This window comes from Stegodyphus dumicola, chromosome X1 (assembly GCF_044657685.1).
Source record: "Stegodyphus dumicola isolate Sdum_Otavi_A_Nest chromosome X1, ASM4465768v1".
Taxonomy (NCBI): domain Eukaryota; kingdom Metazoa; phylum Arthropoda; class Arachnida; order Araneae; family Eresidae; genus Stegodyphus; species Stegodyphus dumicola.
This window is the reverse complement of record NC_140780.1, coordinates 105,571,746-105,629,644: the sequence shown is the minus strand read 5'-3', so window position 1 is coordinate 105,629,644 and position 57,899 is coordinate 105,571,746. Positions and strand designations below refer to the sequence as shown.

Sequence of the window (57,899 nt, the reverse complement as noted above, 5' to 3'; positions counted from 1 at the left end):
TTCGAGTAGGCACTTGTTTATTAATCCAAAGTTAGTTTAGTTAGTTTAGTTAATATTTTTATATTCTTACGTTCAGACCACAAGTGGTTGGTCTGTATTCCGAAGTCCGGAAATCATTGTAAAGAGAGAAAAATAAAGGGTTTCGTATACCCTTCTTGTGTGTATTGTCTACTTCCCACATTTATTGAACATAGCTTTAGTAAGCTCCCTGTTCCGAGTCAGGTCATTTAATGTTCCCAAAGCAAGTAAGGAGGAACACGGAACTTGATAGTGGCGCCCGACGAAGAAGAATAACCATCGCCGAGTTTCAAGAAGAACCTGTGCTGCCTGCAGAAGCGGCTCAGAATCCAGAAATGCCAGCTGCCGCCCTGGAAGGATTTGGTTACATCGTCCAGACCACGCGCGCATCGATGAAACCAGAAGCAACATTTAATGGAAACTCACCGGTAACCAGTTTTTTTGGAAAAATTGGATGACCACTTCATGATGTATCCATTGCATGAGTTCCAGAAAGTCACCTTAGCTACCAGCGCTTTGAGGGGACAAGCGCTTAATTGTTTTAAATGTATAGGCAGAAGTCTCTTGGGTCAAGCGGGAAGTCCCACCTATACTTACGAAAATTTCAAGACTGCCTTAGTAAAAGCCCTGTCGTAAGAGATCGTGCAAAATTAGAAACGGAACTTTTCAGCATAAATCAACAACGAATCGAAAATCTTTCCACCTTTATTTTAAGAAAAATTCACGTCTTCAAACTCTTGTATGGAAACCGTCCGGATCCTGAGATAATTCAAGTGATTTTTCCGAGGTTACTTCCCCAAGTACAAGACTTTATTGAATTAAGGAATCTGACTACACTGGAAAAGTTATTTGAGCTAGCAATCCAGTTTGAAAGCAGAAGAACGGCGGACATTGAAAGAAGACGCCAGTATGAGCAACGAAACCAATTTGGTGCGCCAAGACCACAGCAAAGTCAAGAAAACTGCTACGGAAACAAAGCGAATCAGTGGGCAAGGAAACCCGAGTATCCAAAAACAACCAGCGAACGTCGACAGTTCAATAGTAATCCAGGAAAAAAGTCTGAAGGCCAGTGGAAAAAGAAGGAAAGCATGGAAAGGAAAAAACAAGATTTAAACTAAAACGGATTTCTGCTGACGGGAGGGTGCGGAAATCCGAAGGCCAAGAAAACCCCTCTTCCTTCAAGTTAAATACAGTGATGGTGAAAAATTTGACTCTTCCAAAGATTGAAGTGTTGGTGAATAACATCACAGCCACCGCACTCCTGGATACAGGCGCGCAGTGTTCCTGTGTGGCAGAAGATTTTTTTAGGAAGTATTTTCGTAAATACCGCATATATAATTCGGATAATACGACAGTGTTAGCTGCGCAGGGAGAAAGATGCAAGTGCATAGGTAAATTACCGCTATACGTTCGTATCAAGGACGAACAAGTAAAGATTATGTTTTTTATAGTAAAGAATTTGCAAGCACATATCATCTTAGGGATAGATTTTCTTTCAGAGGCAGAAGCAACGCTGGATTTTAACGAAGCGTCCCTTAAGCTGACGATGAAACCAGTTCGAGAAGAAAAAACAGAACCACCAATGTTAAACCTTGACCACCTGCCTAAGGAAGAGCAACAAAAAATTCGATAAGTGGTAAGTGAATTTGCTTCGTTATTTAGTGATATTCCAGGATTTACTCAAGTTACTAACCATAGTATCGACACCGGAGATTCACTGCCAGTTCGCCACAAACCATACCGATATGATAAGAATAAAGAAAAAAATATAGAGTGGCTTATTAGAGATATGTTACGTAAAAAGATCATAACGCCCATTTCAAGTAGTTATGCTAGCCCGGTTGTTTTATGTAAGAAAAACAATGACTATCCAGTAACACATCCAAAGAGGTGGCGTTTTGCGATTGACTATCGTAAATTAAACTCCATGACTAAATATCCGGTATATCCGTTACCTATTATCGAAGAAATTCTAAGGAACATAACTTCTACCAAATACATGACTACTTTAGACTTAACGACTGGTTATTTTCAAATAGGGGTCAGACCGGAAGATGTGCCTAAGACTGCTTTTATAACCAAGTCTGGCACTTATGCATTCCTGCGTATGCCGTTTGGCCTTTCAGGGGCACCGGCAACATTTCAGCGATGTATGGACATTGTGCTAAGGCCTGTTCTTGGAAAGTCCACATTTATCTATTTAGACGATATCATTATTACTAGTGATAATTTGGACCAACATGTACAGGATTTAGGACAGGTGTTTTCATTATTAAATGAGGCCGGTCTAAAAGTTAATGTCGAAAAGTGCAAATTTGCAGCCCCTGAATTAAAATACTTAGGTTACAAAATATCTCAGAAAGGAATCGAGACAGACGAATCAAAAATAATCGCTGTGCAAAAGTATCCGCCGCCAAATACGGCGAAGAAGCTCTCTTCTTTTCTAGGACTTTGTTCATATTATAGGTCCTTTATAAAAGATTTTGCAGCTATTGCTGAACCATTGTTAAAATTAAAAGGGAAAAAGGCAAGATTCTCGTGGACGGCCGAAGCCAATAGTGCGTTCGAAAAATTAAAGCAAGCATTTACGCAAGCCCCTGTGTTGAAATTTCCTGAAAAGGATGAGAATTTAGGAAATTTCAGCGGATGCTTCGGATTATGCGGTAGGAGCGGTACTTTCGCAAAATCAGCAGCCCGTGGCATTTTTTAGGCACTTGCAGTTCTGTTAGCAGTGCAAAAGTTCCGAGTCTATTTTGGAAGGGCGCCAATAACAGTGTATTCTGATCATGCGGCGGTAACTAGATTGTACTCAGGGAAAAACTTATCCCCAAGGTTAATAAGATGGACACTCAAGTTACAAGAGTATAATCTGGTAATCAAGCACACACCCGGAAAGGAAAATATCGTAGCAGATGCCCTATCCAGAATAAAAATAGATGAAGAAGGTAATATTGTAAAGGTGGCAATGCTCACAGCATGTACAATAAATTCCCGAGAAACGGTAATAACCGAACTGGGTAAGAATCCTGAGTTTGGAAGCATTTATGAGTATTTGAAGGATCCTGAAAATTTTAGCCACCAAGATATTGTGGCGATAAGAAATAGGGCGGCCCATTACGAACTAATAGATGGTCTATTATTCTATACAAAAACTACGAATTCCAACAACGAATTTCGACCTGTTATCCCAGCTAGTCTTAGATTAAATATCCTGCAGGAGCTCCATGACAGCCCTTTAGCTTCTCATGCTGGTATTCGAAAAACTATCCAACGCGTACGCGAGGCAGTCTACTTTCCTGAACTGCAAAAGTTAACAAGGGCGTATGTCCAGTCCTGCCCAACATGTCAAGCAGTTAATTATATTAATTTCCGCCCGGCCGGGTTTCTAAATAGTATTAAATCCGAATTTCCAAATGAAATAATTGGCATCGATTTATTGGGCCCTTACCCAAAAAGTCAGTTAAATAAAAGTCGCTATCTCCTTGTTATGGTTGATCATTTTAGTAAATGGACCGAAATTGTTCCCTTAAAACGAGCCTCCGCGAAATTAGTTACTGATTCTATTTTAAATAAATATATTTTAAAATATGGGGCGCCCCTAAAAGTTATATCGGATAATGGTCCTCAATTTGTAAGTAATATATTTGAAGACATGTGCCAAAAACCGGGCATACGTCATTTAAAAATGGTCCCGTATCGGCCGCAATCAAATATAGCGGAACGGGTCAATAGAAATATAGTGAAAATTATCCGTAGTTATGTTAAAAAGTTTCATAAAAGCTGGGATAACTATGTCAATGAATTTGCTTTCGCCCTTAGGACCGCAAAACATGATACAACGGGCAAAACTCCTGCTGAGTTATTTTTAGGCAGAAAGATTATAACGCCGTTAGATAAATTATTTTATGTTCAACAAAGAGCCCCAGAATTTAAAATGGGTGATATAGAAAAATTAATTAAAGAAGCAAAAAAGAACACTGAAGTAGCACAGAGAAAACAAAAACTTTATTACGATATGAAACGACGGGGAGTAACTTATAAAGTAGGAGATGAAGTATTAAAAATTAAGCATTCACTTTCTTCAGCACCAGAAGATAAAACCGCCAAATTTTTTCCACGATTTGAAGGACCATATGTCATAGAAAAAATAACTCAGGCTGTAGTGGTGTTAAAAGCCAAGAATGGCGAAACATGCTCCGCAAACGTTGACCAGATAAAACCATTCTATAACCGTAATAAAATGCAAATATTTAAAGATCTTTTGTAGGATCCGGCACGGCAGGCACAAGCTACAGAGGTGGAACAACGACAATCACGATGGCAAGCCATTAGGAGGCAGGAGCAATTGAAAAGAAAGTTTCCCCGTTGGAAAATTGAAGGTAACAAGAAAAAGAAGCCGTTCCACCGACCAGGAAAGAGAGAGCACGACCATCCCCAGAATGAAGAAGGGAGAAGGACGACGAATGCAAAGAGAGCCAGGAGAAATAACGGCAACTATAACCCGGCTCCCAAACGGAAGATCTACCCATCGGACAGGAGTCTACGCAGCAAATGTCGACGAATTGCTGAAGGAACACCAGCTGCAGAGGCAAATAAACAAGGAAAATTTGAACAGCCAGCAACGAGATCCAAGCAGGAACGAGAGAGAAGTGTCCCGGTTCCGCCAAGAAGAGCTGCCATCAAACGGCCAAGACCACAGGCAGAGGCTAAAAAGAAGGTCTTCAAGGGTGACCGAACTGGAAGGAAAAGAAAGCTCATGGAGGAAGGAACTGAAGGGCGAACCCGCACAAGAAGGAAGATAAACCAAACGCTAGTTTTCGCTACCTTCCAGGACTGGGCAGAAAAAAGGATGTACGAATATCACAAAGATAAGTAAAACTTTATGTTACTTTGAAACCTTAAGTTAATCTTTCATTCTTACTGCAAGTGGCAGAATTCAAGACGTTTTACCTCATGTGAGGTCTACCTTTATCGCCAAAAAGGCGAGAAATGAGTACTTACCTATTTTGGTATTATGTTTTTCAATTACTCGCGAGTAAAACTAAAAGTAATATATTATAGGAATGTGTAAATACTTGAATATTGTAAAAGTTATTGTATAAAATTTTATTTAAAAGATTCTGGCAAGAAAGAAGTTTTAGTTTGAAAGACTTTTGAAATGTAGTATTTCAATGTAGAAGAATTGGCACTTGCTTGGAAAAGAATAGAAGTTAACAATGTACTACTAATGTATGTTTTAAAATGCGTAAAATTAACGGCATGTTAATATGTCCTTATATACAATGTGAACTGTTATTTTAAACGTTAAGAAATACTGTGATATGTTAAAAGTGAAAGTAATGCCAAAAATTTTAACTTATTCGTGTGACTGTAAAAAGAGCAAAATTATTGTAAATATGTGTTAAAGGTTGGCTGAATGTAGTTAGGCTCTCTGACGCTACACTTCAGAGTTAGCCACTTTCAGAATAGTACCTCAGTGTTTAGAGATGAATATAAGGTGTGTTATGAGGTCTTGTTATGTTGAATTTTAACACGTTAGTGTTTTGATTGCAGGCGGTAGTGTTGAACACTTGTACATAAACACGTTCGTGTTTGGTGTTTTCTTTTACAACACATGTCAGAGAGCACGGGGAGAGAATTAAATAACGTCATGAATGAAATAAGAATGTTAAGAGAAATATAAGTATTCATGTTACTTGCCATTTAATTGTGTAACATTTCATTAAACTAGTTTTCCTTCCAGATCTCTGGAAGGAACCAGATTTCAACTAAGAGCTCCTGTTTAGATGCAGTACAGATGAAAAGTAATTGTCCATGGAATTGATAATGTAAAAACGACTTTTTTTTTTTTAAATTTCTAGTTTCTAGTGAGAAATGTTTGTAAAAGATTGGCCTCGCGTTAGATTCTAGAGCTAAAAGTTTTCAACAAGGTCGTTTTAGACCTCACTTTCAAACTAATTAACTCTGGCGGGAAGTATGTAAGGATCTTAAGTTTTACTAACGTTCATTTTATTTTAAATCTTTACTATCACTTCTTATTTTCTACTTCCGGCCAGAATTAAAAGCTTTAACTTATTTATGCAAATTTGTCTTGCGAACGCCAAGTACTTAAGTTGTAGCTTTTTGCCAAGCAAGAGAGAGGTGTTGGTGTATTTAATTCAGTTATGGCAAAGCACACGAGGGCTATCTGCCTAAGAGGAGGGATGCCTTCGTGGAGGACTTTCTAAGGGAAACTGGCTCGTATACACGTTACACATGGGGAAAACCACGAAAACGCCCATGCAGCCAGTCCGTTCGCGGGATTCGAACCTCGGACCGAACTACCAGTGTTCAGCGACTTTACCGCTCGGCCGCTGGTGGGCGCAAGAGAGAGGAAGGAGTGATTAGGAGCAGGCCGCTTGCCATAGCAGTTTTACTCGGTTGCTGGTTGCCTTCAAGGCCAGAGGTTTAATCCTCTTGATAATTTTAAATGTATTGTAGTGTTAGCAGTTCTCTGTACTACATACGGCTTTCTGTTAATATACGGCCAAACTTCAAGTAGGCACTGGTTTATTAATCCAAAGTTAGTTTAGTTAGAGTTTAGTTAATATTTTTATATTCTTACATTCAGACCACAAGTGGTTGGTCTCTGTATTCCGAAGTCCGGAAATCATTGTAAAGAGAGAAAAATAAAGGGTTTCGTATACCCTTCTTGTGTGTATTGTCTACTTCCCACATTTATTGAACATAGCTTTAGTAAGCTCCCTGTTCCGAGTCAGGTCATTTAATGTTCCCAAAGCAAGTAAGGAGGAACATGGAACCTGATAGTTTGGTCAGTGATGTATACTAAAGTTGTGTTCACAATAGCTTTTAATTCATATATGTATTTTACATGGGAGTTAATTAGAACTAATTTTGTAGTTGTCATTAGCTATTTTAACATTAAAACATTTCAATACTGTTACGTTATTTTCCCTAAATATAATCCAGTTTCTATCTCAGGTGCGGAGCCAGGACGGGCAGCCCGGGCACCCTTTCGCGATCACCACTACCTATGCTTAAAAAAAATGCTAAATAATCTTCAATAGATAAAACTTAAGTTTTTAAATATTACTTTCTATCTTCCCAAAAAATTTCTTGCCCTTATATATACACGAAATTTAAATAAAAAGACCTTTTTGAGTTTTTACCTTTTTTTTCTCATGCGGAAGTCATTATCTGAAAAGCTTTTATTTATTTTATTTTAGGCTTCCAAATTTTTCCCGTATTAGATGAACCCCTCTTCTGATGTAATTATTTTATCTTTGATGATGTGGAGTTAAAGGCCTAGCCTAGCGCACTCCGTAAATTAACTTCCTTGATCCTTGATCTAAAATATTCATTTCATTAACAAAGAATGAACGGAAAGTCTACGTGAAGTAACCCCCATTCAGATCTTTAGTGCCAATAGATTTATGTCACTTTGTCATGTCACATTCATGTCACTTTGTGACGTTATATCAAAGTCGCCGTGTGCCATTACATCAGTCTCTCAGCGCAACTTCACTGAGACGTTGTATTGTAATTTTACAACAATGTCGCTGTGTAACTACACATCAACGTCGCGATATGACTTCAAATGAACGTCACAGTGCGACGTCATATGAATGTCGCAGTGTAACGTCGTATAAACATCGCAATGTGACGTTACAAAAAGCGGACATTAAGCCATTCAATCAACATCACTGCGCCGTTCTGATTGTCACAGTGTGACATGTTTGCAATGTTACAGCAATGTCGCCGTGCTATTTTGGTTGTTACAAAAAAATATTGTCATTTCAAAATATGTAAATATAGTATAACTTCTTTCTGAGTGCTTGGCGCTGAGAGTTTACTTCAAGTGAAACTAAATGGGACTTTTTTCACGAAAATTTAAAGGTATTAAAATAGCCTCAATATAATGCATACAGTATGCCTCAGTATAATGTATTCCCACTGCAACATTTTATGAATTGTGCAGGAAAATATATAATAAGTAGTACAGTAATAAGAATATGTTATCAAATATACATTTTATTAGAGTACTAAAACATCTTGTCAGTAGCGACAGTATTAAAAAGTTTAATATTGTGCTTCGATAAATAAAAATATACTAATCTATAGGACTCATATGACATTTTTGCAGTTATGATTATAATAGAATTATAAGCGTTAAAATAACATTCTATCTGTATTAACTAGAATTATAATGTAATTCCAATTAAATTTATCAGTACTCGCTGTTTCCTGCGCCTAGAGGGAGATCCATTATTTTTATCTATGACAAAAAGTACGGTCATTGGAAAACAAAATCTGTAGATACGATCACATCTAAGAAAATTAATGGATGAGATGAACAGAAATAATCCTTTTTGCAAGTACTGCCGAGTGTGCGAAATATAAGATCGTAACTAAATTTTGATCATTCCTGGCGAATGCACTTTCTCAGAATATTGTTATTCGACTATAACGTTGCGCGCCTCTAACTAGCACGCAACCAAGAGGTGACTGTGAAAGCTTGTATAAACCACAGAGTCTTATAAAGGGTTTAAGTCCCTTTTTATTCAACGTACTAATTTACAATTGCGTTCTCTTGACGCTTACAAACGGTGCCAACTCGGCAGTCAAAATAAAAATAAAAACCTGAAAAGAAATTAAAGACAATATTCTAACTACGAGGCTCTCTCAAATAACTAACTCACCGCGTTTTACAATACGGCTGCTAATTCAGCAGACTTGAAGCTCACTGGAACAATTGCAACTACTTCCCGCCAAGCACATAGGCCGCAACGCGGGGTTTTTCAAATCTCTATAACTACCTCCGCGCTCGCTAAGTAAGAATAACTCTCTCTCACCGAACTTGTTTCCTTCTATTTAAATCATACTACTTCCGCTGATAATTTGAATGCTTGCGCGTTCTACTCAAATTTACATATTCTGGCATTGGCAGTTCCAGGGGAAAGTAAGGATTGACAGGAAAGATAGTTTAAACTTAAAATAAATGTTAGTTAAAATAAATACAAACCCTACATTTGCCGCTGCCAGAATTTGGAAAACTTGGAAGCAGGTCCTACAAACGACCTGTTGTAAGTTTATCTAATTCTGAACTAACTGGCGAAAGCCTCGTTTACACAAAAATAATCTTATGTAACAATTAAAATTCTGTTACTCTTTACAAAGGTTTCTTCTTACAGCAACTTTTCCTGGACTTCATCAATCAATCTTGGTCTTTCCTTCCAGCATCTGGAAGGAATAAGTATCAGTATCTTTCTACATACATTATAATTTACACTTTCTTGACACAATAAATTTTTGTTTTTAACGTTTCGTTTTTCTTAGTTATTGCTTACTTCACATTCATTCAATTTTTCAAGCATTAATTTAACTTTACCCTGGCTCTCCACCGTGTGTGGTGTCAAACGGGAATACTCGTGTTTTAGTCTTACAACACTTTCCCTAACCACCATGATTTGTTAGAATTCAACAACCAAATAGACACACCTTACTCGACATTCTACAACTCAATGAGCTACTTTAATATTCTTAAAAATTCAAATGTAGGTGGAGAACCCTACAAAACACATTCATTCTAACTTCCCCCTCATTCATCTTTTAAACATGCAGGCTTTCGCTCTAAAGCATGACTTTACAGTTTAATACTTAAATTTTGACTTCATTGCTTTTAAGCATTCACTTTTAGCATCTACAATTTTATGCTTCTAGACTAAATTCTACTTTTACATAACATGCAAGTATTTACATACATTTACAAAAGTTTAATACATATGCTTTTTACAATTTACCATAAAATGATTAAGAGAAAATAAATTTTTACTTTACTCATCCTTCGCCAAGCTGGCGGCACTGAAACTAAAATTCTTATTAGTACATACAAGAATACGAAGTTATTTTTATCTCCGGCCAAATTTTGGCTTTAACATAACAGAATTAGTCTTTCGACCAACAGAAAATGCTTGTTTTTAGCTTTTACACTTAAAGAAAATAATACTTTTGCCTTAGCTAAATAAAGTAAAACAAAACTAAGTCTCAACCGAGACATATTGACTTTCGTCAAAACATAGAACTTCGTACTTATGCATAACATTTCGGAACAAAAGAGAAAAAAAAATTATAGAAGGTTTTAACTTATCTTTGAGTTTTCGATGCTTGAAACTCCGTCATCCGTTTTTGACAAAATTGATCCCAAGTTAGAGGTGTCATGGATGTCAATCTTCTCCTTATTGATCTCCGCGTGTCGTCCCCGTTGATCTTTCTTTTGCGTCCTCTACATGCTGGCCTCTTGACGGAGTAATCGTCTGGTTGTTGGCCTTTGCGTTTCTGCCTGGGACGGCTGGTCTTGACGTCCTCCGGTCTGGAGTCCTTGAATTTCTTCTGTTCCTCGTACTTCTGTGCCTCCTGTTGGCGTTTCAGTTTCCGGAACGGCGGCCTTGCTGGCACCTGACTCTGTGGCCGTGTGCGCGTTCTCCTTGATATGTAATTTCTCCTGCCATCTTTTGTAGGTGGTGTTTTCGTCTTTACCACGGTTTCTTTACCCGGTTCATCTATATTTTTGTTTTTCTTAAACGCCGGAGTTTGAAACTCATTTTTTCTTTTTGATACCGACGTCCGGGTTGTAGAAGTGCTAGGTCTCTCTTCAGTTCTCCGTTTCTTGGGTGGTGGAATAGTTGTTGCAGTCTCTGGCCCTTCTATTTCGTTTAGACTTGAGTCCTGCAAGAAACTTTTAAGGATTTCAAAATCATTTGGATTATAGTATTTTTTCACCTGGTCGGGACTTGCTTTACAGATTTCCCCTCTCTCGTTTTTAAGATATAAGACTACTCCTTTGATTTCCTGAATTACATAGGGGCCTTCAAACTTTCGAGCTAACTTTGCCATAAAATTGTCTGGGGCACTTGATAAAGAAAATTTCCGTTTCAATACTTTATCCCCAACTTTAAAATCTGCTTCACGGCGTTTTCTATCATAATAAATTTTCTGCCTATTTCTTGCCGTATCCGAGGTTTTAAGCGCCTGATCAATTAGTTTTTGCACGTCCTTTTGTTTGAATTCCTGCTCTCTTTGTTGCACAAAGAATAATTTATCTAAAGGCGTAATTAACTTTCTGCCTAAAAATAATTCTGCTGGAGTTTTTCCCGTAGTATCATGATGTGCCGTTCTTAAAGCATAAGCTAATTCATTTATGTAGCCATCCCAGCGCTTGTGATGTGTGCTAACGTAACTGCGAATTATTTTTACAATGTTTTTATTAACTCTTTCTGCTATGTTAGCCTGTGGTCTATACGGAACCATTTTGATATGGCGTATATCAAGTCCATTGCATATGTTTTCAAATATTTGACTAATGAATTGTTTTCCGTTATCGCTAATGACTTTTATCGGTGCACCGTATTTTAAAATGTATCTGTGTAAGAATGCATCTGCGACTGTTTTGGCTGACGCGCGTTTAAGTGGAACAATTTCTGTCCATTTTGAAAAATGATCTACTATTACTAAAAGAAAACGATTTTTGTTTAACTCGCTCTGGGGGAAGGGACCAAGAAGATCTATGCCTAAAATTTCATTCGGAAATGTAGCGCGAATGCTATTTAAGTACCCGGCCGGGCTGTAATTAATATCATTTATTAACTGACATTGATTGCAGGACCTGACATACGCCGTTACTATTTTGTATAATTGCGGGAAATATACCGCCTCGCGTACCCTTTTTAAAGTCTTTCTGACCCCGAGGTGGCCCGCTGTTTTTTTTTCGTGCAACTCCCTCAAAATGCTTAATCGAAGCGAGGCTGGGATGACTGGCTTATACTCAAGATTTTCGTTCGTTGTTTTCGTATAGAATAATAAATTATCTATTATTTCATAGTTTTTTGCTCTATTTCTTATCGCATCGATATCTGTATGCTCAAAGCCTTCGGGGTCTTTCAAATAAGCATAGATATTTCCAAATTCAGGATCAGCTTTCAGTTCAGTAATAACCGTATCTCTAGAATCTAAAATTTTTGAAGTCAACACAGCGCATTTAAGTTCATTACCTTCCTCGTCCAGTTTTATACGAGAAAGTGCGTCAGCTACATTGTTTTCCTTACCCGGTTTATATTTTATTGTGATATTATATTCTTGGAGTTTTAAAGCCCATCTTATTAACCTGGGCGTTAGGTTTTTTCCCGAGTAAAGTCTACCAACAGCCGCATGATCCGAAAAGACAGTTACTGGCGATTTGCCGAAATAAACTCGAAATTTGTGTACAGCCATTAATACGGATAATGTTTCTCTTTCTGTAGCTGTATAATTCCTTTGTGTTTGATTCAATGTTTTACTAAAAAATGCCAGCGGATGGTTATTTTGCATAAGAACCGCACCCACCGCATAGTCTGATGCATCTGCCGCAATTTCCAGGTTTTCGTCCCCCTCAGGGAATTTTAAAACAGGGGCATTAATAAGCGCTTCTTTTAATCTTTCAAAAGCCGTGTTAGCTTCCGCTGTCCACGTAAATTTACGCTTTTTTCTTTTGATTACTAAGAGTGGTTCAACAATATTAGCGAAATCTTTTATGAAAGATCGATAGTAAGAACATAGTCCAAGGAAAGACGAAAGTTTCTTGGCGGTGTTGGGCGGTGGGAAATTCTTAATAGCTTTTATTTTTGAATCTTGCGTTTCTATACCCTTTTGCGAAATTTTATAACCAAGATATTTAAGTTCTTTAGTTGCGAACTTGCATTTTGAGGCGTTAATTGTAAGACCGGCCTCTTTTAACAATTTAAAAACTTGTTCGAGATCACTAATGTGTTGTTCCAACGTACTACTCGTTATAATTATATCATCTAGATAAATTAAAGTCGATTTTCCTAGGACAGGCTTTAGAACAATGTCCATAGCTCTCTGGAATGTTGACGGGGCCCCACACAACCCAAAAGGCATGCGTAAAAATGCATAAGTGCCCGATTTTGTTATAAACGCGGTTTTATGTATATCTTCGGGTCTCATAGCTATTTGATAGTAGCCAGACGTTAAGTCCAAAGTAGACATATATCTCGTCGATTTGATCTGTCTAATGATCTCGTCTATAACCGGCAAAGGGTAAACTGGGAATTTAGTTATGCTATTTAGTTTTCTATAATCGATAGCAAACCTCCAAGCCCTTTTATCCGAAGGAGGAAACTCGTTCTTTTTCCTACATAGTACGACTGGACTCGCGTATTCACTATTTATGGGCGTTATTATTTTATTCTTTAACATCTCCTGAATATGTTCTTCGATGATTACGTCTTTTTGTTTGTCATAGCGGTAAGGTTTAGTGCTACAAGGTTTTTCGGCATTTAATTGAATCTTGTGAGTTACAATCTGACAGTTTCCCGGCTTTTCTGAAAACAAATGAGAAAAATTACTCACCACTTGCTGTATTGCTTTACTTTCCTGGTCATTCAAATGGCTAAGGTCCAATTCAGGTGTCTCCACCGGTTCCACCACCCTCTGGTCCATCTCCAGCACCACGGAACTATCTTGAAAATTTAATTTGGCCCTCGCGGCCCTTAAAAAGTCCATACCTAAAATAAGAGAGTGTTGGAGGTGTTTCACCACAAAAATTAATACTTTGAGATTTTCCTCTTTTACCTGTACGTTTAATGCTACTTTCCCGATGCAGTGACATGTTTTTCCTTGCGCCGCTATAATTTCCGTATTTCTGGTTTTAAAGAGTCGTATCCTATAAAAATTCTTTTTGAAGAACTTTTCACTCATGAAATTGCCTTCTGCCCCTGTATCGATGAGGTTGGCGATGTACATCGCCAACCAGGACTTGTATAATTGGTAGCTGTGAGTTTTTTACGATGACTGTATTTAGATGTCTATTTGAGGGTTTTTCTAAAACTTCCGGGGTCTGGACCCTCCCTTTCACAGGCCCCTCTAGTCGTTTAAAGCTTTCCTTTCAATCTGTGTCTTCTGGGTACGCGGATGCTTATTTTCAAATTTTCTTTTTGGGCCTTGCCCTTCAAGTTTCGATGCGTTAGCTTGATAGTTCTTTCCCCCATATGAGCGATTTCCATTTCTTGTTTCCTCCTTCCTTCTGGTACTTTGAGAATATGTTTTCCCTCTCGCTCTTTCCGCGATTCTGCGATTTTGAAACTTCACCGCCAATTCGAAAAGTTCCTGCAATGTGGTTGGGTTTCTAATTTCAAAGTAGTCTTGGACAGCGGGTAACAATCTTGGTAATATTATTTCAATAATCTCCGCATCGGGTTTTTTCCCATACAACATATCCGTTAGCTTGATTTTTCGTAAAATAAAGTCCGTCAATTGTGCTGTATCCCGTTGATAGAAACTATATAGCTCGGCTTCCAGCCGTGCGCGATTTTTCACTATGGGGAAGGCCTTTACTAACGATTTTTTGAAATTTTCAAAAGTATACGTCGGGCTTCCAAATTCACCTAGCAGAAATTTGCCTATATTTTTCCACCATAGCGCGGCCTGTCCTCTTAGTGCTGATGTGGCGATAGCAACTTTTTGTCTTTCGGGCACAGGATAGAGCTGAAAGTGGTTTTCTATACCTTCTAAAAATACGGACACCGAATTTTTTCCGTCGAAATAGACGTTTGGCTTGATTGATGCTCTCAAAGTCTGGACCAGGTATCCAAATCCTTCTAACTGCGTTGTCATTTCTTGGTGTTGTCCAGCGGCTTCCATCCAGTTTTCGGCCATTTCAGTTCGATAAGTGTTCGGGCGCCAATATAACGTTGCGCGCCTCTAACTAGCACGCAACCAAGAGGTGACTGTGAAAGCTTGTATAAACCACAGAGTCTTATAAAGGGTTTAAGTCCCTTTTTATTCAACGTACTAATTTACAATTGCGTTCTCTTGACGCTTACAAACGGTGCCAACTCGGCAGTCAAAATAAAAATAAAAACCTGAAAAGAAATTAAAGACAATATTCTAACTACGAGGCTCTCTCAAATAACTAACTCACCGCGTTTTACAATACGGCTGCTAATTCAGCAGACTTGAAGCTCACTGGAACAATTGCAACTACTTCCCGCCAAGCACATAGGCCGCAACGCGGGGTTTTTCAAATCTCTATAACTACCTCCGCGCTCGCTAAGTAAGAATAACTCTCTCTCACCGAACTTGTTTCCTTCTATTTAAATCATACTACTTCCGCTGATAATTTGAATGCTTGCGCGTTCTACTCAAATTTACATATTCTGGCATTGGCAGTTCCAGGGGAAAGTAAGGATTGACAGGAAAGATAGTTTAAACTTAAAATAATTGTTAGTTAAAATAAATATAAACCCTACACGACAAAATATAAGAGCTTTCATTTATCTTCAAAGTTTAAGTTATTGGCTGAGAAAAATTGGTAACTCATTGTAGTTGCTTTGTAGTTAACACTAAAACTAATGCAGCTATAATTGCAACTGTAATACAGTGATTTTGTTCGAATTACAATATAACTTCAAAAACTATTAGATTTTTGGTTCAGCAATAATAAGACTGCTTTTAATAGTGCTACTTCAAATTGGATTCAAATTCTGGCAAACAATCTAAATATTTTCCTATTTCCCTGGATTTTCTTGTGTAACATGAATACAAGCTAGTTTCTTTTAGAAAGTTCTCTATGAATATATCACTCTTCTTAAATGCCTAAGGAAGCATTCAATTAAATAAAGACTTTTTTAACCAATAAATCAACTAGTACAGTACAAAGTCCGGAATCCGGACTCGTCGGGAGTTCGGCAATTCCGGATTTGGGATTTTTCCGTATACTAGATCATCAGTTTAAATCTAGTAAGATGGCATGTAGAAATTATAAAATTAAAAATATGAAATCACGATTTACGAAAAAGTGAAGTTTATGATCTAAAGGGTATCAAAATTAAAAAAAAAAAAAAAAAGAGCTTAATATTTATTTGTTTACCCTATTAAAGATTTCTTTCAATGCAAGTTGTTTCACGTTGCTTCTTTTTTTGTGCTAATACTTCCTCTTTCATTCTGTAGACAGACATAAGCTCTTGTTGAGTTACATTGTTGAAATCCTGTAACTGCTGCTTCGAGAATTCCGACTAACTTGTCAATCGAAATTTTTTCGTTTTCAGTAACTTCTCTATCACTTTCTTCACTATCGGTAGCGGTATTTCTGGATCTAGAACCATACTACAGATTTCAACATTCTTTAAATGATTGATGATTATGAAACATTGTCATCACAATGGAAAACTTGTTTTATATCATCTTTACTTTTTACCGCTTCCCCAAATTTCGGTTGATATTTAGATTATGGTAACTTGGCGATTTTTTGGCGAAAATTTGGCGACCAACTCTGCTACAGCAACCCTCTATTTTTTTTTTCGCCGCCATTTTGTCTTCACGAAGTAAAGACATGTTTCTTTTCTTTTTATTTACTCAACACTTTTTCCAACAATCTACTAGCCGAATTACACTTATGCTAGAAATTTTATGTAACAAAACTGCTTAATCATGACAAATATTAACTGCAAAATTGGGAAAAAGTGCACAATCGCAAACTCCTTGCGCGTTTTTCAGAATAGCACATACACATAAACCATGTACACGTCGATTTATTTTTACTTAAAAAAAATCCCAGAATTGCACAAAAATGGCATTGCGCACACTCTTCACTATATCCATGTACACTGCTTTTTTCTCATAAATTAGAAAAATTTCACGAAAATACAAGAAAATTTTGTGAATCTTTAAATCCGGTAAAAAGAACATATATGAAATTACCTGATCGCGAAAAATATATAACCTTTCCAAAGATGAACATTTCCACGTATAAAATAAATAAAATATCCAAAAACTTTTACCTCTAAATTATCTATTATATTATAAACGTCACCAACGAATTCATACAGCAAACATTACAAATGGTTACAAATACTTAGTGTCAAATATTTAAATTATTTCCATGCACGTTTACTTCAACTGAAACGTATACCAAATTCCTACAAACATAAAATTCACAAAATAACTACCATTTAATTAAAATATCACTAAACCATGTACACGTCGACTTATTTTTACTTAAAAAAACATCCCAAAATTGCACAAAAATGGCATTGCGCACACTCTTCACTATATCCATGTACACTGCTTTTTTCTCATAAATTAGAAAAATTTCACGAAAATGCACGACAATTTTTTGAATCTTAAAATCCGGTAAAAAGAACATATATGAAATTACCTGATCGCGAAAAAGTATATACCCTTTCCAAAGATGAACATTTCCACGTATAAAATAAATAAAATACCCAAAAACTTTTACCTCTAAATTATCTATTATATTATAAATGTCACCAACGAATTCATAACGCTAACATTACAAATACTTAGTGTCAAATATTTAAATTATTTCGATGCACGTTTACTTCCACTCAAACGTATACCCTGTTTCACACAACACAGAATAAAGCTAAATACAAAATTTCCAGATTTTTTCGAGATTTCCCCCTTTTTCCGATTAAAGAACTGTAATTCGTCCATTAATGTCACATGACATATCTCATGATCTCTCATTTCCCTCACACAAAATAATGCGTAATCGGAACTGAGTACTTCTCACATTATTACCAAAGTCCTAGGTAGTAACCTTTATCGCCTCCAAAATGTCACCAAACTACCAGTTACCATATTCCAAAGATCAGCCCAAATTTCTTTACAAAATCCGTTAATTGCAAAATTTCACCTTTGTTTTGCGATATACGAAAACCTTTAAAATTAGCGGCTATCATCGTCAAATTTTGCTATCCTTCACGATACATACTTGGCTATGCGTCATGAGCTTGGCGACTAACGACAATTTGTTCCGTTAAATTTTATCTCGCTTCTATGGCGCACTGAGACAATTAAGCCTGAAATTGTACTAGTTTAGTTATTTATTATACTTATGTCTATTTCTTGCACATGCTTAAAGCTTATCAGAGTTTTGAAGAAATATATTCCCACATATAGTTAAGCCTTTTTGAGGGCCGGCGCTAGATATCTTAACTCCTGATGCGGTCTCTGTGGGTCCTAAATTCTGCGATTCGGCGCGGCCATATGAGCCTTGGCGCTGGTTCTGGATTCACGTGAAAAACAAATCAATTATTCTTAATTCAATTAGCCCTAAATGTAATCTTTGGGTCCATGAGTATTTCAACAAAATCTATTTTTAGCATATGAAAAGAAATTTTTGGTAAATTTTTCCTCGTCAACATTTTTAGTGCATTTAACTTAAATGTGTATTTATTGCCAAGCGTAATATCAACATAAAAGGTTACCATACACCTTTATTATTCAATTACTAACATAAAAAAATGTTTAGGCATCGCTACATGAGTCATTACTCAAGTTGTCATGTTTTGATAAACATGCGGTGATGGAAGGAAAGTATAATAAAAATAATGATTCGCCAGTTTGGCGTCAGATCAACGATGTGTCTTTATGGAATGTTTAGGTTTGAGATGGGTGCCAAGCAGATACGCAGAAACGGAGCCAAATTATTGATCGTACAGATTTATGCTAAAATGATTGTTTCTTCAATAGTAAGGTATTTAATTTAGTGTCGAAGTAAAATTAAGAATCAGAACTCTCCAGATGTTTTATTATGCGCGGAGGGGGGAATCAAATGCACATGTGTAAATCCTACCAGTAAAACGTTGTTGGTGGTTTTGAGGTCCGGATTTTAGATCATTCCGAATAATGGACGTCCGGATTTCGGACTTACTACAGAACATATTATCATAGCATACCTGATTAATTTGCTATTGCTTAGAAGGTGAAAAAATCATATGAAAATGCACATTTTTATCATACAGTTAGTTATAAAGTGGCGCCCTAACAGGAACTATCAGGACTATTCATCATTTTGGCAAACATGTTTGTGTCCTGATGTAGAACAGTGAGTTTACTTTAAGCTATGTTCGTAGAAATTGTAGAAGATACAACACGGATGGGAAGAGTTTAATTACCCTTTATTCTTTTCAATTTACAGCTGCTCCCGCACTTCGGGAAACAAAGACCAATACTTGTGGTCTAAACGTAAAACAATAAGAATTACAAACTAACTAAATTAAGTAAGAGCTAAACTCAAATGCTTTACAAAGAATATAAACATGAGAATTGGCCTTTACGGACGCAGCACGCAGAAACTACAATACGTCTTCAATATCAAGAGGACTAAATTTCTGGCTTTAAAGGCGGACAGCAATTGACTGAAAAGCGAGCGTGAAATAAGGTGGCGAGAAGTCTTTCTCTTTCTTGGCTAAAAGCCACAACTTAAATACTTAAGAGTTTGCAAGCCCAATTTGCATACTAAAACTAACCGCGTTCATTGTGGCCGGAAGTGAAAAATAAGAGGGGGCAGTAAAGTTTTAAAATACAATAAACGTCAGTAAAATTTAAAATCCTTGTAATGCTACTGATAATTTTTCTAAAAATCTATTTGTTACATAAATTAATCCTTCACACATGTTATGTTTGTAAAAGTATCGTTATTAGTCTTCTGTGAGAGAATATTATTGTGGAAATCAAATAAAAATCCAGTATTTTAATTACGCTAAGATTCAAATATAAAAATTTGAAGACTTTTCTAACCTATTATGTACGTTTCTTATGTGTTGAAATTGAGAAATAATTCCAAATTTTATTAGATTAATAAAAAAGTTAAAAATTATATACATTACAAAGTCCGAAATCCGGACATCTATTATTCGGAATAATATAAAATCCAGACTTCAAAACCACCAACAACGTTTTACTAAGCTTTACGCATGCGCACTTAATTCCCTACTCCGCGCATAATAAAACGGAGAGTCCAGATTCTTAATTTCAGTTCGACACTAAATAAAATACCTTGTTATTGAAGAAACAATCATTTTAGCATAAATTTGTACGATCAGTAATTTGGCTCCGTTTCTGCGTATCTGCCTTAGCACACATCTCAAACCGAAACATTCCACATAGATACATCGTTGATCTGACGCCAACCTGGCGAATCTCTATTTATTATACTCTCCTTTCATTATCGCATGCTTATCAAGACATGGCAACTTGAGTAATAACTCATGTAGCGATGCCGAAACAATTTTTTTATGTTAGTAATTGAATAATAAAGGAGTATGGTTGTTATGTTGACGTTACGCTCGGCGATGATTACAGATTTAAGTTAAATGCGCTAAAAACTGTTGACGAGGAAACATTTACCAGAAAATTTCTTTCCATATGCTAAAACTAGATTTTGTTGATGATACTGATAGACCCAAATATTACATTTAGGGCTATTTAAATTCAGAATAACTGATTTGTTATTCACATAAACCCAGAAAACAGCGCCAGGGCTCCTATGGCCGCACCGAGTTGCAGAATTTGGGACTCCCAGAGACTGCATCAGGCAGCAAGATAGCTAGCGCCGGTCCTCAATAAGGCTTAAGTATATGTAGAACTCTGATAAGCCTTAAGCATGTGCAAGAAATAGACATAAGTATAATAAATAACTAATACAATTCAGGCTTAATTGTCTCAGTGCGCTATAGAAGCAAGATAAAGCTCATGATGCACAGCCAATATATAATGAATGATAGCTAAATTTGATGATGATAGCAACTAATTTTAAAGGTTTTTCGGATATCGCAAAACAATGGTGAAATTTTCCAATTAACGGATTTTGTAAAGAAATGTGGAGAAGCGGGCAATAAATGAAGATGATATAAAAGAAGTTTTTCATTGTGATGACAATGCTTCTCAACCATCAATCAATTAATGAATGGCAAATTCTGTAGTATGGTTCTAGAGCCAGAAAATAAGGCTTCCGGTAGTGAAGAAAGTGACAGAGAAGTTACTGAAAACGAGAAAATTTCGATTGACAAATTAGTCGGAATTCTCGAAACATCAGTTACAGGACTTCAACAGTGTAACTAAACAAGGGTGTCGCGCCACTATCGAACTCCATGAGAGGTAAGTTTCTTTGTTACGGAATGGCAACGAGAGAGATTGTTGTTCAGAAAAGATGAATGATCGAACTGCGTTGTAACGATCATTTTTGTGGATGTTGCGTATTGTAAAATGAACCTATTACACTGTGCTAAATAGTATTAAAATGCTATATATTAAAAGATCTTTCATCTGATCTAAATTTTAACACACCGCTCATTATTTTCTCTTAAACTCACAATGTTCACGACATTTCTGGCGCCCCCGGGTGGGCGTGTTTGTTGGAAACATGTTGGATGAAACAATAGATAGGCTAAGTTGATTACCTTATACTTCCGTTTTGAAGTTATTGATTATTGTTTTACTGAAGTTTAAAATACTTTTCTTGCCTAATTTTTATCTGAATATTTTAAACTTTTATGACAAAATGGAAGTGATGAAAAGAAACAAAACTGCGCAACGTTCAGCTTTTACTAAAGCATATAAAAAACTAGATGAACTTTTAAATGATGATAATGTTGATTATGAAGAAGCAGAAATGTGCTTTTATTTGTTCAAGAAAAAGGCAGAAACATTAGAATTGACGCACAGTGCTTATTTAGATACTATAACTGATGATAAAGAATTCGAAACAGAATTTGAAATAACAGAAGACTATCGAGAGAAGGCTGTTAGGATACAGTTAAAATCGGAACGATTTCTCGATAATATTAAGAGTAAATTAAACGAAATCCAAAATACATCGTCAGAGAGTAGTCAGAAATTAGTTACTGATGAAAATACATGTAAAACTTTATGCCAATGCCTACCGAAAGTAGAACTTTATAAGTTCGCAGGTGATTTAAAAAATTGGCTTACATTTTGGAATCAGTTTAAAAACATACACGAAAATAATAACTTAACGAATGCAGACAAATTCCATTATTTGATACAGTCAACAAAAATTAAATCAGAAGCTAGAGATATTGTAGAATCTTTTCCGGTGACGAACGAAAATTATCCTTTGGCTATAGAAAGCCTTACTGAGAGATATGGGCGTAAAGAACTTTTAATTGATTTTTATGTTCGAGAGTTAATAAAACTTGTTTTGGATAACGCAGCGAAAAGGAAGCAGGATTCTTTGAGTAGTTTGTATAACAAACTTTCAACACAACTTAGAGCCCTGAGCAGTCTTGGTGTAACGACTGATCAGTGTGGAACAATTTTATATCCTCTTGTGGAAAGTGCTATTCCTATTCACGTATTGCGATCGTTTGAAAGACAACGAAAAATTACTGAATCTGAACGAAACATTTCGAGTCTTGATGCAATAATTGAATTTCTGAAAAGCGAAGTTCAGGCAGAAGAAAAAATTAAATTAAGCAGAGCGGATATTTTTTCTAAGTCTGATCGTAAACACTTGGCAACTAGCCAAAATATTCCTTCCGCGTCGGATTTGATGAATCATGAAGCAATACCTTCTTGTTCGTTTTGTTTAAAAGATCATGAAACGCGTAATTGTAAAAAGGCGTTTTATAATCCGTTAGATGAAAAAATGTCTGCGGTAAAAAAGAAAGGTTTATGCAGAATATGCTTTGTTAAAGGTCACCTCAGTAACAAGTGTCGATCAAGTGTTAAGTGTCGGATTTGTTCAAAAAGGCCTGTGAAATTTTTTTGTCCTAGTCTTGAATGTAATAAGTCTAGTGAAATGCATAACCAGGAAAATGATGAGAAAAAAGAGAAAACAATCGATTGTTTGCATTCGCGTGCTACGAATGAAGTTTTCCTTCAGACCCTAGTTGTAAACATAGAGGGTAAGAATAAAAGGCGTAAAGTTAGATTAATGATTGATACGGGTAGCTCAAAAAGTTATGTTTTAAAGTCTACTGCAGAAGAAATGGGTTTTGACTTGCAATGGGAGGAAGAATTTAGTCACTCTTTATTTGGTGGAACGAAAACTGAAATTTATAAACATAAATGTTTCAAGATTTATTTGAGTAGTCTTGATGGTAAATATTCGTGTAAATTAGATGCTGTAGACCATGATGTTATTTGTAATGATATTTCAAGTATAAGATACGGTTCTTGGATTCGCGAATTAGGAAATAAAGGAATACGCTTAACTGATACCCAAGGGAATCCAGGCCCTATTGAAGTACTGTTAGGGGTAGACGTTGCAGGGAAGTTATTTACTGGCAAACGAGAACTAAGAACAGGTTTAGTGGCTATAGAAACAAAATTGGGTTGGACTTTGATGGGTAAAGTACCTCAATCCGAACATCAGCACAATGTAAATATGACTATAGTTTCTATGTTATCTCAAGAAGACCTGCCTATTTCATCGTTGTGGGACTTAGAATTATTGGGTATCCGAGATCCTGTTGAACAAAAAACTAAAGAAGAGTCAAGAAGAGCTATTATGGGTCATTTCCAAGAAACAGTTCGTCAATTAGAAAATGGTAGATACGAGGTTGATATGCCTTGGAAGATTGAGCATGCAGTCTTACCTGACAATTATGACCTATCTTTGAAAAGACTCGAATCTACTACGAAGAAGTTGGAAAAAATCGGATATCGTGAAAGGTATCATGAAGTCTTTAATGAATGGCTGCAGGAAGGAGTGATTGAAGAAGTTCCCCAAAAGGAGTTGTCTTTACCCGTTGTTCATTACCTCCCATATCGTCCAGTCATTAAGGAAACGTCCCCGCTATCTTCCATGAAAATTAGACCCGTTTTTGATGCTTCGGCAAAGCTTTCTAATCAGGTATCTCTAAATGATTGCTTAGAGACTGGAATTAATTTGATTGAAACTATTCCGTCTATTCTAGCAAGATTTCGCTTACATGAAATTGGTGTGATTTCAGATATCAGAAGAGCGTTTTTACAGATATCTCTAAATGAAAGAGATCGAGATTTTTTACGATTTCTTTGGTATGGTGATGATGGTAGAGTGAAGACATTTCGTCACACCCGTGTGGTATTTGGCATTACTTGTAGTCCATTTTTGCTGATGGTGGTTATTGACCATCATTTATCCAAAGAAACGTGGAAAGAAAAATATTCTGAAGAATTTCTTAAAAAATTACAAGATAGTTTTTATGTCGATAATTGCGTAACTAGTGTACAAAATAATGACGAACTAGAAATATTCATCGAATCTGCAACTAATGTAATGAAAGAAGAAATGTTTGATCTCAGAGGATGGGAAAGTTCTGGCATTCCTGCATTTTCAGAAAGTAAAACATCACCGGTATTAGGACTGGTTTGGGACAAAGATTTAGATACCTTAGAAATAGACACCGAATTTTTGAAATTTAATGAAAGAGAAAAAGTAACTAAAAGGAAAATGCTTTCACTAGTTAGTCGAGTATTTGATCCCATAGGTTTCCTTGCACCTGTTATGATTCAGCCTAAGATTTTGCTGCAGGCCGCTTGGAAGAGCAAAGAATCATGGGATGATGAAGTGAATGATGAAATAAAGAAAAATTTTTTAAAATGGGGAAACAACTGAAATACCTCAAAAATATAAAAATTCCAAGATGGTTAGGTGTGATGAAAGAATCCAATTTAAGTATCCATACTTTTGTCGATGCCAGCAAGACAGCTTATGCGGCATGCATTTTCTTAAGAAGTGAATCCAGTATGTGTTCAGTGACTGTTCAATTACTTCAAGCCAAATCACGAATAACTCCAACGAAGACTATTACTATACCACGACTTGAACTAAAGGCTGCTACCATAGGTGCTAGGCTGTTTAGTTCTGTGAAGCAAGCTCTAAAACTTCCCAACATCAAGACTTACTTTTGGACAGATTCTTCCACAGTTCTTGTGTGGATAACTCGTCGAGAATAGTGGTCGGTATTCGTTACAAACAGAATAAGTGAAATTAGAAAATTGACAATTTCGGAAGATTGGTTCCATATTTCAACTGACCAGAATCCAGCAGACATTTTGTCAAGAGGTTGTGGACCTAGGCAACTTCAGAAACGCAAGTGGTGGCAAGGGCCAGCCTGGTTGAAGAATCCGAAGGAGCAGTGGCCAAAGTCAGCTGTAAATATTAACGAAAAAGAAGTAGAAATAGAGAAACGAAAGTCAGTCATCTCTGCTAGTAACACAGAGCTAGAGTCAATTCCGTACAGTTAGCCAGAAGATTCTCTAGATTTTCAAAGATGATTAGGGTTATGGCTTGGATACTGCGTTTTCAACCAAAGGCCAAGGACTTAAGAAAATGTAAGGAACTTCAAAATGAAGAATTGTTAAATGCACAAAGGACTATTTTCCGTGTAATACAAAAGGAATGTTACTCTAATGAAGAAACACGAAAAAATTTGAAAGGTCTTCTAATATTTGAAGATGAAGAAGGAATTTTACGATTGAAGTCCAGATTGATAAATGAGGAAGAATCGAAAGATTTTATTTCTCCAATAATTCTACCATCGAAACACCTGGCAGTGAGAAGATTTATAGCCCAAGAACATATTGCTAACAAGCATGCTGGTACATTAACTCTACTGACTATTTTACGGGAAAGATTTTGGATAGTGAAAGGGAAAAGAACTGTCCGGAGTGTTATCAAAGAATGCTTAACATGTAAAAGGCAAAAGGTAAAACATCTTGAGGTACCTTTTCTGCCTCTTCCAAAAGACCGAACAGAAGTACCAACAGTTTTTCAAGTATCAGGTGTAGATATAGCTGGACCTCTGTTGACTGAATCTAAACAAAAGGTGTGGATAGTACTTTTTACTTGCGCCGTATTTAGAGCTGTCCATTTTGAGCTAATACCTTCACTGAGTACCAATGACTTCATCCAAGCTATGCGTAGGTTTATAGCCAGAAGAGGACGAATTTCTGTGATGTATTCAGACAATGGTACTAATTTTACAGGACTAAATAATGCTCTGAAACATTTAGATTGGACTACAATTGAAAGTGAATTTAGAGTCAACGAAATTCGTTGGAAGCTTAACCCACCCTCCTCTCCATGGTGGGGAGGCTTCTGGGAACGCTTGATTGGGATTTTGAAAGATCTTTTGAGAAAAAATCTTGGACGCTTCTGTTTGTCTTACGAGGAATTGCAGACTCTCGTCTGTGAATGCGAATCTATCATGAACAGCAGACCGTTAACTTACATATCCGAGGAACAAGATCTGAAGACCTTGACCCCCTCAATGTTTCTTCAGGACATTCCATTAAATGATGTTCCTGATTTGGATCAAATTGAAAAGACTAATATTGTTTTGAGATGGAGACATATTCAAAAGGTTCGTGAAAATCTAAAACGAAGGTTTAAAAGGAAGTATCTGGGTTTCCTTCGTTCTTCAGTTAACAAAAGAGAAGATAAAATAAATGTAGGTGACATAGTGTTAATTGGTACAGATGATAAAAAAAGGCTCCATTGGCTGCTAGGGAGAGTACTGGAACTCTTTCCAGGAAAAGATGGAATCATCAGACTTGTGAAACTGCGAAACTGAAAAGGGAAACATATTAAGACCAATCCAACGACTGTACCCTTTGGAATTGACCACAAATTACGAGCAAGTCGTATCGGAACCTCAGAAGGTTCCGGAAGTGATAGCTGAAAAACCTGAGCTTAATACTGACTCTAATGAAACTATTCGCGTGTCTCGCTCAGGACGAAAAATAAAACCAGTTAAAAGACTGGATTTATGAACTTCTAAACAAAATTTTGAACTTTCTGTGTTTGAACTCTAAAATATTGATTTCAATTTGCATTCTAATATTTTGAAATATTTCTATTATTATTATGTACGTTATTGTTATCTCAAAATTGTATGTATGTATTATCATTATATTACTGTTTTGAGTTTTTATCCCCAAACTCAAGGTGCGGAGAATGTCGCGCCACTATCGAACTCCATGAGAGGTAAGTTTCTCTGTTACGGAATGGCAACGAGAGAGATTGTTGTTTAGAAAAGATGAATGATCGAACTGCGTTGTAACGATCATTTTTGTGGATGTTGCGTATTGTAAAATGAACCTATTACACTGTGCTAAATAGTATTAAAATGCTATATATTAAAAGATCTTTCATCTGATCTAAATTTTAACAAACCGCTCATTATTTTCTCTTAAACTCACAATGTTCACGACAAAGGGATTATGTCTGTCTACAGAATTAAAGAGAAAGTATTAGCACAAAAAACGAAGCAACGTAAACAACTTATATTGAAAGAAATGTTTAATAAGGTAAACAAATAAGTGTTAAGTTTTTTTGTAAATTTTGATACCCTTTAGATCATAAATACTCCACTTTTTTATAAATCGCTATTTCATATTGTTAATTTTATAATTTATACATGCCATCTTACTAGACTTAAACTGATGATTAATGTCGAGAAAAATCCCAAATCGGGAATCGCCAAAATCCCGACGAGTCCGAATTTTGGACTTTGTACTGTATTAACCTTTTCAAATACGATTTTTACTATCAGTTTACTTAATACATTTTAGAAAAATTTAAAAGATCAAATTATAAATCTGTTAGTATTTAGGAACTTCACAGTATTTCGAATTATAATTTGTTAGTATTTAAGAACTTTAAAAAAATACGCATCTGAATTTTGAAGCTTGTGGCTTTGTAGGCTAAATTTGGGTACCTTATATTAGAAAAAAAAAAAAAAAAAAAAAAAAAAAAAAGAAAAAAGCATAAGCAACATATTTTCGGCACAGGGAAATTTCAGAAAACCTTTTTCATGTGCATTTGTTACTTGGTGATGAGAAAATAAACGCTCTCTGTAATTTTCAGTGCTAGCGGAATGTTTTATACAGCAAATAATTTTTGGTTTTTGAAATACAACACCGTAAAAAAGGCACAGTTGATTGACTAGTACACTTTTTTGGGGGCGACTCAAAATTTTATTACTCATGCCACATGAGAAACCTCCGAATTTTTCCTATTCACTCTATTGCCTTTTATAAAAACAAAAGTTAGAAAACTAGTACAAATCTAAACAAAAAAGATAATATCATCCAGATACAAAAAGAGGCATATGAGCGGAAAATGAATCAAAAACAAACCCTTTAATTGTTGGCATAAAAAAATTGGTAACCAAAACAGTCTTCGGTGATGGCTTGTTCTGATTGGTTGAATTTCTTCAGTTCCCGGCGGGTTTTAGCCGCCCGTGGATATTCAACATCTTTGAAAAAATTTGTATTAATTTATTAAAGCCTCATAACTAAATTTTAGCTATGTTTGCTAGAAAATTGTGTAAAAGATTTAAATACTTTCTTTGATGAATTACCTTTATTTCTTTCAGAAATACATTTCATACAATAAAAAACACATTTTACAGAAGCAGGATATTGTAAAAAAGCATCATTATATACAACATCAATCTTTTTATTATATAAGTTACGAAATTTCCAAAGATTATCAGGAATAAAGTTTAATTTGAGTTTCATTTTACCTAATTTATATTCACAAAAAGGATCAAATTGATCGTTATATGTAGTAACAAACTGAATGAGTTCCAGGACCTTTAGATACATCTGAATTAATAATTCCATTTTAAATTTTGTTTAATCCTTTTAAGCAATTTATATGACATAAAAACGCCATTAAACCTTTTTTTCATACTTCTTCAATCATCTGTTCTGAAATTCTCATGGCTGATATACAATTTTCCACATTTTTTAAGTGAAAAAAAGCTGAAGCTGACCTCTTCCTGAAGCTTTAGGTAGGAAACGTTCATATGCTTCTGGTTGTTTTCTCTTGAAATTACCTAAAGTTTTGAAAATCCTTATTTTCTTTCAAGTAGGGTTTTTTTAATATTTGAGTATGAAGGTGTTCCGGATCCGATGTCCAATTTATTAATGTTTGCAGTATTTGAAGCAGTTTTGGTTTTAAAATTATCATAAGTTGATAAAGAATTTCTGGCTTAATTTGAATTAAAATATGTTTAAAGAACGCACCAACTTGTTTCTATTCGATATTCGATTTAGCTATCTGAGTTTCACTTATTGTATTTCTTTTATCATTATTTATTTATTTTCTTTTTGTTAAATTTAAATCATAACTTTGTGCTTTAGATTTATCAATCTGTAACGTTACTTCCTCTTTTTTATTATCAACAGATTTTAATTTATAAATATGTCCATCACAAAAAACTTTCTTTTTCATACAATTACTCATTTATTAAGGATAAAAACTGATCCTAATAGTGTTTCGTTTCCTCATTGGATATAACACCATTTTGACATAATTTATTTAATAATGTAACAATTTGTTTATATAAATTCTTCGATTTATATCCTTTACCTATTTTGTCAGTCATTTTTTTAAAATTTCTACCTGACAGCCCGTATCATGCTTTCTTTAGTGGTAAGAATATGTTATAAAGCATCTACATAATATTTAAATCGATGGAACGTATGTTTATTTAAGGTAACCCACCTCGTTCAAAAGGCCGATTTCGACTGAAAAACTCATTCTTTTAAAATTTAATATTTTTTAAGGCCATATTCTTAGCTATCGAAAACAGCTTTTCTCTTCTTGATATGTTGATTAGAAGTGGAGATATACCCGTTTTTCTGAGATACAACAGACCGAAAGTAACTGTCTGCCACACCGGAAGTTAAAGTTTAAAGGACAAATTAAAGGTGCAACTTCCACTTTTTTCTGTGTTATATATAAATTAAATAATTTTAAGCCTTTTGATATGTTCGGAGAATCTGGCAAAGTATTTTCATTATGTATTTTCTTTTTTACGTGTGGCAACAACATTTCAAACTTATTGTTTTGTTTACATTGAGATTTCGGTATTTCGGCTTTGTGTACAAATTTCCTGCACTAATTATCAGCTAAAGATTCATTTTTCTGCACTTTTTTTTATTCTGTTTAATAATCGAAAGTTCGAGAATGCCAAAACTTATACGTAGTCATTCAAAAAAGCGAAACTTTTACAGCGACTAATACACTAAATATGTAACTGCTGATGCTGGTAATACAACGAAACTGAAACATCTGTCTATGAAATTATCTCGAACATTTATTGCAAATGAAAAAAGTGATTTTGATAAATTAAAAGGCAATCATAACATTGAGGTTTCTATTCTTTTAAATGTTATACTCTCACTTTGTCACATATAATGCAGGAGCATTTTTAGTGAATATTTGTGTATATAATGTCATGAAACAATCTGAAAACTTTAAACGTGATTTTTGATTAGTTATTTTTTTCATGATTTCTGTTCACTACAACCATGATAACTCTAAATGTTCATTATAGAATCACTTGAAATTTTGCACACACGTTTTATGCATTATTATGCATAATGTAGACTAGCAGTTAAAAAAGTAATCCCATAGAATTTAAGTTACATCATTTTTTCTTCAATAGCGTGTGTATTTTTTAAAAAAAATTAGTGTTTACTGACATATTTGACCATATTTTGCTAGTGAATCAATATTTTCAATTTATTCTGGTTCAATACATGTTTCTAAGTAGTATGTATAAAATAAATAAATTTTAATTGGACATTAAGAAATAAACCACAAAAAGAATATAGATTTCATTTTATTAGAGGAAATGAAATGCATTTTAAATATAGCAATAGGAGAAATTGCTATGATAAAAACTGTAAAATTTTCCTTATAATCTGAAAAAAATTAGCAAAATTACAGAATTAGAGAATATACGAGAAATTATAAACATACATCGCAAAATCTGAGGGAACACTTTGGTCATTTTTGTTTTCTGAATGTGCATAAAATTATACTGTTTTAATCATTTTTAGTATTCATTTCATAACTTTTATTTCAGGAGTACATTTTTTTCATAAATATCGGGTTTTACCTAATGTTTCCAACCACCGCATATATCGTCTGCGCAAACAGTTCTCGTTGGGCAGTTTAATCATAGTTTGTCAAACGGTTTTTGGCATTTGAAAGAAAAAGACTTGCTTTAGAATACTGTATTGTAAAATTCGTAAAAAAATATCGTTATCATTAAAAACAAGGGCTCTGAAACGGAACTACCACGCTACCAGATTAGAACTATCATTTGCTTCCAGTTTTGTTGCAAAATGACAGCTACAGAATGCCACCAAATTATGTATATAGCTTTAAGCACTGTTCGACCGTCTATTGCGAAGCCTCTGTTGGCATTTCGCCAAAACACATAAATAGGATAATCGTCCAAAAGGAGCGTCAGTTAAGTGCTGCGAGGTGAGAGGTCACGTGAAAGTTCTCTCTTCAATCAACCAATCAATATCTTTTATGGCGAAATGTCGCTGTTAATTACGCGACGTCGCCGGCTCTCGACAAATGTGCCAACATGGGCGCAGAACGTGGAAATGTCCGGACGGGTTGCAGGAGTATGGAGATGTTAAGAGGGGGTGACCGGCGTCACAGGATGGAGAAAAAGCAATGACGAGCGCTGAAAACAGGAGAGGCTCAACTTAGGTGGAAATCTGATGAGTGTTGTTCGTGGTTAAAAACTTGCGAAATAATATGATAAAGTAATTTTATTCATTATCTGATAGGTACATATGAAAATACAGATACATAAAATAATAGGCAACAAAATATATAATAGTGGGAAATACAAAATAAAATTATATACACTATGTACAGGAAACAGAAAATGCTGCAAATTATGTCCGAAAATTTGAGTCAAGGGTGAGGTGGGCTGCGTAAGGTCTGAGTTTGTAATCTTCTCTAAGTGGGATATAATCGAAGACTTTAAAGTGCTGCAGATGATCGCAGGTGAGAGCCTTGTTGAAGAAGTTTGAATTCATCTTATGTAGAAATTTATCTATAGTATCAATCTTGAAGTCTCGATGGAGCGTAATTCGAAACATAGTGATGGGCGTTAGTGATGATACGCCCAATTTAGATCCGTGTGATCTTGTTTTGCAGTATTTGTAATTTTTTGATATCATTATCCGTGACGGCTGCCCACGCAGGGAACACGTATGACATAATAGGGCGTATAATTGCCGTATACAGGTGTCTTTTGCGAAGAAGATCCAACTTTGAATTTTTGCCTATTAACGGCGATAAACTGTTGATAACAGCATGCGCTTTACTGCGGACCTTTAAAACATGGTCGTTCCATATAAAAGTGCTATTTAGAACAATATCAAAATAGGTAGCTTTCTTGACAATTGGGCCTTCTACGTCGAAGATTTTAAGCTTGCTGTTGATGGGAGTTTTTAAGATCTTTTTACGAATAATAATCAGCTGGGACTTTTTCGCGTTTATAGCGATGCGCCACTTTTTGCACCACTCTTCAATTGCGGGTATGGCACTTTGCAGGTTTCTGATAGCATTATCTACATTCATAGATTTGTTCGCAAGCACCGTATCGTCGGCGTAGCAGCCTAAAAAGGAGATAACATCTGTACAAATTCTAGGGAAGTCAGCTGTGTAAAATATATATAAAATGGGTCCCAAAATCGAACCTTGTGCAACTCCAGCATTTAATCTTTTGTAGTCAGACTTGTCAGCACCAATGCTTACATAAAAATTTCTATTTTTATAAAGGAGTAAATGAGCAAGATTAAGTCACGATTGAAGTCTAAGGAGATGAGTTTACAAATGAGCCCCTCATGCCAGACGCAGTCGAAAGCTTTCGCCACGACCAGCATGAGTAAGGCCACGCTCTGATTGTTGTGGAGTGCTCCTCCGACGAATTCGGTAAGTCTAACCAGTTGTTTTGTCGTACTAAGTTTTTTCCTGAACCCGAATTGCTCGGGAGGGATCTTGCTAAGCTATGGTTCCATTCTCTTAAGTATGATGCGTTCAAAGATTTTTCCAAATCCTGGGAGAAGGCTAATGGGTCTGAACCCGTCCGGCCAGGTAATATCCTTTCCTGGTTTGGGGAGAAGAATCACTTTGGCAGTCTTCCACTTATTAGGAAAATAATTGTTCTCCATGCATGCGTTGAGTATGCTGGTAAATTTTGTGATAATTTGGAGAGGTAGATTTTTGATTGTAACGTTGTTTATTTCGTCGAAGACTGGAGCTTTTCTATTTTTTAACTTGCGTATGATCTCAATCACCTCTTTGGGAGTCGCATAATCAGTCTTATTTTTTGCCCCTGAGCCATTAACCCAATCTTTAATGAAATATCTGGTGTCATAAGAGAACATAAGATCACACGGATCTAAATTGGGCATGAACTGTTTATCTAGGTGCGAAGCCATGATCTCTGCTTTGTCCTTATTTGTTAACGCGATAATACTGTTATCGTAGAGAGGTTTATTGCACGTATGCTTGCGTTTAAGATTTTTTAGCAAATGTCCAGAATGAGTTATTGGGTTCGTTAAAGCCAGTAATTTTTTCATTCCATTTTTCTGTTCTATAAGTACTTACTTCACTTTTAATCTCTTTGCTCAGCTTGTTCATGCTGCGTTTAATATTAGGGTCCCATGAAATACTGTGTCTCTTACGAAGTTTATTTCTTTCTTTTATTTTGTTCCTAATGCGCAGAGGCAATCTGTCAGCATTATGATCCCAGGGAATTTTCTTTGTTGCTGCGTTAAAAGCATTGAGTATGCTATTTGTAAGATTTCCGATTGCATAATCGATATCGTACGTGGTCTTTAAACTTTTAAAGTCAGGAGGGTGTTGAAGGATGACGTCACTAAAAACATTCCAGTTTGTGCATTTTCTATATTTCGTCTCTACATTTATTAGTGCCTAGGGTGGCGATGACTGGCACGTGATCGGATGCCAACTCGACTTTAATTTCAAGATACATTGGTATGGAAGTTGTGGTGAGAAAGATATCAAGTATGTCCCCATACCTGGGGTTAGCTGGGAAGTATGTATATTCATTTGGGACATAAAAATATATAGGGTTGTTATTTATATAATCCAGAAGTATTTCTCCGTTGCCGGTTTGTCTTTCTACATCCCCATTCTGTATTCTTGGCGTTAAGATCGCCGGCTATGATTATGAGCTTATTTTTAGGGAGTAAATCATTAAGTACATTTTCGTCCAACTTGTTAGTGGGTGGGTTGTACAGAGCGACGAAATACACAATACCGTAAAGCGGTAGCCGAACAGAGACAGTGATGGACTCGTGTCCATTACAGCGGTCTTCTTTGATTAAACACGATTGCAAGGAGCTTTTCACATAAATGGCGACCCCCCACCTCTGTGACTCAACCTGTCGCAGCGATAACATTTATAGTTTGCGATATTGATATTTAAACAAGTGCTCACAAACGTTTCAGTAATTAAGACAATATCTATATCGTAAATAAGTAGGAAATTTTGAAATTCCTGAATTTTGTTATGCATTCCGCGTGCGTTCCAAGTCGTGATCTGTATTGGTGCCCTGTTAATTGTTCTTGGACCCATTATCAGTGTTTATTGTGGGAATTTCCTGATTGTTTTTATTGAGGTCCTTGGCCTGTTGTGTAAGCTGGAGAAATCCAGCACTTTTGATGGCTGTAACAAGCTCAGCCAGAACTGAGAAAACCTTTTTCGCCTCGTTGATAGTATCGGTATAAAGCGCTTTTCCCTTTTGATTTTCCCTCAATGATTCTGTTGGAAAATGTTTTTGTTTTATCCATATTTGGTTTAGGGTATTTTTCACATCCCTTATAACTCGAAGTATGGTTTTGGCCGCAGTTTGTGCAACATAATGGTTTATCTTTATTATTTTTGTCTGGGCATTCTTTTATAGTATGCTTTTGCCCGCATCTAACGCATTTGGGTTCATAGTTACACCCTGCCTGAGTGTGATTAAAACCTTGGCACCGATAACATTGTATCGGGCCTTGTCTTCCTTTGTACTCGACTACTTTTATTGTGAGATCGCATAAGTATTTTTCGTGATAGATTTTTTTAAAATGCATCGTTTTTGGGGAAGGTAATAAGAAAAAGTGGAAGCATTGTTACTTCCCTTCCTCGACGTCTAGACATTTGTTTTATATCCTCTATGGTACTAATTCAGAAGTCAAACAACAAAAATCAGCGTTATATTTACAAAATTTTCACAGGATTAGTTTCGATGGTTTTACCGAACCACCATCCTCAGCTGCAAAACCGCAAAAATCGTTTTTTTTACTGTGAAGTCATGGACGGTGGATATAGAGGGCGATTTAATTATTGCTGTTTTGTTGTAATATAACTGCCTGAGTCATTTTAAAAATGTTTATATATTCATTAAATATATAATCATGGAAATTTCAGAGTTGACAGTATTTTACGACGTTCTTGCAGTTCGGATTTGTTTACAAATTGTTCGTCGCCAAATTTGTCGTATTTCGTGCCTGTTAACACTGTTATGTAATAGAATTTTATTTCTTAAATTTAAGTTGAATAATTTTTTAAAATCCGTTTGTATATGTGCGGTTTTTCTCCTAATTACTTATCTTTGAAACTGCATAATCAGTGACACATTTTAAACAGCATAAAACATGCATAAAAAAAGAAAAGCATAGTTTATGTAATAATGAGAATACTCATTAAATTTGTCTATTATTTTTGTTATTAATGAAATACTTTTGAATTATAAATACATTAGAAACTATACTTTTATTCTAAATGCTACATATTGAAACATTGGAAATTTATGGATTTATTATTATGCATGATGAAAAAGATTTGTACATACATTCATTAATATAAATATTATTCATTACATTAGTTACTTCTAATTCATATAATGATCATGTAATTGGCAGCAATTATAGTCATCAGTTGTTTGCAAATTATTATGGATATATAATAATCAGTTGAAAAATAATTGATGAGCATTTGAGTACTAACGAGTGTACACATTTTGCTTTTGGGTTAATTCATAAATATATCATGTGTATAATCTATGTAATATAAACATGACTAATAAATAATAAGAAATGTAACAGCTATGCATTTATAACATTTGATTACTTAAAACAGTGCACAAATGATTATCCCCTTCATGTGTGTTTACATACTGAATTGTACTTTCCAATTATGTGCACAGGCCTACTAGTGGCCGAAGCATCGTTGAACACTGGTAGTTCTGTCCGAGATTAGAATACCGCGAACGGAATGGCTACATGAGCGTTTTCTTGGTTTTCCCTGTTTGTAACTGATATATGAGCCAGATTTAAAAAATCTTCTATAAAGGGATCCCTCCTGTTAGGTAGATATATCCCTTGAGGCTTTGCTGTAATCACATAAAACAAACTCTTGATGTGCATCTCCTTATTTCTAGAGTTGGTATAATTAATGTGTTTTAGGTGTATTACCGAGTGTTCTATGGGGCAATAAACAACTCGCACATGTTTGATTGCTCATGTATTCATATGCTTTATTTAATCTTCATTTTGCTGAATAGTATCTCCTGGCTGTGAGGATGTAAATATCAGCCATAGAGATTTTTGTCATAGAAGGTCTTGTTTTTTCTTTTTTCCTGTTTGTTTGTTTATACTTATGGACAGAACAGTAATTATGAGCCATAAAGTTAGTCAAGAAAATGCTTTCCCCAGGTCACAAATTTTCCAATGAGCCATCAAATTTTCATTGGAATGCAGACATCAAAAAATACACATAAGTAATGTCCGATAAACAGACTTATCCAGCACACGTTTTAAACTAGTCTTAGAGTGGAGACCAAAGTGATTAACTTGATAGCAATCACCTTTCTATTATCTTCCATAACTAACAATAAAGTTTAAAACGAAAAGAGTGTGAGCGATAGAAAACAACACAAAGAAGCAAACATCACTTTCGCCAATCTGAGTGATAACTGATTCTTGTTTGGCTTTTAGCCTGTTTACCAAGTGAAGATGGTAACCCCATTTCGCGGAAAAGCGATTCTCAGAACTGTTCCTTCAAATGTTTTGTTCCGGCAACAAATATCATATGTGATAACAGTATAACATGTTCAGTTATCTAATTATTCTTACATCTCTATAAATTCAGTCAGCTACAATCTCTTTTTAGTTCTCTCTTGTAATAATTACAGGGGCGTAGCTAGAGGGGGCATCTGTCCCCTAGCGCAGAATCCAAGGCGCTCCAAACTGATGTTACGACATTTTAGAATTAAATGTTTTCCATTCTTGACAAGCAATAGGGGGCGCGAAATTTTTAGTTGTCCCTAGGCGCTGAAAACCCTAGCTACGACTCTGAATAATTAGGAAAGGTAAACTGTTCTACAAGGGGTAAGGCCTTTGGCCCAGGACGCCTATTATTGCGGCCTTCTCGAAGGTCATGCTATTATACGCTCTGAGAATCGGCTACAGTTTGTGGACAGAAAGATGTCGCAGCTAGTGAAAAACAGGTCTGCCCAACATCCCATATTCTGCGAGTATGGAAGTTGTGAAAAACGCGAGAAAACACATACATGAAAATCTGTATGTGTTTTCACCACTAATTTTTTCGTATTTAAGTGAAGAACACGGTCGTAGGTCAGCGGAAAATTTATAGAAAACATGATGATACTTTTGCTCTTCCAGATGTTTTCACAGCATATTTTAGACTGCCAAAATTTATAGTTTCTTTAATTTGTGATGAACTGACAGAGTATTTGGAGCCACATTCAGAAACCAAGAACGTTTTTCTACTGAAAGAAAGGTTATTTATACTTTTTCTGAAATTATATATATATTGTAATTATATAGTTTTAAAATGTAGAAGATAATAAATATTTATCTAGCACATAATCCTTCTTCAGTTAATAATAAAATAAACATCTGAGAAGAGTCTACTCAATTTACGCACAGAAAGAATTAAGTTTATTTTAACATAAAACAGTGGAATACCTTACGAAAAATATTGTGAACACAATAAGGAATGTTCTTCATTATTATGCGAAATTCCCACTACTGTGAAATAAAAATGAAAAGAAGAAATACTAATATTCTTTAGCAGAAGTAATACTACTACTATTACCACTACTAGTGTGATACTTTTATAAATTATTTTTATCCAAAGGGCCTTAGCCCAGAACGGCTATTAATTTTGGTTTGGCATTTTGTGGCGTTTCACTTTTCAAATTGTTGCCACCAAATATTATCGCCCTGTATTATATTTAAAGAAATTAAATAATGAAGAATCTGCATATTCTGTATGTTTCTCGCATTGTGATTAAACAACGGTACCTAGAGCCATCAAATTTTGAATAGCGTAACCCTCCACCCGAATATACGCATCTGGAAGACCAAATTTGAAACTGAGAATTTGTTTTATTTTATATTTTGTAAAACATTTATGACTTTTTGATTAATCAATGATTTCAAAGCAAGCAATGAAAACAATGTACGGGAGAGAGAGAGGGAAAAACACTTTCATTATCTCCAGTGCACGAGACTGTGTATCAGAAATTCTAAAGATATGCTCTAAAGATAAACTGGATTGTATACACATTACACATGGGGAAAGCCATGGAAGTGCCCATGCAGACAGCCTGTTCGCGAGATTCGAGCCTCGGACTGAACTACCAGCATTCAGCGACTTTACTGCTCGGCCACTGGTGGGTTTATTAGCAGAATGATACTGCATTATTATTGTATTATGTTATAAAGTAACAATGCTATAAGACTGAGGGTTTACTCATGAAAAAGAAATTTTGCAATCTATTAGTATTAAAAAAAGAGTGTTTCTTTTGCAAACTTAAAAAAAAAAAAAAAAAAAAAAAAAAAAAATCAGAATTAACTGTTTATAGCAGTGTTCTCATTTTTATATTGCAAAAGAGATAATGATTATTATTACAGTTTTCTATTTAATGTGTCAACGATGGTTTGTCGAGGAACTTCTTCAGCTGCAGGAGGCCTACATTAATTATTTTTACTTCAGTACTTCCATTGAGAAAATAATATTACTATCTTTTAATTACTTTCACAGAATAAAATCTTTTGAGAAGGAAGAATATTTAAAAAAGCAGTTCTTATTTATATATAAGAAATTAAAATAACAGTAAAGTAATATTAAAAAAGTATTACTAATATATGTATGACAAAAATTGCAATATGAATTAATCACACATACAATTTAGATGATTATATTTTTGGTTATATATTTTATATTGAAAAATTATTTTCTATTGTGTTAATTATAGGATAAATTATTTAAAATAAAATAGTTTGATGCATGTGTAGCTGAATGCAGCAGCAATCGGTCAAACTGTAATAAACGAATAAATTTTATTTCTTTTCTTTAAAGAAATAATTTTCATAGAAAGAAAAAATAAAATAAAGGAACATATATTGTCTTTCTAATTTCTAATTTTCTAATACTAACTGTAAAATAAAGTGGGTGAAAAAAACAGTTTTAATGTGAGCAGGGGGGGGGAACTAGTTTGTAATTAGATTGCAATGCAAATTAATTCATTGAAGGCAGCCTTTTGGTCATAATACTGTTTAGTGGCATTTTTTTTTAAACTACAAATGCGGCGTAAGAGCTAGTGAAATGATTTAGCTGGCGCACGCTATGAATTTTGTCACACGTCTGTACTGTGGTTGGTTCTTCTGGTTACCCCCAAGCTAACCTGGTGAACATCCACCTGCTCATCTGTTGTAGGGTGCACCATCCAGTGCAGACCCTATTCCAGGGCGCAGGTTTCTTTGCGTAAGGTCGCAGGATTTTTTGGATAGTTTCCGCAATGGAGAGGCTTATTGATGCAGTTAATTTGCAGATTAGCAAGCTCGATCAGAGTGAAGAGAAAAATGGTTCTCTCACCGATACGGAAGGTAAGTTGCGTGCATTTTTGAATAGCATGCTAGAAATGATTAAAGCTATGAATGCTCAGGTAAGTTTATCTAAAACTGTAAATAATGATTCTTATGCTATGGATAATGTGTCTAATGTAAATGAAACTCATCACTAATCCCTAGGTTACTTGCAAAACATTTGCCGCTCTCCAAATTATATATGACCTCAAATTTTAAAAATGAATGGCAACTATTTTGAATTATACAGTCAAAAGTCGTTAATCCGGACTCGTCGGGACTTCGGCGATTCCGGAATATAGATCATCAGTTTAAATCTGGTAAAATGGCATGCAGAAATTATAAAATTTAAAATATGAAACCGTAATTTACGAAATAAAGAACAATTATAATCTAAAGGGTATCAAAATTTACAAAAAAAAAAAAAAAAAAAAAAAGCTTAATATTTATTTGTTTACTTTATTAATCATTTCTTTCAATGTAAGTTGTTTAAGTTGCTTCGTTTTTTATGTGATAATACATTCTCTTTAATTCTATAAACAGACATAATTTCTTGTTCAGTTACAAAGTTCCGCTGTTCAAGTCCTATAATTGCTGTGTCGAGAATACCGACTAATTTGTCAATCGAAATTTTTTCGTTTTCAATAACCTCTGTCACTTTCTTCGCTATCGGAAGCGAATTATAATGACGAGACATTTGATTTAAATCATATCAAAGACAGAGTACATCGAGATGAAATACTACATTGAGTAAGCAATTATAAGCCAAATAAAATAAAAACATCTGCCCTTAAGATAAGGATAGTGCTAACAGATCAACTTCCAATTCATTGCACGCCGCCGCTGCGTTTAAGATAAACAAAGTTTAGATAAACAAACGTCAAAGTTTAGATAAACAAAGGATATGTCTTTATCCATTTTTTGCAGCAATTCCACTTTTTGTTTAATGGACTCCGAAAGATACTTTTGCTTTGTATATCCTTTACATATTAGTAAATATATATCGGAAATTCTATTTGACATAATCGAAAGTTCAAGCTTACTTTTATAAAATTGCTCTAACAGTCTGCAAAAAATAATAATCCGGATCCAATTCGAAGATTAAGGAACAACACAATCTGCAACATTACCTGAAATAGATAATTAGATAATTTTAGTTTAGCTTATCCCGTCCGTTATACATTAAACGCGCATTCGTAAACGTATTTTGCGCTCGCGCACACGCAAATTCGCAGCGGTAAAGGTCTTACGCGCATGCGTCAACACGACGCATACGCAGAAATTTTGTAGCTTTGAGGTCCGGATTATAGATCATTCCGGATTATGGGTGTCCGAATTAACGACTTTTGACTGTAGTTAAAAAAAACTTGTTTGCAATTCTCATTTTGGACACCAGTGTACTTCTAAAAACTTCAAAATAATTTCCACAAGCACAGAAATTTAAGAAATATTTTATTGACACTTTTATAGTAGTTAATTTTACAAAGCTATATGACAATGCTGTATTGTGAAACATACTACATTTGAAAAATTTTTAACAGCAGCACATAATGTTTTTGCATGAATGTTATAGAGTGTTAGAAAATTCCCATCTAGAAAACTAATTTACGTTTTAAAATGAAATCAAATTTATACTTACTTCAAATACTAAATTAAACATAGAAGCAACGTCACATACACTATTCTATAAAAAAAATTTCAGTTCGTTTTAAGAACTATTTTTGCCACTGATTTAATTTTGCGGCTCGCAACATTACACAGAATGCATAATCAGTTTCAATAATTAAATCAAAAATAATATTTAAATTACATACAATACTTATAAAAGCATTTTATACAGCTGAAAATGTCAACTCTATTCTAATTTTCTTAGTCTTAAATCAAACTTCACATCATAGTACATGCTTAAAATTCAATAATGAAGATGTTTATCTTGTTTTTATTAGTCCTTGAGAGGGGGAAATGGCAGGGGCATAAAAATGTGAAACAAAAATAATATTAAAGCATTTCTGGTTAAAAAAAAAAAAAATGGAGTTATGTTGTCATTCAAGAAAGGGGGGACTGTAATTAAATCAATTACAAAAATTGCAATTTGAATATTTATTCCAAAGATTCTACCATTTTAGAAATCTTAGTTCTCATACATACCAATTTCTCTTTCAAATCTGACTCACTACAGGCCTAAACTTTCTACCTGCCATCAGATAAAGGAATGCATACCAGAGATGTAGCAATGACCAGAAAGAAAATATGGTACCTACCAGTTAACACCCAGCATTGTAACATATTCTTTTTATCATTAAAGCCAGTATTCAACATGAAAATCATCATCATCCAATAATATCATATTTTGTGTTTTCACTAGCAAACGGCTCATATATATATATATATAGAGAGAGAGAGAGAGAGAGAAACAAGAAGTAAACTTTAAAATTAGTAAATTTTAAAATTTATTCAAAAGGACTAAAAAGTAAAATCCTGCGCTATTACAGTAAAAGATAATATTAAATTTAATAAAGTTATATAGAATATATAAAAGAAATTGTCACCTAGGAAATTCAAAGTAAAATTTACAATATACGTACTGCTATGGTAAAAATAACTGGCAAGTTAGAAAGCTAATGTGCACTGCTGTGGTAATAATTAATTGGAATTTAAAAATAAATACACTGGAATGTCAATTAAAATGTAAAAGAGAAAAATAAAACAAGATAATTACTGCTGACTCCATATAAAGATCCTGACCTTTCAAGAGAAAATGGAATATCTCCACACAACCATCAACAATTCATGAAAAACCTGTTTCATCATCTCGCATATCTGAACAAATTCCATTTCAATCTTAGAATATCCCAATTATATATCTCACCGATTCGGATATGCGAGATAACTCCTTGAAGCGCAGACGGACTATCGGTTACAACAAAATTAAAAAATAAACAAAGCAGTTATACAGAACAACACTTAAAACTGAAAAGAAAGAAATAAACTAAAATACACTTACACTTAGAACTTAAAATAATGCTTAACACACTTAAAACATTTTATAAATTAAGGCAAAAACTAATTCTAAACTCTACTTACATTGTAATCCAACAAAATTTCAAAATTGCACCAATTTAGAAATAAGCACGGGATGTCAAGGGTTGTCATGAGTAAAGCAGAGGCGATTCCATTGTACTGTTATTTTAAAACTGCTACAGTTTGGATGGAATTGAGATTAAAATAGGTTGCCATTGGCACGAATGTTCTTCCAGTGTGGCAATACAGCAAAAAGAACAGTAACAAACTGAACCGTAAAAATTAAGAAATACAGACAAAACTGATTTTTAGAATTAATTCTGGTTGAATGTCAATTCAAAGGAAAAATTCTTTACAAAGAAAAAGTGCGGCAGAAAGAATATTTACAAAAAATATTTTATGCAGTTTAATTACAATATATACAAATATTCAAATCTGCCAGACATACTTTCTTACACTCCTTAGGATTTAAGGTAAGCTTATCATTACCTGTTAATTTAAAGATTTGATAAGATAGTTAATGCCAGCTTTTTTTAAGATAAAAAGGTTTGTAGTGATGCTGTTTTCTTTAAATACTTGCTCAATGCTATTTTCATTAAGTACTTGTCCAACACGTTGAGCCGGCACTGCGGGTCCGACCGTATTAAAGTTAAAAAATAAATATAGTCTCAATAAAATGTGATCAAATGTAACTTTAATGAAATTTATTGAAACATTCTAAACAAAAATATGGCTTAGCTTTACACATATTACAATACGCAACAACTTTTTTTAGTAACATTTCGTTATGAATTTAGATTAAGCCTTTTTTTTTTTTAACCAAGATAACTGGCCGGTCAGAATTTAATAAATCTTTTAGCAAGAAATGACTTTTTCCTTTTCTTTAAAATTTGAATAATTTTAAAAATATGATTGAAAGCTGTTCATCTATGTCTAGGTGTACACATGCCCCAGTTTGAGAACAACTACTCTACATTTTTCACAAACAATAGTACACAATCATCTCATAAAACTTAAATACTCCAATTACTCTAAAGCAGGGTTTCTTAAACTTTTTTCAGTTGTGAACTCTTTTTATCACTGAGATATTTTCGTGACCCCCAGGACCCCATAATATTTAAAAAAATTTTGTGGGACCCCATAAGTACTGCGCTGATTCGACACACGTGTGAGTGAAACTGTCAATTTTTTTCACTTCAACTGTAATATATTGCAGTTTTAGGTCATTAACTTTAATTTCTAATTTTAAGAGATAGAAAAATGTGAAAATTTTAAATAAGTAACAGACGAAATGACAGCATCACATGCAAAGCAAGGAAAACGAATGCTTATATTACAAACAGAATGCGTCGAAACTTTTTCATTTTTTCTTTGTCTGTATTGCCTTATCTTTATCTATTTTCAGATACATTGTGTAAAACTATTTGGCAATTGTAAAATTATTATAAAGAGTTAAACAAATATCAAAACTGCTAAAATTTTTGGCAACCCCCTGCTGCAGAACCTGCGACCCACAGTTTAAGAAACCCTGCTCTAAAGTATGCATTCCATGTCAGTTGACAGACCACATTTTCCTTAACTGTATTTAAACATGAGATTTCTTCTTCTGGGAAATGAAGTAGTGTCAGTTTTGATAGTTCCTGAAGATGAAACTTGAATCCTCTATGAAAATTATACCATAAAATTTCTTGATCCAACCATAATGATCCTCTAACATTAACTAAATCTGATCTTTAACCAAAGAAAGTTTTAATGTCATTTTTAGAAGCTGAAAGGTCATCACTTACTATAAAATTTGTCCACAAGATAAAATAATTAATTCAATAATGTGCTCAACAAACTAAATGAAGCAATGACCAAAAAATGGCCATCATTATTGAACAGATGAGGCATTGTTTACCAGCACAAGGATATAGGTCTTTTTAGCTGTTAAAATGAGTTGTTAGCATTTGTCTAGACTGTTTTATCGTGCCTCCCATGCATTCCATGTATTACCAGATTGTTATACATTTCTTTTGTTAAAAATTTCTTGAGTTTTTAAATAACAGTTTTGTTCAAGAAATACCACAAAAATGCACTTACATTGGTGTCCAGCTAGCAAATTGCAAAAATTTTGGAAAAAAGGCTCTGTGCACCTTCCATAGACATAAAAGATGGTAACAGAATATACCAGATTATAAGGATAAAAGGAAAAGCCAAATTGCAGTTTATATGCTACATACAGCTTTTTGGTCCCTTAAATGCAGCTCACATTATTATCAACAGGTTTTATTTTTGAAATATCATTCCATCTTCAAATAATAGTCATGCCATGACATGAATTTTTAACAGTCAGTAATTTCATTTCATAAATTAAAACCATAGCAACAGTAATTTTCAACAATTCAAAAGTGTGCACCATTTCTGACTTAATGTCATAGTGGTAATGCCTTTAGAACAGGTAAGAGGTGCTTTTCCTTATATGCATCATTGATGATGCCACACCTCAAATCTTACAGAATGGCACTACAAACATGTATAGTTCTAACTTGAATGCAAAAAATATATCTGATGGCCCAGTTTGCAACTAATGAAATTATGAATTCGTTTACACACACTCGCCAATGAATTAGAAACCTTCGAGATTTTTCATTTGAATGCATGCTAGGAATGAAGTATACTAATTTTTTTAATGAATTTTTAAAATGACTTTTTAGAATGCTTTTCATTGACGTAAGAGTGCTTTTCAGAGTAAGCGCCTAAAAGTGCTTCAATGCATAAGAGTGCTTTTCACGATGAATGAAGTAAAATGGGAGAAATGACATATCTTTCAACAATTTGAAAAAGGGTTATTGTTGGTGCCTGTTTAGGAGAAGCCTCGATTTCGAAGACAGCAAATCTCACTGCATTCTCAAAAGCAGCAATATCAAAGGTTTTCAAATGCTGGAATCAGAACCCACAGTCCTTCTCTAGAAAACGCAACTGCGGTAAGAGCACAGTTTTCCAAGAGAGTGATTGGCAGTGTCTCCAACGAATTGTATGGTAGAACAGGGAATCTACCGTGCTTCAACTGACACAAATTGCAGTCAAGGCTCTTTCCAACAGATTTCAGTTCAAACAATGCACAGAGATTTGTAAAAGACAGGAATGCATAGTCAGGTGCTTGAAAAAAATAACCATTCTTTTCTGCAGGACATACAAGAATTTGTTTGCAGTGGTGTCGGGAAAGAAGACAATGGACATCCAAGGATTGGAAATGGGTAATGTGGTTGGATGAATCAAGCTACACCTTATTTTGCACTGATGGAAGACGTCGAATTTGACAAGAACCCCATGAAGCCGTGAATCTATCTTGCCTTACTTGCACTGTGCAAGGGTCTGGTGGGAGTATCATGATATGGGGCATGTTTTGCTGGCATAGAAGTGGTGCCCTGGTGTTCCTCTAGGGTAAACAAACAGCCATGAGACACCTAGATATAGTGGCAGATCAAGTGCACCCTGCAATGTTGCATTTTTACCCTGATGGCGATGGATACTTTATGGATGATAATGCAACTATACATCACTGTGCCAAAAGTGTTCAAAACTGGTTTGCTGAATATCAGTCTGATTTCAAACATCTTTCCTAGCCACCGCATAGCCTTGATCTTAACCCCGTAGATGTGTGGGATATGGTGGAAAGATGCATCTGACTGCACTCTCCTTTTTCATCTAATTTATAGATCTAAAAAGCTGCATAGCCAATGCATGATACTCTCTGGACGTAAATGCACTTCAGAAACAAGTAGACTCGATGCCCAAATGAATCAGAGCAGTTATCCATACAAAAGGTGGTCCAATAAAATATTGATCTTGGGTTTCTAACTCTTTGGCTAGTGTATGTAGGATTAGCTTTTATCTTACACTAGTTACTTAGAAAAACTAATATATCTTTTTACAAATATTATTACGGGGGCGGGGAACCCTACAAAAAGAACACAGCTTATTTTAATTAATTATCATGTATCAAATCAGTTATTTCTTTGCTGAGTGTCCTATTCCATTTTATTCATTTTAAAGTAAGAGTAAAGAAAAATTATTAGTTGTTCTTAAATTAATGAACAATTCTTCACTTGAATGAAAATAAAAATATGTTTTGTTAAAAAAATCTGTAGTGTCTTGCTTCTCTTCCAGTTTACTCTCACTAAAATCAGTTGATAATTATAATTAGAATCAAAAGGGGGGGGAGAACAGAATGTACCTTTTGCACAAATTTAAAAACTTATGCATTGTAGGAAGTTATTTCCTTAGTTGCAATGCAAAGGTAAAAGAATTATTTATTCATATTTACACTAAATAACTGAATTTGTTATGAAGAGCAATACCGGTTTTAAATTCCATTCTATTCAAAAACTATTTTACTACTTTAAATATATAATTTTGGCCTGTGATAAATTTAGTTTCCAGAGACATGTTTTCAGTCCAGTCGGTTTTGTACCCATGATTATTTCTTCCTTGGCAAATTATAATTTTAAGCAATATTCTAACTAATTAGTTATGGGTACAAAAATTAGTGGATCGGAAACTTACTTTATCTGTAACACGGAATAATATTACAGGTAAAGCAACAAATTGGTAATTTCAAAACTTGAGATTCTAGTGAAGACTGTGTTGATTTATAAAAAGTTTTCATTCAAAAGGAAACATCTCGTCACACAAGAAAATATTCAAACAGTTAAATGTCCCATAAATATGGTCCTAAAATGGTTTTTCTTTCATCTAATTTTCAAATCTTATAATACAAGAAGAAACTGGAGAAGAAAACTACTTAAAGGCCAAACAATAAAAAAATATTGCAAACCAAAGATAATTTTTTGTGAAAAATTCTATTTAGAAAGAAAGGGGAAAAAAGGGGGGGGTTGTCAAATTAAGATGTATAAAGTTTTTAATAAGCTATAAGAACTCAGATTTTTAATACAATTTAGAAATTTTGAAAAATATGAGATGCCTTTAAATATTAAATTCTACAGAAAGGAAGCAAAATTATGTTTCTTCTGGACAGGTAATACTCAAAGGTATTTGCAATGTCCTTAGAAAATTATCCTCTTTGGAGCACACATAATACATTCTGTATTTGCAGGTACACTATGTTTTATACAGATATGTAAAAAATCGTAAATGAAGTACATAACTTTAACAGGATAAGATACAACTTTAGTACAATGAGAAAATTCCATATGATTATATTAAATATATTAATAATTTAAAAATTTTGAATGTTATAGAAATATTTTAACACATTGAAGAGTATAACTTCTTACTCGATTAATAAAACATTATTGTAGCTATCTTAACTGAAGGATTTTCTTAAATAGGAGTACTGTGACTTTACACTAATAATTTAAAAGTAATGAAATGCTACATGACATCCATTCATATTATCTTCAGTGACATTACATTTATGTCACTTTATTCATATAACTTTATGATGTTATATCAAAGTCACAATGTGACGTTAAATCAGTGCTGTAGTGCGATTTCACAGCAAAATCACAGTGCAACTTCACAAGGTTAAAGCATGCCTATGCATCAGCATTGCAATGTGCTTTCAAAACATCCCTAAATGACTTCACATTAACGTCACTTAAATGCCAAAATGTGATGTCACAAAAAGCAGACATTAAGTCATGCCTACAACATTACTCTAACATTTAAATCATCACAGTGTGACATGTTTGTAATGTCACAGCCACATCGCTGTACTGTTGAGGTCTAACATTAAACCCCTTAATGGCATGAATTCCTATTTATGGGATTTTTGTCACTCGGTATACATTAGCTTACAATTAAAAATATTTAGCTTTCTTACTTTCTTATCATCTTAAAGAATAGAAGTTCATGAAAATAGAGACTAAAATAAGTAATTACACAGATTCAGCTAATAAATCCTGTTTAAATATCTTCATGAGCAGATTTTAAAACCATGATACTCAGAGGGATTCATGAAGGAAACTATGAAAACTCCATGCCAGACTGCAATGACCAGAGATCAGATGCGTTATTCATTTGACCACTGATGAGCTGAGAAATGTATATCATTCTATGGAATATTTTTACTTTTAAGGAAATAAAAAACATTAAATATAAGGATTTATAACTCTGAATTTAAGTAATTATCTTGAAGACCACTGATGAGCTGAGAAATGTATATCATTCTATGGAATGTTTTTACTTTTAAGGAAATAAAAAGCATTAAATATAAGGATTTATAACTCTGAATTTAAGTTAATTATCTTGAAGACAGTTTTGAGCAAAAATGGAACTACAAATATCACATCATGTTAGTATGAGAAACTATTCAATACTTAACAGAAATTCTTTTTGAAATTTCTGTTAATGAAATAAAACAGCAATTTCACATTAAAAACTATGTTTTATAAACTGCATAAAATAAAACAAAGCACTAAAAAAAAACCCAGTTTTTGTGAATTATTTCATAACACTGAACTAATAATTAATTCTACATGCTTAGAAAACTGTTGCTACTGCAATAAAACTGCTAATACAGTTACAAAGTAAGTAATCTGGACATCCATTATCCGGACCTCAAAGCTACAAATTTTCCTTTTTGTATGCTTTACGCATGCGCGTTGGGAGGATGTGTCTTCTCCAGATACGTTAAAAAATGCTTGGCATAATTTATGGCCAGCTACCATATTTCATGGTGAGGACGATGAAGATGATAGCCGCGAATTTGAAGGTTTTCAGACATCGCAAACTAAAGGTGAAATTTTCCAGTTATTGGATTTTGTAAAGAAATGTGGAGAAGCGGTAATAAATGAAGATGATATAACAGTTTTTCATTGCGACGACAATGCCCCAAACATCAATCAATGAACGGATGGCGAAATCTGTAGTATGGTTCTAGATCCAAAAAATACCAGTTCCGATAGTGAAGAAAGTGACAGAGGTTATTGAAAACGAAAGAATTTCGATTGACAAGTTAGTCGGTATTCTCGACACAGCAATTACAGGACTTGAACAGTGGAACTTTGTAACTGAACAAGAAATTATGTCTGTTTATAGAATTAAAGAGAAAGCATTAGCACAAAAAATGAAGCAACTTAAACAACTTACATTGAAAGAAATGTTTAATAAAGTAAATAAATAAATATTAAGCCTTTTTTTTTTTTTTTTTTTTTGTAAATTTTGATGCCCTTTAGATCATACTTGCTCTTTATTTCATACATTACTGTTTCATATTTTAAATTGTTTAATTTCTGCGTGCCATCTCACCAGATTTAAATTGATGATCTATAATACGGAAAAACCCCTAATCCGGAATCACCGAAGTCCCAACGAGTCCGGATTATAGACTTTGTACTGTATAATAAATCACAAATTTCTTTAAATTTTTTAATCAGTGTTTAGCATAATTAATGTAAATTAAAGTTTGTAATAAAAGTACTTACAATCTATTAAAAATAAACACTGTATAAAAATTATGCATATGACTTTTTCTGACACAATATAAATAGCTTATTTGGAAGATACAAGAAGTGGTAAAATATATGCAAGCTAAAATTCTCAATTTGAGATGCTATGAGCAGGGATATTTGATTGATTTTAGTTTCAAATTTTTTGGTGGACTTATTATTTTACATTTTTTTTAATCAAATGGCAGGCCCTTGCTTTTCTAGCACTGGCCACACCGAAGAACAGAAGTGTTGGCCATTTTATTGTGGAAGCACCTAATAAGTGGCCACTATGACACTCGGAGGGTTATGATGATAATCCTATGAGGGGACAGGCAATTTACATCCATGTCTTCTCCGGGATTCGAACCCGGACGCCTCAGTATTGCAGGCGGCTCCCCTAACCACTATATCGTCTGGGCACCTCATTATTTTACTCTGCAAGAATAGGATAAAGTATTTTTAATACATTCTGTATGCTGAGTTATGAATATTAAAAGTTTTCTTATTTTCCTTGAATACATATCAGAATTAAAAAATTCAGTCACTTGAATCTTTTTTATAAGGCTAGCTGTTGACATTAAAAGTTATTACTTTCCTGTACAAAGTAAAGGAAGTATTGTAATCACGAAAAATTCCGGATACCACATTTCAAAGGAAATATCCATTCTGATCGCTTTCGAATGGAATTTAATGATGTTTTTGCATCACATCTGTACATAAGGTCAGGATAAAGGACTCTTTTTTCCCCCAGATGAATTCTAAAATTGATTTAAAATGGCTTCAGAAGAGATTTTTGTGGCATCTGTACGTATCTCGCATAATTCAAAAATGAATAGTGTCATAATGTTGAAATTTTGTATGAGGGACTACTATAACATGTAGATGTGCACCTCCCTTTTTGGTTGTAATTGGCAGCACCAAAAGTATATAAATAAATAAATAAACATATATATATATTCACTCTGTTACTCGGCTGAATGAGCTGTTTCTTTATTCTTATATGTTTGTAAATTGTGCATTTTTTGATTTAAAAATGACTGAAATATGTTGTTCTTATCTTCCGGTTAAGGTTTTTATGCCTTTAGTTAACCTGCATGTTATACCTGTAGAATTATCAACAATTTAAAAGTTGTTTAACCTTACAGCAGGCGCGCGTATGTGTAAGATATACTACAGTCAAAAGTCGTTAATTCGGACACCCATAATCCGGAATGATCTATAATCCGGACCTCAAAGCTACAAACTTTCTGCGCATGCGTCGCGTTCACGCATGCGCACAGGCGTTTACGAGAGCGCGTAAGACCCTTACGGCTGCGAATATGTTTGTGCGCATGCACGTTTAAATTGTAACGGAGTTATATGCTAAGCTAAAGTTATCTAATTCAGTTAATGTTGCCGATTGCGTTGTTCCTTAATCTTCGAATTGGATCCGGCTTATTATTTTTTGCAGACTGTTAGAGCAATTTTATAAAAGTAAGCTTGAACTTTCGATTATGTCAAATAGAATTTCCGATATATATTTACTACAAAGCGAAAGTATGTTTTGAAATCCGAAATCTGTTTATCAATTTCACGCTGCTCTGCGGCAGAGGGGGGGGGCAGAAACGTCATTATTAGATTATGATAGATTAGAAAGATTATGTCAAATAGAATTTCCGATATATATTTACTAATATGTAATTTGTATCTACAAAACGAAAGTATGTTTTGAGATCCGAAATCTGTTTATCAATTTCACGCGACGGATTGGAAGTTGATCTGTCAGCACTATCCTTATCTTCAGGGCAGATGTTTTTATTTTATTTGGTTTATAATTCCATACTAAGTGTAGTATTTCATTCTGTCTTTGATATGATTTAAATCAAGTTCCTCGTCATTATAATTCGCTTCCGATAGTGAAGAAAGTGACCCAGAGGTTATTGAAAACGAAAACATTTCGATTGACAAATTAGTCGGTATTCTAAACACAGCAATTATAGGACTTGAGCAGCGGAACTTTGTAACTAAAGAAGAAATTATGTCTGTTTAATAGAATTAAAGAGAAAGTATTATCACATGAAACGAAGCAACTTACATTGAAGGAAATGTTTAATAAAGTAAACAAATAAATATTAAGCTTTTTCTTTTTGTAAATTTTGATACCCTTTAGATCATAATTGTTCTTTATTTCATAAATTACGGTTTCATATTTTTAATTTTGTAATTTCTGCATGCCATCTTACCAGATTTAAACTGATGATCTATAATCCGGAATCGCCGAAGTCCCGACGAGTCCGGATTAACGACTTTTGACTGTATTAATTTCGCATTTGTTTCATAGGCCAGAAGGCGCTATGACCATGTGTCCTTGGCTATTCTCTGCTCTCCATTTGCCCTTCTTTCAGTCGTCTGCTGAAGTTCGAGGGGTTAATACGTGCGACCGTTGAAGTAAGTTTCTGTTATATCTAATTTCCTTTTTTATTATAGAAAATCTTTATTCTTTTGCATGTAAATCTTATGATTTTATATAATTTGTGTGCATAATTACTTTTAATGATAAAAAAGAAGCACTGTATACTTCACATACGCGTGACCATGTATGATATTTTTGTTCTTTTCTTTTCAGCTTTGGCGAATAAAAGTAAAATGCTCAACATGAATGATCCAAAGGATCTTGAGATTATAAGAAATATGCTTTTATGTGACAGTGATGATGATGAGGACATTATTTTAGATGAAAGCATTACAGATGAAGGGCGAATTTCAGAAAGAGAAGGTGCTCAGAATCGGAAATAAGTGCAGAGAGCAATTCTGAAGAGGAAAATAATGATGATAATTCTTCCGAAGTGTATATAGCTCATCAAATGAAAAACAGAAAAGTCATCGATTCTTGGACATGGCATAAAGAACCGTTTAAGAAAACTAAACGAGCGCCTCGTAACATATGTGTTCCTGGAGTCATCAGTGAAGCTAAATATCTAACAGATATTTTGGATATATGGAAATGGCTTTTTACTGATAGTATGATAGAAATCATCGCTGAAGATACAAATAAGTTCATTTCTTCTGTGAGGTCTAATTATTTTTGTATAAGCGACAGCAGAGACATGGATGGAGCAGAAATAAAAGCTCTGGTTTGATGACATAAACACAAGAGCAGAGCGAAGAGGAGTCGACGCTTGGCTCCAATAAGAAACATTTTTGAAAAGTTTGTTTCTAATTGCCAGAAGTGCTATGCATTTGGAGAGAATATCACAATCGATGAGAAATTAGAAGGATTTCGAAGAAGATGTGGTTTCATTCAATACATTCCTAAAAAACCAAACAAATATGGCATAAAAATTTATGCCATGGTAGACGCTCGTCTGTTTTACACATGCAATATGGAAATTTATGCTGGAGCGCAGCCAGATGGTCCTTTTTGCGTAAGCAACAAACCACAAGATGTTGTAAAAAGATTGATAGAACCTATTCATAACACTAAAAGAAATGTAACCACAGACAACTAGTTTTCACGTTTTGAGTTAGTATCAGATCTAGATGAAAAAAAAAAAAAAATGTCATTAGTAGGTACTTTGGAAAAAAAATAATAAACCTCAAATTTCGAATCAGTTCAAGCTGGCAAAAACTCGGGAACCCAATACGAGTCTTTTTGGATTTAGAAAAAATATGACACTTCTCTCCTATGTACCAAAACATTCTAGAAACGTCATATTGATTTCAAGTCTTCAAGATGATGTAGCAATAGATGAAGATAACCAGGACCCAAAAAAGCCTGAGATTATCGCATTTTAAAAACGTACCAAAGGAGGTGTGGATACAGTGGACAAACTCTGTGCTTCCTACAATGTTGCCAGGAACACCAGGCATTGGCATCTTGTAGATTTCTTCTCTATGCTGAATATAGCAGCAATCAACAGCTACATAATTCATTCAACGAATAATAGTGAAAAATTACTTAGAAGGCAATATCTGCGAAAGCTAGCAAATGCTTTTATGAAGGAAAACTTTGAAAGGAGCCCCACCTCTCTTCAAAGTAAGCTGAAATTAAAATTGTTGAAACGAAAAACAGAATTAGGTGTTGTTGAAGAAATGACTTCAGGGAAAAAAAGATGCAAACCCTGCCAAAATGACAAGCGCACTAGAATTACGAGATTCAGCTGTGAGATTTGTTTAAAATTCATTTGTCTAGAGCACTGCAAACATATTTGTTCAGACTGCAGCGATGCAATGAAGTGATTATGAAATTGATTTTTTATGTAATAGTTAATGTGTTTTTCCACTTACTGATTAAAAATATAAAAGTTCAGGTTGAAATATTGAAAGTTTAATTTTGTTTTACTTTCTAGTTAGTTTGGTAAGTCTTTAGTCCTTTTTATTTTGTTTTAGTGTTTTATACTTATTTTATTTTCCTTAATTTAAAGTTAATATTGTTTAACTCAATTGCACTTATTAACATTTAACTATTTACAAAATAATTTTAATATTTTTGCTCTGAAAAATTTATTTTTTATAATAGCGTATCTAGGAAACACGCGCAACCTTTCTTGGTGGTGCAGAAGGCGTGCCCGCTGGATGGTTAAGTGCGGCTAAGCCTAATTTTTTTACCATAGCAGCCATATTTGTTTACATTTAAACTTGGCAGAATAATGGATTTGTTGCCAATCTAGAGAAACTAAGCTTTGCAACAACAATGTAATGTCTTCTTTTAATATTGTAAATTAAATTATGCTTAATTCATTCTGGAATTATCATTTAAGTTATTGAAGTATCACATATATTGACTCAGTATAGCATCCACAACAAATTAAACCAGTTTTTACGCCTTCAGTGTCTATTCCTGAGTGAGACTAAAAGGAAACTTTCAGTTTTAAACACCGAAAATTCGGTCTTCTTGCCCACTGGCTGAATTGCTTGTTTTTGCATAGAAACTGCAATTTTAATTGTAAAAATGAAAAAAAAAAAAAAAAAACTGTATTTGGTGTTATATGTTTAAATTTTTAATGAAGATATTTTGTGTTTTTATTATTTTTGCCTTGCCGCAAATTGAGAACTGAATTAATTGAATAAAAAAATACATCTTTAATGAAATTCGAGGAAATGAGTATTTCATATTAGCAGAAAATACTGTAGACAGTCTGTTTCAGACAGAGCAGAATGTTTACGAGTAGTGCATGTGCATTAGGTAAGCAGCGCTGAATCATCTGTGAAAAAACTGTTTATTTTTTATTTGTTTAATTGCTTTTATACATTGTGTTAGCTTTATTATAGCATTTGAATAGATCACGTCGCAATGATTAGCTAATTATTCAGATGATACAATTTTTTTTGCATTCTGAGTTGTAAAATGAATGAGATGTAATGCTGTTAAGTGAACCTAGTGCCACAGTATTGCCATAATAAATAAATATAGTAAATTTTAAAAAGCACATTTATTCTATTGTGGTTTATGCGCTATCGACAAAGCAGATTTAATTCAGTTCAATAAGTTTAAATGAAATGCAGAAAAACAATGTGTATAATTTAATATACCGTACAAGGAAGTTATGTGGTGTACACATCAGATTTTTGAAATTAAGAAAACTAGCTAATTACAAGGGAAAATATTTCTCATTTTTTGTGATTTAGCAAAACAAATCCTATGTAAATAATTAAAATAGTCTTGAAAAAAATGAAACTATTGGGATGTAACATACATGCTACAAAATAAACACATAGAAGAATTAAGTAGTTCCGTTTCTGCAAACAAACAGAGCTCATCACCTTCTTTCCACAACACATTCAATAAAGTGTTTCAAAATAAAAACAAACACATACAAAAAAAATAAAGAAATTGAAAAATAAAAAAATTAAGATAATGTTAAAAAAATACCATAAAGGCTATGAGTCTGTCAAGCAATCACAACAGTATCAAAAACAGAGCTGGTCTGTGCAACTTCAGCATGCCTTCTTAAAATGCTTTATGGTGATGGCCACAGATCTGACTGAAATGAAACTCTGTTCTATCTATGCATGCCTAAGTGAAATAAAGCCAAATGATAAATATCACACGTCTTATTTCAGATCTAATATAAAACATGCAACGCTGATTTATAATAATAATAATAATAATAATAATAATAATAATAATAATAATAATAATAATAATAATAATAATAATAATAATAAAAAAACACAAATGAAAGTATTCATTACTAAGGGGGGGGATACTCAAATGAATTAAAATGTAAACATTTTTCAAAATTTAGAGTGGACTGCTTTGATTATAGAAAATCATACTAGGACAATCTACCTAAAGGAAGGGGGTCTTTGTGGACACCTTTCTAAGGAGAACTGACTTGTATTCACACTTGGGGGGGGGAACAGAGACAGCCATTTCACTGGGATTTAAAATGGTCCATTAGGCCAGAGGTGGATTCATTTTTTAAAATTAAAGTTATATTTAAAAAAAATTGTAATGTAAATAGGCAATAAAATATTGTAAGTCAGACTATGATAAATACCGGTATAGCCAATAATCATGAATTAAATTACAAAAATCAAAGAATACTTATCAGTCATTGAGACTTGATAAATACTTTCATATACAAAACAAGATAAAAATATGGCTATGCATTTCATCGCATTGTACGATAACAATATTATGGTTATGAAAAGGGAGTGACATTGGAAATTTGATTTTTAAAGTTTAAGAAGAATACTCAGTGACACCCAACATAATTTTTTAGGTTTCCCCCCCCTGGATGCTTCCCATTTTTGGACTCAGGATCTTTCTAGTATGCAGTCATCCAGGCTGCAATTAACTTGCTACATGTTCAGGGGAAACTTGGCTGCTGATATAAATTCCAGCATATGACTCTTATCTGAAGTGCAAATTCTTTCAAATTTAATATACCATTCACCATTTCTCTACATATACCATAACGTACATTAACATACAACATATACTTCCAGGAATGTTATTTCAGTACATGCTTACAAAATTAAAAAATATGAATTTTTTAAAATTTAACCATATATTAAAAACCTTATTAACTATTTTAATGTAATTATGCAATTAAGCATCAACTTTAGATTCAAAAATGAAGGGAAAAAATTATTCGCTCACAGCTATGTCTTCAGAACCTCACAAAAGGACTGTGCATGCTATCCAATGTGCAGCACCAGCTGAAAAAAAAAAAAAAAAAATGAAAGAAGATTTTTGTTTTCAAACAGAATGGGTACTGGAAAATGTAAAACCAGTTAGGTGTATTTTAACACTGTAATACATCTAAGCAGATATGCAAAAGATCTGGTTCTCATTGGGTCCGAATTTATGAGCTTTTGAAGTGAAAATAAATACCCTTCTAATTTACCCCAAATTTTACTAAATAAATTGAGCACTATTTTGAACTGTAAATTATTTGAGAGTATGGTACCTACCTTTCCTTTGAGATAGAAAATAAACTTGTATGAGAATTATTACGATGTACAAAAGCCAACAGTATTCATAACATTCTGAATGAAACTTTTGAGTCTGAACACTAGTTTTGAATCACAGTGTTATTTGTACCAGTGGAATAATGTGTTTCAGGAGTAAAATGAATCAATAATTAAATGACAGAAATCATTATCCGATTATCTTAGCATGCATACCATAAAGCTGTCTGTATGCAACAGGAATGGCCAAATTTCATGACAGTAGGAGCCACATTTCAAAATTCAGGAAATTTCTACAGATGCAACTACATTTTTCAAGAGCCATAATTCCATATTTACATAGATAATAAATGCATGGAGAAAATTTATGAGAATTTTGCATTTTTTATTTAATAACTACAAATTACATGAAATTTTTTATATGTAGTTAATACATAAAAATACAAATAAGAGCTTCCTCTGACAAAAATCTCCTACAG

General features: G+C 34.1%; 1 long non-coding RNA gene across 1 annotated transcript; it reads left to right on the top strand.

Annotated features, from left to right (window-relative positions):
• Positions 1–26,671: 26,671 nt before the first annotated feature.
• Positions 26,672–55,392, top strand: LOC146993233 (uncharacterized). Its single transcript, XR_015038498.1, has 3 exons — positions 26,672–27,138; positions 52,343–52,449; positions 52,628–55,392. It is a non-coding gene; the product is annotated as an uncharacterized LOC146993233 (long non-coding RNA).
• The last annotated feature ends 2,507 nt before the right edge of the window (positions 55,393–57,899 follow it).